This window comes from Pseudorasbora parva, chromosome 9, assembly GCF_024679245.1.
Source record: "Pseudorasbora parva isolate DD20220531a chromosome 9, ASM2467924v1, whole genome shotgun sequence".
NCBI classification, from domain to species: Eukaryota; Metazoa; Chordata; class Actinopteri; order Cypriniformes; family Gobionidae; genus Pseudorasbora; species Pseudorasbora parva.
Window position 1 is genome coordinate 48787959 of NC_090180.1, and position 72089 is coordinate 48860047.

General features: G+C 40.6%; 6 protein-coding genes across 7 annotated transcripts in view; 5 read left to right on the forward strand and 1 right to left on the reverse strand.

Moving 5' to 3' along the window:
• The first annotated feature begins 10023 nt into the window (after nt 1–10023).
• On the forward strand, nt 10024–27339 carry si:dkeyp-68b7.12 (rho GTPase-activating protein 30). The gene is made up of 13 exons (XM_067452913.1): nt 10024–10265; nt 10387–10489; nt 10983–11127; nt 13078–13160; nt 14506–14613; nt 14763–14881; nt 15508–15664; nt 19124–19221; nt 19339–19410; nt 21927–22538; nt 23335–23468; nt 24696–25198; nt 25292–27339. Exons 1-13 carry the CDS (start codon nt 10178–10180, stop codon nt 27078–27080), a joined length of 4011 nt encoding a protein of 1336 aa, XP_067309014.1. The 5' UTR covers nt 10024–10177; the 3' UTR covers nt 27081–27339.
• Nucleotides 27340–29724: 2385 nt separating this feature from the next.
• On the forward strand, nt 29725–42643 carry LOC137089344 (uncharacterized). Of its 2 annotated transcripts, none has more exons than XM_067452914.1 (11): nt 29725–30093; nt 30809–30888; nt 30967–31036; nt 31162–31239; nt 31293–31424; nt 33964–34152; nt 34250–34337; nt 35375–35700; nt 37764–37975; nt 40863–41022; nt 41205–42643. In XM_067452914.1, the coding sequence occupies exons 1-11, from the start codon at nt 29853–29855 to the stop codon at nt 41348–41350; spliced, it is 1722 nt and encodes a 573-aa protein (XP_067309015.1). In that variant the 5' UTR covers nt 29725–29852; the 3' UTR covers nt 41351–42643. The 2 variants fall into 2 exon arrangements, with proteins under 2 accessions (XP_067309015.1, XP_067309016.1); XM_067452915.1 differs by having other exon boundaries at nt 31311–31424.
• Nucleotides 42644–43239: 596 nt separating this feature from the next.
• Nucleotides 43240–49433, forward strand: LOC137089347 (uncharacterized). Its single transcript, XM_067452917.1, has 6 exons — nt 43240–43686; nt 47094–47185; nt 47264–47333; nt 47459–47536; nt 47608–47721; nt 48780–49433. Exons 1-6 carry the CDS (start codon nt 43446–43448, stop codon nt 49166–49168), a joined length of 984 nt encoding a protein of 327 aa, XP_067309018.1. The 5' UTR covers nt 43240–43445; the 3' UTR covers nt 49169–49433.
• Nucleotides 49434–53061: 3628 nt separating this feature from the next.
• On the forward strand, nt 53062–57379 carry si:dkeyp-68b7.7 (zinc finger protein 7). Its single transcript, XM_067452916.1, has 2 exons — nt 53062–53548; nt 55444–57379. Exons 1-2 carry the CDS (start codon nt 53272–53274, stop codon nt 56211–56213), a joined length of 1047 nt encoding a protein of 348 aa, XP_067309017.1. The 5' UTR covers nt 53062–53271; the 3' UTR covers nt 56214–57379.
• Nucleotides 57380–58946: 1567 nt separating this feature from the next.
• Nucleotides 58947–61831, reverse strand: LOC137089801 (ankyrin repeat domain-containing protein 34C). The gene is made up of 2 exons (XM_067453371.1): nt 61788–61831; nt 58947–60092 (listed from the first exon to the last, which is right to left on the reverse strand). The coding sequence occupies exon 2, from the start codon at nt 60089–60091 to the stop codon at nt 59135–59137; it is 957 nt and encodes a 318-aa protein (XP_067309472.1). The 5' UTR covers nt 60092; nt 61788–61831; the 3' UTR covers nt 58947–59134.
• A 4719-nt stretch (nt 61832–66550) lies between these two features.
• LOC137089348 (inositol-3-phosphate synthase 1-A-like) overlaps nt 66551–72089 on the forward strand; it is an 18690-nt gene continuing 13151 nt past the window's right edge. The window contains exons 1-3 of the mRNA XM_067452919.1: nt 66551–66704; nt 66808–66927; nt 71785–71946. Coding sequence (XP_067309020.1) covers nt 66820–66927; nt 71785–71946 — 270 coding nt within the window. The 5' untranslated portion in view covers nt 66551–66704; nt 66808–66819. The remainder of the gene's footprint in view (nt 66705–66807; nt 66928–71784; nt 71947–72089) is intronic.

The following is a 72089-nucleotide window of genomic DNA, read 5'->3' on the forward strand; positions in this document are numbered from 1 at the left end:
GACATGCTAGAAACATCATAAACACTGTAATAATGATCCCATTATTGACACTAAAGCATTTGACAATTTAAATCCAAACAGCGATGTTGTGGATCTCTCTCTATGTGTATATATATATATATATATAAACTTGCTACGGTCCTGTGTGTGTGTGTGTGTGTGTGTGTGTGTGTGTGTGTGTGTGTGTGTGTGTGTGTGTGTGTGTGTGTGTGTGTGTGTGTGTGTGTGTGTGTGTGTGTGTGTGTGTGTGTGTGTGTATCAGTGTGTGTGCGAGCTTATATCAGACTTTGAACAGATAAACTGTTCTTCTGCATTCTGAAAGTGCCGTTATTTGTTGTCGGGTCTGTGTAACTTATTATATTTATCATTTTACTCACACGGATACACACGCACACACACTAAAGCATTATGGATATGGTTCTGACTGTTAGGCCTGTGTGTGTGCGTGTGCGTGTGTGTGTGTGTGTGCGTGTGCGTGTGCGTGCGTGCGTGCGTGTGTGTGTGTGTGCGTGCGTGCGTGCGTGCGTGTGTGTGTGAAACTGCCAACTTCACCTCTGCATGGAGTCAAATAATCTCTCCCGGTAAAGAACAAACTAAACCCTCTGATGATCATGTGACGTCATTAAGGTCTTTTCCACAGAAGCGTTTAGGCCACATCCGGTCTGATGAACCAATCACTGATATGATGATGAGCATAATAATCTATACCAGTTAAGCTTAGACATGAACATTAATAATGACACACATTCGCGGAATGATTGAGTGTTAGGAAACACACACAGTGCTGACCCCTGCTGGACAGGACACAACAGTGGACACACACACACACACACACACACACACACACACACACACACACACACACACACACACACACACACACACACATGTTGGTCTATGTGGTTTACAGGGACTCTCCATAGGCGTAATGGTTTTTATACTGAACAAACCGTATTTTCTATCCCCTTACACTGCCCCTAAACCTACCCATCACACACACACACACACACACTGCCCCTAAACCTACCCATCACAGGAAACATTCTGCATTTTTACTTTCTCAAAAAATCATCATTTAGTATGTTTTTAAGGCCATTTGAATTATGAGGACATTTGATATGTCCTCATAAACCACATTTATAGTGTAATACCAGTGTAATACCCATGTAGTTATACAAATGTGTGTCCTCATAAACCACATAAACAGGCTCTCACACACACACACACACACACACACACACACACACACACACACACACACACACACACACACACACACACACAAACACACTGCTGACCCCTGCTGGACACAACAGTGGACACACACACAGATACAAACACATTAACAAATGAGTTATAGGACGTGTAATTATTAAATCCAATTACCAAACCATTAAATATCAAGTGTATGTATTAAATTATTATTATAGGCTTGTTTTGTGTGTTTAATGGAAGGCTTGGCTAAACAGACCGATAAGATTATAGATAATGATTATTAACTACTGTTTTATTAATATATGTGCCCCTGGAGCTCAACACCAGTCATATCTCACGGGTATATTTGTGCCAACAATACATTATAAGGGTCAAAATTATTTATTTTACTTTTATGCCAAAAATCATTAGGATATTAAGATCATGTTCTATGAAGATGTATATAAACATCCTATCGTAAATATATCATACATGTATTATTAGTAGTAATATGCATTGCTAAGGTCTTCATTTGGACAACTTTAAAGGAGATTTTCTAATATTTAGATTTTTTTTGCACCCTCATATTCCAGATTTTTTAAATAGCGTCCTAACATAATGTCCTAATATTTGGATATTCACCATGGATATTTGGATATTCACCATGGATATTTGAATATTTATCATGGATATTTGAATATTTATCATGGATATTTGGATATTCACCATGGATATTTGAATATTCACCATGGATATTTGAATATTTATCATGGATATTTGGATATTCACCATGGATATTTGGATATTCACCATGGATATTTGAATATTTATCATGGATATTTGGATATTCACCATGGATATTTGAATATTTATCATGGATATTTGGATATTCACCATTGATATTTGAATATTTATCACGGATATTTGGATATTCACCATGGATATTTGAATATTTATCATGGGTATTTGGATATTCACCATGGATATTTGGATATTCACCATGGATATTTGAATATTCACCATGGATATTTGAATATTTATCATGGATATTTGAATATTTATCATGGATATTTGGATATTCACCATGGATATTTGAATATTCACCATGGATATTTGAATATTCACCATGGATATTTGAATATTCACCATGGATATTTGAATATTTATCATGGATATTTGAATATTTATCATGGATATTTGGATATTCACCATGGATATTTGGATATTCACCATGGATATTTGAATATTTATCATGGATATTTGGATATTCACCATGGATATTTGAATATTTATCATGGATATTTGGATATTCACCATGGATATTTGGATATTCACCATGGATATTTAAATATTCACCATGGATATTTGGATATTTATCATGGGTATTTGGATATTCACCATGGGTATTTGGATATTCACCATGGATATTTGGATATTCACCATGGATATTTGGATATTCACCATGGATATTTGAATATTCACCATGGATATTTGAATATTTATCATGGATATTTGAATATTTATCATGGATATTTGGATATTCACCATGGATATTTGAATATTCACCATGGATATTTGAATATTTATCATGGATATTTGAATATTCACCATGGATATTTGAATATTTATCATGGATATTTGGATATTCACCATGGATATTTGAATATTTATCATGGATATTTGGATATTCACCATGGATATTTGGATATTCACCATGGATATTTGAATATTCACCATGGATATTTGGATATTTATCATGGGTATTTGGATATTCACCATGGGTATTTGGATATTCACCATGGATATTTGATTATTCACCATGGGTATTTGGATATTCACCATGGATATATGGATATTCACCATGGATATTTGAATATTCACCATGGATATTTGAATATTCACCATGGGTATTTGGATATTCACCATGGATATTTGGATATTCACCATGGATATTTGGATATTCACCATGGATATTTGGATATTCACCATGGGTATTTGGATATTCACCATGGATATTTGGATATTCACCATGGATATTTGGGTATTCACCATGGATATTTGAATATTCACCATGGATATTTGAATATTCACCATGGATATTTGGATATTTATCATGGGTATTTGGATATTCACCATGGGTATTTGGATATTCACCATGGGTTTTTGAATATTTATCATGGATATTTGAATATTCACCAAGGATATTTGGATATTCACCATGAATATTTGGATATTCACCATGGATATTTGGATATTCACCGTGGATATTTGGATATTCACCATGGATATTTGGATATTCACCATGGATATTTGAATATTCACCATGGATATTTGGATATTCACCATGGATATTTGGGTATTCACCATGGATATTTGGATATTCACCATGGATATTTGGATATTCACCATGGATATTTGGATATTCACCATGGGTATTTGGATATTCACCATGGATATTTGGATATTCACCATGGATATTTGGGTATTCACCATGGATATTTGAATATTCACCATGGATATTTGAATATTCACCATGGATATTTGGATATTTATCATGGGTATTTGGATATTCACCATGGGTATTTGGATATTCACCATGGGTTTTTGAATATTTATCATGGATATTTGAATATTCACCAAGGATATTTGGATATTCACCATGAATATTTGGATATTCACCATGGATATTTGGATATTCACCGTGGATATTTGGATATTCACCATGGATATTTGGATATTCACCATGGATATTTGAATATTCACCATGGATATTTGGATATTCACCATGGATATTTGGGTATTCACCATGGATATTTGGATATTCACCATGGATATTTGGATATTCACCATGGATATTTAGATATTCACCATGGATCTTTGGATATTCACCATGGATATTTGGATATTCACCATGGATATTTGAATATTCACCATGGATGTTTGGATATTCACCATGGATATTTGGATATTCACCATGGATATTTTGATATTCACCATGGATATTTGGACATTCACCAAGGATATTTGGATATTCACCATGGATATTTGGATATTCACCATGGATATTTGGATATTCACCATGGATATTTGGATATTCACCATGGATATTTGAATATTCACCATGGATATTTGGATATTCACCATGGATATTTGGATATTCACCATGGATATTTGGATATTCACCATGGATATTTGTATATTCACCATGGATATTTGGATATTCACCATGGATATTTGAATATTCACCATGGATATTTGGATATTCACCATGGATATTTGAATATTCACCATGGATATTTGAATATTCACCATGGATATTTGGATATTCACCATGGATATTTGGATATTCACCATGGATATTTGGATATTCACCATGGATATTTTGATATTCACCATGGATATTTGAATATTCACCATGGATGTTTGGATTTTCACCATGGATATTTGGATATTCACCATGGATATTTGAATATTTATCATGGATATTTGGATATTCACCATGGATCTTTGGATATTCACCATGGATATTTGAATATTCACCATGGATGTTTGGATATTCACCATGGATATTTGGATAATCACCATGGATCTTTGGATATTCACCATGGATATTTGGATATTCACCATGGATCTTTGGATATTCACCATGTATATTTGGATATTCACCATGGATATTTGAATATTTATCATGGATATTTGGATATTCACCATGGGTTTTTGAATATTTATCATGGATATTTGAATATTCACCATGAATATTTGGATATTCACTATGGATATTTGGATATTCACCATGGATAGTTGGATATTCACCATGGATATTTGAATATTCACCATGGATATTTGGATATTCACCATGGATATTTGAATATTCACCATGGATATTTGAATATTCAACATGGATATTTAAATATTCAACATGGATATTTGAATATTCACCATGGATATTTGGATATTCACCATGGATATTTGGATATTCACCATGGATATTTGAATATTCACCATGGGTATTTGAATATTCACCATGGATATTTGAATATTCATCATGGGTATTTGGATATTCACCATGGATATTTGAATATTCACCATGGATATTTGGATATTCACCATGGATATTTGAATATTTATCATGGATATTTGGATATTCACCATGGGTTTTTGAATATTTATCATGGATATTTGAATATTCACCATGAATATTTGGATATTCACTATGGATATTTGGATATTCACCATGGATATTTGAATATTCACCATGGATATTTGGATATTCACCATGGATATTTGGATATTCACCATGGATATTTGAATATTCACCATGGATATTTGAATATTCACCATGGATATTTGGATATTCACCATGGATATTTGAATATTCACCATGGATATTTGGATATTCACCATGGATATTTGGATATTCACCATGGATATTTGGATATTCACCATGGATATTTGGATATTCACCATGGATATTTGGATATTCACCATGGATATTTGGATATTCACCATGGATATTTGGATATTCACCATGGGTATTTGAATATTCAACATGGATATTTAAATATTCAACATGGATATTTGAATATTCACCATGGATATTTGGATATTCACCATGGATATTTGAATATTCACCATGGGTATTTGAATATTCACCATGGATATTTGAATATTCACCATGGGTATTTGGATATTCACCATGGATATTTGAATATTCACCATGGATATTTGGATATTCACCATGGATATTTGAATATTCACCATGGATATTTGGATATTCACCATGGATATTTGGATATTCACCATGGATATTTGAATATTCACCATGGATATTTGGATATTCACCATGGATATTTGGATATTCACCATGGATATTTGGATATTCACCATGGGTATTTGAATATTCAACATGGATATTTAAATATTCAACATGGATATTTGAATATTCACCATGGATATTTGGATATTCACCATGGATATTTGGATATTCACCATGGATATTTGGATATTCACCATGGATATTTGGATATTCACCATGGATATTTGGATATTCACCATGGGTATTTGAATATTCACCATGGATATTTGGATATTCACCATGGATAATTGAATATTCACCATGGGTATTTGAATATTCACCATGGATATTTGAATATTCATCATGGGTATTTGGATATTCACCATGGATATTTGAATATTCACCATGGATATTTGGATATTCACCATGGGTATTTGAATATTCACCATGGATATTTGAATATTCACCATGGGTATTTGGATATTCACCATGGGTATTTGAATATTCACCATGGATAATTGAATATTCACCATGGGTATTTGAATATTCACCATGGATATTTGAATATTCATCATGGGTATTTGGATATTCACCATGGGTATTTGGATATTCACCATGGGTATTTGAATATTCACCATGGATATTTGAATATTCACCATGGATATGTTAGGACAATGCAATTCACTGAAGTACCCTGGAGTGCCATGAAAATACCATGGTAAGTGAATAAGGAAATCATTCTTGTTCTTTTCCAGCTAATGCATTAATATCTCTCATATACTCTAAACTTATATACTATGAATATTGTTGGCTTTTATGATCAATTGCATGTGATGTTCCTCATTTGCAAGTAAAGTAACTCATATGTCATAGTTTTGTCCTAATTTGTCGTTAGTCTGCTAAATATCTGTTATTGGCCTGATGTTGCACGTATGGATGAACACAGAGCTCGAGATAAAGGCGTAAAGTAGAAATGGAGAATCAAGACAGAAACTAAGAGACTCAGGAAGTCACGGAGGGAAGTTTAGTGGTTTCTTGCGTCACACACACTTTACACTGAAGCTTGTTGCCGGTGCAGAGAGAAAGGTAAGGACTGGAGGCTTTTCTTTGTTGTTCTGTGTTTTTCTCGTCTCCGTTTTGTAATGTGGCTTTGGCTGTGAAGATGCTGGATCAGTCGGCCGTCCGAAGGCATCCGTTCGTGCCTAATGTTGGGGAAAAGCCTGAGATATTTTGATGATAGGAGTGTGAAGGCCTTCAGATGTGATCAGTCATTTCCGCAAGAGGCCGAGAGGAACGAGCTTATACTGAAAAACTCAGTTCTGATCGAGGCCAATGTGATGTGAAACGCTCGAGAGGACTTAGAGGATTTTAGACAAATTTCTGCGTTACTTCTGTAAGATATAAAGAGTGTGTAAGTGTGAGGGTGTGGCTTTGAATCGGTGCAAAACTCACAAGCGGAGAAGAGGAAACTATCAGGGTGGCACGCGACCCAACCCAACCCAACCCAACCCAACCCGGAGCTTCATGAGTGTGTGTGTGTGTGTCATGGTTCAGAATGACCACTGGAGCAGATGACATGTTACATGTGCAGGTTTGCATGGCTTTAGATGTCCTGTTTTTGCATTTCCTTTTTGCATTTGTGCTGTTCTATCTGTTTCCTGTGGTTTTGAACCTAGAGGAGTGTTTTATTTCTCAGGCCGCACTTTCGTTATTTCTGAATGTCTCAAAAAATGCTTTTCTTACTTAGTATTTTTGTCTTGTTAGTATCCAAGTCCAAACATCTAAAACTTCTTAAACCAAGAAGTATTTACTAGACAAGTAAAAGTAATTGTCTTGTTTTGGGAAAATAACTCTAAATGAAGAGAGTTTTTGCTTAAAATAAGATAAATAATCTGCCAATGGGGTGAGAAAAATAATCTTAATTCAAACAGAAAACAAGATTATTTTTCTCACCCCATTGGCAGATTATTTATCTTATTTTAAGCAAAAACTTTCTTCATTTGAGTTATTTTTCCCAAAACAAGACAACAAATTGTACTTGTCTAGTAAATGTTTCTTAATGTAAGATTTTTTTAGATATTTTGACTAGAAACAAGACAAAAATACTGAGTAGGAAAAGCCTTTTTTGCAGTGAACGTTGTCTTTTTCTGGGTTATGTGAACATTAAGGGAACCTTTCAGTTTCCATGATCTGTGCTTTATTTCACTTTCTATTAATGTTACTGGAAGAGCGTTTGATCATAACCTTCTGATATGACGTTTTCGGTTATTTTAGTAATAATGTTGTATCGATATTGAATCTTAAATCAAGATGCATTTACTTGAGAATGAGAATGACATAAGATGTCTCAATTGGCTGTCAGTGTTAATGAAAAGTAATAATATGAGTTCCTTTAGTTTTTTTAATGGATATTTCAAATCTCCAGTTTTCTGAACATGATAACTTTTGTGGATGAATCTCATGTTCTCACACGTAAATGCCTGGAAGAATTGCACATATATCCCTTCATGGCCACAGGTGTATAACTCCAGCTCTCGGCCTGCAGACGCTTCTACACACATTAGTGAAAGAATGGGTCGCTCTCAGGAGCTCAGTGAACTCAAGCGTGGGGCCGTGATAGGCTGACACCTGTGCAATAAGGCCATTCCTGACATTTCCTCACTACTAAATATTCCACGCTCAACTGTTAGTGGGATTAGAACAAAGAGGAAGCCATTGGGAACAACAGCAACTCAGCCACGAAGTGTTAAATCCCAGAGCGGGGTCAGCGCATGCTGAGGGTCACAGTGCGCAGAAGTCTCCAACTTTCTGCAGAGTCAACAGCTCCAGACCTCCGGACTTCTGTGGCCTTCAGATGAGCTCAAGAACAGCGGAGAGAGCTTCATGGAATGGGTTTCCATGGCCGAGCAGCTCATCCAAGCCTTACATCACCAAGAGCAATGCAAAGCGTGGGATGCAGTGGAGTAAAGCAGCCGCCACTGGACTCTAGAGCAGTGAGACGTGTTCTCTGAGCGACCAATCACGCTTCAGTCAGACAATCACATGGACGAGTCTGGGTTTGGTAGTCACCAGGAGAACGGGACTCGCCTGACTGCTTTGTGCCAAGTGTAAAGTTTGGTAGAGGGGGGATTATGGGGTAGGCTTGTTTTTCAGGGGTTGGCCGCTTAGTTCCAGTGAAAGGAACTCTTAATGCTTCACCAAGACATTTTGGACAATTTCATGCTCCCATCTTTGTGGGATCAGTTTGTGGACGGCCCCTTCCTGTCCCAGCATGACTGCTCTCCAGTGCACAAAGCGTCGCTCCATAAAGACATGGATGAGGAGTTTGGTGTGGAGGAACTGGACTGGCCTGCACAGAGTCCTGAGCTCAACCCGATAGAACATCTTTGGGATGAATTAGAGCGGAGACTGAGAGCCAGGCCTTCTCGTCCAACATCAGTGCCTGACCTCACAAATGAGCTTCTAGAAGAATGGGCAAAAATCCCCATAAACACACTCCTAAACCTTGAGGAAAGCCTTCCCAGAAGAGCTGGAGCGGTTAGAGAGGGTGGGCCGACTCCAGATTAAACCCCACGGGTTAACAATGGGATGGCATTAAACACTTTTGGGGATATAGTGTAGATATATATGCAATACACTCAGTGGCCACTTTATTAGGTACACCTTGCTAGTAGTGGGACTGTGTGTGTGTGTGTGTGTGTGTGTGTGTGTGTGTGTGTGTGTGTGTGTGTGTGTGTGTGTGTGTGTGTGTGTGTGTGTGTGTGTGTGCACACTGTATATTACACAGTTTTTCTTTTCTTTTGTTTCTAATTTAAGTGAGTAAATGCTCTGGAAGAATATATAATTAAATATTATTGAACCATAAAGCAACCAATATTTTTAAGAATGAACACAGTTGTTATGTTATGTTAAACATTTTCTGAATTCGGTGGCTTTCAAAATGTTTTTTTTTTTTTTTTTTTTTGAAGAGATATATGTCCTATCTCTCGAGATGATCCATCAGCGGTTCTGGAGGATGTAGTTCATCAGTGATGGTCATCCATCAGGATTCAATATTCACTGCAGCCGTCATGTGGGGTTTAACTTCAGCAGTTCACACAAACACTCATTAAACAGCTCACACACACACACACACACACACACACACACAAGGCCTGAATGTTAGAGAGGAGGTGAAAGACGTGCAAAATGAGGAGAGGCCGTAGAAAAGGAGGAAGTCGGGATAAAGTGTTCGGATGCGATCTGCTGGAGCATCTGTCCTCCACCGCGCAGGAGAGTAAGTTCACTCTCGTGTGTTTCAAACTCTTTCTGTCTCACACACACACATACACACACACACACCCTCTTTCTGTCTCACACACACTCACACACACTCTCCTTCTGTCCGTCCCGAGCAGTTCCTCAAGTGTTACGCATCTGCAGTGAGTTCATCGAGGAGCATGGGATCGTGGACGGGATCTACAGACTGTCTGGAGTCTCATCCAACACACAGAAGCTACGGTGTGTGAAACTGTTATTAACTAAAACTAAACACTGCAAAAAATGCTGGTTTCGAGTCCAAACATCTAAAAATTCTTAAAACAAGAAGTATTTACTAGACAAGTAAAAGTAATTGTCTTGTTTTGGGAAAAATAACTCAAAATGAAGAGAGTTTTTGCTTAAAATAAGATAAATAATCTGCCAATGGGGTGAGAAAAATAATCTTAACTCAAACAGAAAACAAGATTATTTCTCTCACCCCATTGGCAGATTATTTATCTTATTTTAAGCAAAAACTCTCTTCATTTTGAGTTATTTTCCCCAAAACAAGACAATAATTTTTACTTGTCTAGTAAATGTTTCTTAATGTAAGAATGTTTAGATATTTTGACTAGAAACAAGACAAAAATACTGAGTAAGAAGAGCATTTTTTGCAGTGTATTAACTTAAACTAAAGGCTTGAGTTCATTGATAGAAGTGTGTTTTCTCACTGAGTGTGTGTGTGTGTGTGCAGGAGTGAATTCGACTCCGAAGGCTCTCCGGATCTGAATAAGGATGTGTATCTGCAGGACATTCACTGTGTGAGCTCGCTGTGTAAGGCTTACTTCAGAGAGCTGCCCAATCCTCTGCTCACATACGAGCTCTACGACCGCTTCGCCGTGAGTCTGCATCACAACACTTCAGAAATACATACAAGCGTCTGCTTTAAAGGGTTAGTTCAGCCAGAAATGAAATGTCTGTCACTAACTCCTCTCCCTAATGTCGCTCCACACCCGTAAGACCTCCGCTCATCTTCACACACAGTTTAAGATATTTTATATTTAGTCCGAGAGCGTATGCAAGTGTATGCACACTATACTGTCCATGTCCAGAAAGGGAATAAAAACATCATCACAGTAGTCCATATGAGACATCAGTGGGTTAATTAGAGTCTCTTGAAGCATCCAAAATACATTTGGGTCCAAAAATAACAAAAACTACGACTTTATTCAGCATTGGCTTCTCTTCCGCGTTTGTGTTCAATCCTCAAATAAAGATTCAAACGGTTATGAATCAGCGAATTGATCATATGGACTACTGTGATGATGTTTTTATTCCCTTTCTGGACATGGACAGTATAGTGTGCATACACTATAGGTCTTACGGGTGTGGAGCGACATTAGGGAGAGGAGTTAATGACAGACATTTCATTTTTGGCTGAACTAACCCTTTAATGTCTGCAAATTAATATGGGAGATGTTGATCCATATGCAAAGCAATGGCTGATATAATGCCACTATTTAATGATATGTACAAAAAATATATAATGGCTGTATTCATAAATATGCACAATTTGAAAGCAGCCCAGCTCACAAAAATGTTCTAAGAACTTTTAGCTAAGATTCCCATAAGGTCATAAAAACATTAGTTCTGTGAATGTGTAGTTTCTTTTAAAGGAAAAGGGAATATTCCATTATATCATTGTTCAGACATTATGGGAACTTTATTTAGACATTAAGAAAAAAACAATTTAAATGAGAAAAACACAATAAAATGACTAAAATTAGAATGAAATTTAAAATATGAAAATAACAAATTAACTCTAAATATTACTGAACGCTATAATATAAATGATACTAAAATAAAGCATCTTCTGAGGGGAAGAAGAAGCAGAAATAAGCGACAGAAGCACTGCTGACATGTCATTTTTAATTTATTTTAAAGCAGATGCTCTGTTCTTCTTTCTTTATACAGCACAGGCCAAACGTTTGGACACATCACTATCTGTAATGTTTCTGAAGTTTCTTCTGCTCATCAAGCCTGCATTTATTTGATCAAAAATACAGAATTAATTTTTAATATTGTGACATATTCTTACAATTTAAAATAATTGATTGTCCATTTATTCTCCTTTAAATGCTGATTTATTTCTGTGACTGAATGTTCAGGATGGTTCCTCCAGTCTTCAGTGATCATGATCATCAGAAATCATTCTCAGATGAGGATTCATTACGAGTGTTGGAGACCGTTCTGCTGAATAATATATCTGAGGAATAAAAGGCTCAAAAGAACTGCATTTATTCAAAATAAAAACATCTTTTCAAATCATATAAATCTCCTTTACTATCAATTTAACACATCCTTGCTGAATAAAATTACTGATTTATTTCAAAAATAGAAAGAAACAGCACTCGTAATGAATCCTCATCTGAGAATGATTTCTGAAGATCATGATCACTGAAGACTGGAGGAACCATCCTGAACATTCAGCTCTGACCACACAAATAAATCAGCATTAAAGGAGAATAAATGGACAACCAATTATTTTAAATTGTAATAATATATCACAATATTACATTTGTTTCTGTATTTTTGATCAAATAAATGCAGGCTTGATGAGCAGAAGAAACTTCTGTCAGAAACATTACAGATAGTAATGAGTCCAAACGTTTGGCCAGTGCTGTATGTTCAGATATTAATGCAACATCTTATTCTGGGGGCCATGAAACTTTTGTGAAAATAAAAATAAATGCCGGCAACCTTTTTTACAAGCACTGGTGGGGTAAGAGCTGATATTGTGTTAGTATTTCAGCAGTTCATCTCATTTGCACTTGGTCTTCCGTCGGCAGGACGCAGTGGCCGTTCAGCTGGAGGACGAGAGGCTGGTGAAGATTGGAGAAGTTCTGAAGGATTTACCAGCTCTTCACCACAGGTCAACATTTAGATCAAGCTCTTACACTCAAATAAACTTCTCAGAAACCTGCACGAAACATCTGTCAAGCTCCAAAAAGAACCACTCAACTAAATCAAAGTGTCATAGCAGATTTCCTTTCTAAAGCCCTATCCGCAGGGGATTAGTTTCATCGGTGGACCTCTGGTGATTTGTAATAATTGCAGGTGTTGTCTGTGATCTTAATCCCGTGTGAATCGGCCATGTCTGTAATCTGTAAAGTAAAAATTCCCCCGCAAATGACCGCCCATATTTCTGCGACCACCGATCCTGTGATAATATCAGTCCCGTGCGAATCGACATCTGGGATTTGGCCAGGATTAGGGCGGATCGTTTATCATTTTTTGCAAGGGTTTTGTTTTCCGTTGCACATTTCTATCTTAATCTTTCATGAAGAATGGAGGCTGCGTTCATAATGCGCACCGTTATGAATTACCAGATTATACTTTCACTTTAGAATGAGGACCAATTTGGGAGCAATTTGCTTGAATGATGTGTTTAATGTTAATATCAGGACTATTCTTAATGAAAAACATAACCGAACAGTACAATGACAAGCTCGCTTTAGTGTGCGCGTTTACATTTATCTTTGAAACTGAATCTTGTCACTCGTGATTAATGAAATCTGACTCCTGCTCAGGTCAGTTTTTAATCGTAGCGTCTGTTCTCTAACTGAACGAAATTGTTTTTATTACGGTTAAACAATCAAAACGATATCGATACATAGTTATGATTTTATACAGCTATATCTATAACGAAAAAACATTTACAAGTCTTGACATCATATCCGGGAGAAAAGTCGGTAAATTCGAGTACAATCACAGGTTTTGTTTATCCGGTGTGAATGCGCCGCAAAACTCAGATGTGGGAGTAATTTCTAAACCACAGAGGTCCAGATAATACTAATCCTGTACGAATACGGCTAAAGATTGTTTTGAAGATGAAGATTTTTGGGTGAACTGACCCTTTAAAGCACAACTGCGGTGAGAGATGCCCCTAGGGGTGATTAACAGACGGTCAGCGAGTGATCGTTCTCTGGGATGCGTTTTCATGAAAATCGAATGTAAAGAGTTTAATCTTCAGAACGCATCCCAGAGAACGATCTACTCGCTGACCGTCTGTTAATCACCCCTAGGGGCATTTCTCACCGCAGTTGTGCTTTAAGATCCATCCACTGAAAAATAGAAACCTTATTTTAGGAGTGTAACAACTAAAGACGCAGAGAATATGGTTATGACTGTCCTTAACTCATCATGGTTTATTGTGTTTCTCTCTTGAGTTTGACAGAATAAATCTAATGGCATCTTCAACACACTCTGTCTTCCAGAACGCTGGAATATCTAATGCGTCATCTGGTCAAAATGTCCACATATGCGTCCGAGACCAACATGCACTCCAGAAACCTCGCCATCGTTTGGGCCCCAAACCTCCTCCGGTACGTGTGTGTGTGTGTGTGTGTGTGTGTGTGTGAGACCCTCTGAGATTCATTTTTGATGGAGGGAAAAATCATAAATGTTTAATTAAACATAAGCAATTATAAATATGGATTTATTGATTGGTCAATCAGTGCATAACTCTCTGCAGATCGAAGGACATCGAGTCGACTGGTTTTAACGGCACGGCAGCGTTCATGGAGGTTCGGGTTCAGTCCATCGTGGTGGAGTTTATTCTCACTCACGTGCCCGAGCTTTTCCCTGGATCAGGTATTTAATCTTCCTCAGTCGGCATGAAAGTCTTTTCTCTCCTATTGTGCTTTATATCCACCCTGCGTCCCAATTCACACACTATCCACACTACATAGGATTCGAAAATAGAGTTAGTACGTCTAATACGGCAGGAGATTAAACTGAATGTGGAGGATTTGAACTGTGTGATGATTGACAGGTCAGTTTAAACGGTTATGGGATGCTCGTAACTAAGCGACAGAGTCTGTTAAAGATGGCGAAGTAGTCCGAAAGCTTGCACACTCTTCTGCTACACACTCAAAAGTATCTACACAAAAAGAGTGCACACTTTTAGGACGTAGTATAAGTCGGCGAATTGGCGTGCAGCATCTGTGAATTGCTTCTCAAACAAGAACAAATGTGGGCGGGGCTTGATTGTGTCTGTGGGGAGTTGATTGGATGGCTGTGGTTTGCTATTGGCTGATCTCGTGAGTGACAGGTGGCCCCGCCCTCGTCATCAGAGAAGAGATGAGATATCACTCTCCTTATTTTGATATTGTTATATCTTCAGTCATTTCTCTTGATTTAGGAATGTTTTGTTTGTGCTGGAAAACAACAGAGCTATGTATTGCGCTGCTGAATGCTAGTGTCCTGCTTTATCTCAGGATTGTCTGTGGAGCGCAGGAAGTCCCTCCCATCGCCCTCCATTCTGTCGGGTCAGGAGGATCATTTCTTCAAGTCTCTTCCTCTTGGAAACCTCAGTCCTGGAGATGGACCTCTGCCCATGCGGCCCTACCACGCTATCATTGACGGCACTGACAAGTACGCCTGCCATCTCACTGTCCACATTATACAGAAGTGATGCTGACGTGAAGCAGTGATGCTTTCCTCACAACCTTTTTTTGTTTTCTTTTATTTAAAATCTTGTATTTTGCCATATTTTTATTGTTTGGACCCCACCCTACTAACTACATAATTATGGTTTGATTCCTTACTTTACTGATATCTTGTTTGACTCTATTATTTGATGACCGATCAGCAACTTAATTTTTTGTGTGACCGACTGAAGTGTGCACTATATTTACTATATAATTTTTAATGTTTATTTTATTTATTTTATTTTACCAAGTGTAACATCCCTCACATCATGAGAGTTGAGAAAAGTATGCCAATGTGACGAGTTAACATTTAAATAACGACTATTTTGAGACTTATACTGATGCTGAGACTGATGCTGAGACTGATGCTGAGACTGCTGATGCTGAGACTGATGCTGAGACTGATGATGCTGAGACTGCTGATGCTGAGACTGATGCTGAGACTGCTGATGCTGAGACTGATGCTGAGACTGATGCTGAGACTGATGCTGATGCTGATGCTGATGCTGATGCTGATGCTGATGCTGATGCTGAGACTGATGCTGATGCTGAGACTGATGCTGAGACTGATGCTGATGCTGAGACTGATGCTGAGACTGGGACTGATGCTGATGCTGATGCTGAGAATGATGCTGAGACTGATGCTGATGCTGAGACTGATGCTGAGACTGATGCTGATGCTGAGACTGATGCTGATGAGTCTCAGCATCAGCATCAGTATCAGCATCAGCATCAGCATCAGTCTCAGCATCAGCATCAGTCTCAGCATCAGCATCAGCATCAGCATCAGCATCAGTCTCAGCATCAGCATCAGCATCAGTCTCAGCATCAGTCTCAGCATCAGCATCAGTCTCAGCATCAGTCTCAGCATCAGCATCAGCATCAGTCTCAGCATCAGTCTCAGCATCAGTCTCAGCATCAGCATCAGTCTCAGCATCAGCATCAGTCTCAGCATCAGCATCAGCATCAGTGTCAGCATCAGTCTCAGCATCAGCATCAGTCTCAGCATCAGCATCAGTCTCAGCATCAGTCTCAGCATCAGCATCAGTCTCAGCATCAGTCTCAGCATCAGCATCAGTCTCAGCATCAATCTCAGCATCAGTCTCAGTCTCAGCATCAGCATCAGCATCAGCATCAGTCTCAGCATCAGTCTCAGCATCAGCATCAGTCTCAGCATCAGTCTCAGCATCAGTCTCAGCATCAGCATCAGTCTCAGCATCAGTCTCAGCATCAGCATCAGTCTCAGCATCAGTCTCAGCATCAGCATCAGTCTCAGCATCAGTATCAGCATCAGTCTCAGCATCAGCATCAGTCTCAGCATCAGTCTCAGCATCAGTCTCAGCATCAGCATCAGTCTCAGCGTCAGTCTCAGCATCAGCATCAGTCTCAGCATCAGTCTCAGCATCAGCATCAGTCTCAGCATCAGTCTCAGCATCAGTCTCAGCATCAGTCTCAGCATCAGTCTCAGCATCAGTATAAGTCTCAAAATAGTCGTTATTTTTAAATGTTAACTCGTCACATTGGCATACTTTTCTCAACTCTCATGATGTGAGGGATGTTACACTTGGTAAAATAAAATAAATAAAATAAACATTAAAAATTATATAGTAAATATAGTGCACACTTCAGTCGGTCACACAAAAAATTAAGTTGCTGATCGGTCATTAAATAATAGGGTCAAACAAGATATCAGTAAAGTAAGGAATCAAACCATAATTATGTAGTTAGTAGGGTGGGGTCCAAACAATAAAAATATGGCAAAATTCAAGATTTTAAATAAAATAAAACAAAAAAAGCTGAGACTGATGCTGAGACTGATGCTGAGACTGATGCTGATGCTGAGACTGATGCTGAGACTGATGCTGATGCTGAGACTGATGCTGAGACTGATGCTGAGACTGATGCTGATGCTGAGACTGATGCTGATGCTGATGCTGAGACTGATGCTGAGACTGATGCTGATGCTGAGACTGATGCTGAGACTGATGCTGATGCTGAGACTGATGCTGATGCTGATGCTGATGCTGAGACTGAGACTGATGCTGAGACTGATGCTGACACTGATGCTGATGCTGAGACTGATGCTGAGACTGATGCTAATGCTGAGACTGATGCTGATGCTGAGACTGATGCTGACACTGATGCTGATGCTGAGACTGATGCTGAGACTGATGCTGACACTGATGCTGATGCTGATGCTGAGACTGATGCTGAGACTGATGCTGATGCTGATGCTGATGCTGATGCTGAGACTGATGCTGATGCTGATGCTGAGACTGATGCTGAGACTGATGCTGATGCTGATGCTGAGACTGATGCTGAGACTGATGCTGATGCTGATGCTGAGACTGATGCTGAGACTGATGCTGAGACTGATGCTGATGCTGAGACTGATGCTGATGCTGAGACTGATGCTGAGACTGATGCTGATGCTGATGCTGAGACTGATGCTGAGACTGATGCTGACTGATGCTAAGACTGATGCTGATGCTGAGACTGATGCTGAGACTGATGCTGAGACTGATGCTGATGCTGATGCTGATGCTGAGACTGATGCTGATGCTGATGCTGAGACTGATGTTGAGACTGATGCTGATGCTGATGCTGATGCTGAGACTGATGCTGATGCTGAGTCTGATGCTGATGCTGATGCTAAGACTGATGCTGAGACTGATGCTGATGCTGATGCTGAGACTGATGCTGAGACTGATGCTGACTGATGCTGAGACTGATGCTGAGACTGATCCTGAGACTGATGCTGAGACTGATGCTGAGACTGATGCTGAGACTGATGCTGAGACTGATGCTGACTGAAGCTGAGACTGATGCAGAGACTGATGCTGACTGATGCTGAGACTGATGCTGACTGATGCTGAGACTGATGCTGACACGGAGACTGCTGATGCTGAGACTGATGCTGATGCTGAGACTGATGCTGAGACTGAGACTGATGCTGATGCTGAGGCTGAGGCTGATGCTGAGACTGATGCTGAGACTGAGACTGATGCTGATGCTGATGCTGATGCTGATGCTGAGGCTGATGCTGATGCTGATGCTGAGGCTGAGGCTGAGACTGAGAATGATGCTGATGCTGAGGCTGATGCTGAGACTGATGCTGAGACTGAGACTGATGCTGATGCTGATGCTGAGGCTGATGCTGAGACTGATGCTGAGACTGAGACTGATACTGATACTGATACTGATGCTGAGACTGATGCTGATGCTGATGCTGAGGCTGATGCTGAGGCTGAGGCTGAGGCTGATGCTGAGACTGATGCTGAGACTAAGACTGATGCTTTAACAGTGTGTAACATCAGTGATGATGATGGTTTGAGGCAACACTGCTGTACTGTTTCACCTTACACTCAGCACATACTCAATTGATCCTCTGTGTTGTGTTCAGGAGGAAAGGCTCACTCAAAGGAAGAAAGTGGAAATCCATCTTTAATTTGGGCGGGAGACTTCATGATCCCCGCAAAAAGACCAAATACTGCCCTAAAGGTGACTCCATGGGGTTTTGCATGACTAAAGTCAACAGATGATTAACTATAAACCCTTCCTCGCTCCCATCTAATGCTTTGCTTTCATTCTTCATCTTCACTTGATCTGAATGCACAGAGAAAGAGAAGACGACACTGAGGCCTGCGAAGAGCATGGACTCGCTCAGCTCCGGCCCTTTTGCAGTAGAAGGTATGAGGAGCTTTATGATATGATAGAGAATCATATGCATGTGCTTGTGATTGATTTAGCCCTCATCCTTCCCTCTTTTTGACTAATTAAAAAAAAAAAAAATATATATATATATATATATATATATATATATATATATATATATATATATATATATATAGAATAATTGAGAGTTCATCTGAGTGTTCCAAGACTTTAGGACTTTAGTCACACTTGAACCATGAATGCACAACATTTTTTGACTGGATTCCAGGAGTTTATGTGGTTGAAATGTTAAAAAGAAACACATTTTTCCCACGCGGGTCAATTTGACCCGCAATGGAATGAATGGACTGTGAAGAATGCTTCAGTACACATAGAAAAACCTAAAAATGCTAAAACTAACAAAAATGTATTTTATAATGTCTACATGTATATCTGAATGCATACTGAAGAGAAACTGACTTTAGGACCCAGCGGAACAGCTCATCCGCTCCATAGAGAGCTACATGAGTCATGAAATGCCATGTGATATTATTATTTTTCCACAAGAGGTCAGCAGAGACACCCAATGTGAGATATTACGAGCTGAAAGGAGCCGTTCACACCTCCTGATAGTTTCCTCACCCCCATCTCATCCAAGATGTTCATGTCTTTGAACAATGAAGTTTTTTGAGGAAAACATTCCAGGATTTTTCTCCACATAATGGACTTCATTGGGAACCAACGGTTGAAGGTCCAAATCAACGCAGTTTCAGAAGAAGAGCCATTTCTCCATTATGTGGAGAAAAATCCCCCACACACACGTAATGTTTTCCTCAAAAAACTTCACTTTTCCACTAAAGAAAGAAAGCCATGATCATCTTGGATGAGATAGGGGTAAGGAATAATAATATCACATGACATTAAATGACTCTTGTAGCTCTATATGGAGCGGACAGATCTGGACAATATCAGCTCATTTACTCGAGTCCTGTACTGAAGTTCACTGTTTGAGTCTCTGTGCTTTACTGGAGTATTATTTTTTCTGTAATCTTCTGACTTTAACTTCACTCCATCTGAAAGACAAATATCGTCCTCTTTACTCCACTACATTTCTATCAAGGTCCTCGAAGTGGAAAGTCGTTTCTGTCGCAGCTTTGAAAGTCAGTGATGATTTTTTTCTTCTTTAAAAGGTGTTTGGGTTTTTGCAGAAAGCCTTTCAGGAATCACTCTTGTAGAGTCTCGTGAAGTTCAATGATTTCACAGCATTTATTAAACACTGATTTATAGTTTAGAGCAAAATGGAAGAAGACGGATGTCCAAATGCTCATTTAGTGGAGTATTCACATAAACAAAGTTGATTCTGTCTTCAGTGAAGGTGAACAGTGTGAGAATATCAGATGTGTATCAGTGTATTGGAACCGTGCATTCGGCCTTAAAGTGACAGCAGCTTTGTAACTTTTCTACAAGTATTTAAATGAGTTTAAGTTAGTCGTCTGCTAGTGTGTCAGATGGAGCGTCACTGACTGGCTTAAACCATGATGGCATAATGTGCATTTATACAACTATAATACAATAATGCGGCGACATAAAGAAGGACATTTACTTTTAATACTTAAATACTTTTAAACAAAATACTTCTGTACTTTTACTCCAGTAAAAATCTGTTTTTACAACTTTCCCTTGTAACGGAGTAATATTTGACCTTTTACTTTTACTCAAGTAATGAAGTTGTGTACTTTGTCCACCTCTGGGAGCGGATGAGCTGTTCCGCTGGGTCCTAAAGTCAGGTTCTCTTCAGTATGCATTCAGATATACATGTAGACATTATAACATTTTTTTTGTTAGTTTTAGCAGTTGTAGGATTTTCTATGTGTACTGAAGCATTCCTCGTAGTCCATTCATTCCACTGGGGGTCAAATTGACCCTCGAGGGAAGAATTTGTTACTTTTTAAAATTTCAACCACATAAACTCCTCGAATCCAGTCAAATTTTGGAAATTTGAGTGACAAAACAAATCAGAAAATGTTCCTTTTGAACTGAACCAATCCTTTAATCAATCAATCAGTCATCTTTATTTCTATCGCTCTTCTCCAGCGCCGATTGTGTCAGAGCAGCTTCAGTGTTAAACAGGACAATACTGCAGCAGAATTAGATTTGGCTGTACAGTCGTTCTGGAGTAAACAGTGATGTTATCAGCTTATTTTCATTTATCAGAGAGAGACAATGCTGGCAGATCAGGTTAGAGTTTATAGAATTAAAGAAGACCTAATTCATAAATTTTATTTTGTATATTTAGTTGAATAACTTTGATCATAATTTTTAAAAGAGTTATGCATGACATTGTGGTATTTTGAATTGAATTTTAAGTTTATAATTTATTGATCATTCCAGTAATTTAAGGGTATTTAAAATAAAATAAATAGAAAAAACTATTATCAAAATGAAACAAAGCTTTCTGGACAAAAAAAGTATGATATAGGGCTCTGGGTCATATTGACCTGTGAGGGAAGGATTTGTTACAAAGTGTATTGATATCGTAATGTGTCTTTTAGATTCGAAGCATTCTCCGGCTCATCTTCCCCCTCTGCTGCTGTCCACGGCCTCGGGCAGCTCAGAGGGCGTGGCCTCAGCCGGAGGGGGCGTGTCCAGTGGATATGCGGTGACATACAGACGGACGGGCGGAGCTCAGGTCAGTATGGTCAGCACTGGGACTCCAGGCACTTACAATCGTCTGGACTCGGGAGCCAATGGGGCGGAGGGGGCGTCGTCGGGCGTGTCCAGATCGCCCGCAATGACCAGCAAAGCGGATCGCCGCGCCGGCATCCACATCTCCGGGCCTTTCTCTGTGACCGTCCCACTTCATATTACATCAGGACTGGCTTTGGGAGTTCTGCACGGCGGCTGGAACGAGAGAGAGCACGCGGAGGAAGAGGAGGATGCCAAGAGTTCTCACAGCAGAACTGATGAAGCTCAGGAGAGTAAAGAAGAGGTCAGCGGGTGCCTGGAAAAACAGGTGGATTGTGGGAAGGAATCGGCGGAGAATCCAGGACCGGAGGATGCCATGGCAGCGCGATTAACACCGAGCAACGAAGAGTCAGTGCAGCAGAGCGAAGAAGAGCCAATGCCTGATATCAAAGAGGAAACCGCAGAAGAGGATTACATGGGTAATATTGTCATTATCATTCCATTGGTTGTTGTTGCACAATAAGGCTATCGAGCCACGCCCTAGCAACCATTTATAGCACCCTAGCAACAAGTCTTCTATTCGAAGAAATCAAAGGGGATAGAAGTGTCATAGAAACATGAGGGTGAGCTCGTTTGATTTGGGGCAGGAAAAAACCAATGACCTTCAACACTTTCTAGCCATGCCCTAGCAACCATTTACAACACCCTAGCAACAAGTTCCATAGATGTCCATTTAAAGAAATCAAAGGGATAGAAGTGTCACAGAAACATGAGGGTGAGCTCGTTTGATTTGGGGCAGTAAACAACCAATTACCTTCAACACTTTCTAGTCACGCCCTAGCAACCATTTACAACACCCTAGCAACAAAAAACACACATGTTTACAGCCTGGGACTAATTGTGGTTTTGGTCTATACAGCTAATGTTGCCCTTCATGACGACTGTAAGGGGGTGAATTATTTTATAACTCATTCGTTTACGTTATATAAAGCCTTAAAGTTCTGCATAATTAAGGGCGTGGTTACTTTGAGTGACAGGTGGATTGCCATTTATCCGCCGTCTGTAGTCATTGCATCACCTAAGCTCCGCCCACGTCCCGCCTCTTTGCCCATTTTCTGTTATCCGGGAGTGCGCGATGATTCGCTCGCAAGATGGCCACTTTACGCTTCAGAACGGCTTATCCGAATCCTACGGGTGACGTCACGGACACTACGGCCATATTTTCTTACAGTATTGTGGTAAATGATGCCAAATGTAAATGTTTTGTTCCCGCAGAGATGAAAGGAAGCCTCCATCCAGCGCCGGTCAGTCCGCTCCACTACGAGGAGATGGAGTTTGCAGAGCAGGAGCTGGAGCTACAGGAGGCCTTTGGGTTCCTGGACTCCATGGACAACTCTGCTCCAAACCATGTGTGTTTACACAGCTGCTCTCCACACACACACGCACACACACACACACACACACACACACACACACACACACACACCAGAACGTTTGAGGTAGTTTTACCAGCTTGAAGTTTCAAGGTTTTAAGTTGGAAATAGTTTTGTTTTAGTTAAACAAATTTTAAACGATTTGTTAGCATGAATTAGCAAAGTTTTAACATTTTGTTACCATGTCATTAGCAAGATTTTGCATGTTGTTAGCATGACTTAGCATGATTTGCTAGCACGATTTAGCATTCTACTAGCATGTTGTTAATGTGATATAGCATGTTGCAAGCATTACAATTACATGTCATTAACATTAATTAGCTTAACATGATTTAATGTTGCTTACATTTTAGCATTTTGTTAGCATCATTTAGCATGTTTTAACCTGTCGTTAGCATGAATTAGCTTTTTTATCTCGTTCTTAGTATGAATTAGCCAACCTGGTCTCATTGGCAAAACGTAGCAAGTTTTTGCAAACTACAACATACGTACTAATAGGTGCAAACGTTTCAAAGTGAAATGAACACTAGAGGCAGTAGAACAGCAGCATTTTTTATCGTTTTTTTCCCAAGTCCATGATTTGTAAACGAATACATTTTGAAGTTTGCGTCATTTAACGAGCTCCATATGTTGGGATTTTCTAACATAATAAGCTCGATAGCTCAGCTGGTGCAGATTTGACCTTGCGATGCTGAAAGCTCGGGAACAAATCCCGTGAAAAACAAGTCCCGATTAAAGACGAGTTCAAACATTCGTTAAAATGACACGGATGCTATCTTTCTTTTGACACATTTGCTGTTGTTAACACTATCGGTTTAGGGTTTAGTGTGGGTGTACGTTAAAAAACCAACGTAACAACACGTGCCAGATTCACCACATCTGTTCTGGAAAAAAACTACGCTTTTAGCGCCACCCAGTGGACATTTAACTTTGAAACTGTCGCGATATAGAGCGAGGCCAGACCGAACCGCCCGACCTAAAAATGTTGTGGGCGGGGCTAAGTTCGGCGGGCATCCAGGCTAGCGATATGCACATATTGGTACGCATTTTGTGGTTTGCCAAAACGTTGCCACAGGTACGTTTTCCCAATGAGACCAGGTTGGAATTAGCATATCATTAGCATGATTTTGCAGCTTTGTTTTGTTTGCGACCGTCTTTACGTTGAATCCTGGCGTCTCACTGCTCCTGTCTCTGATCTCTCAGGTGGAGTTCTCAGTCGAAGCTCCTTGTTTTGACATGGAATATGAGGAAGAGGAGGATCAAACCCAGGAGGATTCTGGGAAACCGGCGGATGACATCATCAGCCCGTCGTTCACACACCGGCCTCTTCCTGGCAAATCACACAGCTTGCCTTATAAGTCCCGCCCCTTTCTTCTCCCGCCTTTATCAGTCTCCTCAGATGACGACTATAGCCTAGCTGATGATGATGATGATGAAGAGTCTGATAAAGGCTCTGAATATGAGGATATGTTTTGCCACAGTCTTCCTTCCAGTCGTTGTTTTCAGGGACTTTCGTGGTCGGGTCCAGAAACCACCACGGACACGCCTACAGACGGCGTTAGCCAATCAGAACGCTTAGATGGGATGAACGCCACCCAATCAGAAGACGTGATTCCTGCCGCTCCTACATCGACAGACAACAGTGAAGAACATCTGAGTTTAAAGAGGGAGGAAAAGGGGGATGAGAAGGAGAAATACGCGCTGATGTAAGTAAGCTTATGAGTTTGAGTCAGAAAGGCAATAATATTGAGTTGGGATAACTTAAATGTGACGATTTACAGCTTTTTGTGTGTGTTCAGAAGAGAAGATGAAGGCAGCGGCGAGGATACATATTTCGGACCGGACTCGATTCCTCCTTCACCAGAGCCTGAGCGATCCGACGAGCATCCAGGTGCTGATGCTGACGGTAACCACGGTAACGGTGAGGTTACGATCACCTGTGACCTCATCGCCGCCGACTGCATCTCATTGGCTCCTCAAGAAGACGACGAGACGAAGAGAGAGGAAACCGAAGAGATGAAAGAGTGTGAGAACAATACGGACAAAGTAAAGAGGGATGATGATGAGGAAGAGGAGGAGGAAGAAGAGGCAAAGACTGGATCGGTAGAAGAATGTAGTGGTGAGAAAGAAGAACAAAAACAAGTGAGCGAGGGGGAAAGGAAAGAAGATTTAGAGGAAAATAGAGGCGAGGAAGATGAGGAAAAAGAGAAGGATGAGCCTGGAAAAGAAGAAGAAGATGAAAGAAAAGATTTAGAGGAAAATATAGGTGAGGAAGACGAGGAAAAAGAGAAGGATGAGCCTGGAAAAGGAGAAGAAGATGAAAGAAAAGATTTAGAGAAAAATAGAGGCGAGGAAGACGAGGAAAAAGAGAAGGATGAGCCTGGAAAAGAAGAAGATGATGAAAGAAAAGATTTAGAGGAAAATAGGGGCGAGGAAGATGAGGAAAAAGAGAAGGATGAGCCTGGAAAAGAAGAAGATGATGAAAGAAAAGATTTAGAGGAAAATAGGGGCGAGGAAGACGAGGAAAAAGAGAAGGATGAGCCTGGAAAAGAAGAAGAAGATGAAAGAAAAGATTTAGAGGAAAAAAGAGGTGAGGAAGACGAAGAAAAAGAGAAGGATGAGCCTGGAAAAGAAGAAGATGATGAAAGAAAAGATTTAGAGGAAAATAGTGGTGAGAATAAAGAGGAAAAAGCAAAGGATGAATCTTTAAAAGAAGGAGAACGAGATGAAAGAACAGAAGATTTAGAGGAAAAAAGTGGCGAGGAAGACGAGGAAAAAGCAAAGGATGAGTTTGGAAAAGGAGAAGAAGGAGAGAAAGATGAGGAAAAAGCAAAGGATGAGCCTGGAAAAGAAGAAGATGAAAGAAAAGAAGATTTTGTGGAAAATAGAGGCAAGGAAGATGAAGAAAAAGAAATCGATGAGTTTGTAAAAAGAGAAGAAGGTGAAAGAAAAGATTTTGTGGAAAAAAGTGTTGAGGAAGATGAGGAAAAAGCAAAGGATGAGCCTGTAAATAAACAAGATGAAAGAAAAAAGGATTTAGAGGAAAATAGTGGAGAATGTGAGGAAGAGGAAAATACAAAAGATGAACCTGTAAAAGGAGAAGATGAAAGAAAAGAAGAAGATTTAGAGGAAAAAAGTGTTGAGGAAGATGAGGAAAAAGCAAAGGATGAGTCTGGAAAAGGAGAAGAAGATAAAAGAAAAGAATATTTAGAGGAAAGCGAGGACGGGACAGAAGGAAAAGAGGGCAGAGAGGACCCTGAAGCTCCGCCTCCTGAACGTAAGAGTGTCAGAAGGGTTCCTGTGGTCCCGCCCAAACCCCAGAACTCAAAGCTGGCGGCCATGACACTCCGGAAGCAGCTGGAGCTCCGACACGGAGACGCGGAGACATGCAGCGAGGACGAGGGAGTGAGGGACGGGGAGGCGGAGCCGGAGCGGAGGAAGGAGGCGGAGCCAGAGCCCAAGAGGAACAGCGGCATTAGCATGTGCTTCGATGAAGCCGTCGCTCGCGCCACCGTGAAGAGGAGCCGCGAGCGGGAAAACACGGACAGGCTCTCCGGCGCTCACTGGAGAGACGCCAAAACTGACTGACTAATGGAGCTGAAGCTCGATTCCGCTACGGATTCAACATTGCAATTTACACTTTAGAACTTACAATTGCGAGTTTGGTAACACTCTGTTCTTGTTACATGTGTTCCATGCGGTTACTATAGTAACAACTGTTACATTGTCCTTGTCACATGCGGTTACTATAGTAACAACTGTTACATTGTCCTTGTTACATGTGTTACATGCGGTTACTATAGTAACAACTGTTACATTGTCCTTGTTACATGCGGTTACTATAGTAACAACTGTTACATTGTCCTTGTCACATGCGGTTACTATAGTAACAACTATTACATTGTCCTTGTTACATGTGTTACATGCGGTTACTATAGTAACAACTGTTACATTGTCCTTGTTACATGTGTTACATGCGGTTACTATAGTAACAACTGTTACATTGTCCTTGTTACATGCGGTTACTATAGTAACAACTATTACATTGTCCTTGTTACATGCGGTTACTATAGTAACAACTATTACATTGTCCTTGTTACATGCGGTTTCTATAGTAACAACTGTTACATTGTCCTTGTTACATGTGGTTACTATAGTAACAACTGTTACATTGTCCTTGTCACATGCGGTTTCTATAGTAACAACTGTTACATTGTCCTTGTTACATGTGTTACATGCGGTTACTATAGTAACAACTGTTACATTGTCCTTGTCACATGCGGTTTCTATAGTAACAACTGTTACATTGTCCTTGTTACATGTGTCACATGCGGTTTCTATAGTAACAACTGTTACATTGTCCTTGTTACATGCGGTTACTATAGTAACAACTGTTACATTGTCCTTGTTACATGCGGTTACTATAGTAACAACTGTTACATTGTCCTTGTTACATGCGGTTACTATAGTAACAACTGTTACATTGTCCTTGTTACATGCGGTTACTATAGTAACAACTGTTACATTGTCCTTGTTACATGCGGTTACTATAGTAACAACTGTTACATTGTCCTTGTCACATGCGGTTACTATAGTAACAACTATTACATTGTCCTTGTTACATGCGGTTTCTATAGTAACAACTGTTACATTGTCCTTGTTACATGTGGTTACTATAGTAACAACTGTTACATTGTCCTTGTCACATGCGGTTTCTATAGTAACAACTGTTACATTGTCCTTGTTACATGTGTTACATGCGGTTACTATAGTAACAACTGTTACATTGTCCTTGTTACATGTGTTACATGCGGTTACTATAGTAACAACTGTTACATTGTCCTTGTCACATGCGGTTTCTATAGTAACAACTGTTACATTGTCCTTGTTACATGTGTCACATGCGGTTTCTATAGTAACAACTGTTACATTGTCCTTGTTACATGCGGTTACTATAGTAACAACTGTTACATTGTCCTTGTTATGCTTAATTACAAAATATTTGGTGTATGCGTGAAATCCATTTACACTTTAATATTCTGATATTCTTTTTTAATATACGATGGTAAAAATACAATATTTTCTTGTGATAAAATGTGTAAATATATATAAGGGCGTGAAATTGTTTGTATATCTTATTAAATGTCGATATTCATATAAAATAAACTCAGCCACTCTTATGAATAGTTATGTTGCCATTGAAGTCCATTATGTGGAGAAAAATCCTGGAACGTTTTCCTGAAAAACCTGAAGATCTGGGATGAGATGGAGTGAGATGTTCGTTCTGAAATTAATAATCCTTTAGTGGTTTCACGTTGTGATTATTGTGATATAAAAGTGTCCAAAAGACAAAACACATCGCTTATTTAAGAATAAAACAGACACAATAAATCGTTTGATGTATTTTAATTTCTGTTGTTGAATGTAATTCAATAAATTAGTATTTTCACGATATAAACGTGGTATGTTTTGCTGTTTTTACTCGTATTCAGATATTTCAGGCTTTCAGTCGGCACAAAATGTTTCTTATAAACAAAGATGTCTTGTGATATAGTCAAAAATAAATAATGTGATATTAAAAATGGTTTTGTTTGCTGTCGATACAAATCAGGAGGAAATGTTTATTACTATTATTGGTCTTTAAAACATGGTTTGATGATAAGAGACTCACTGAATTAAACAAAGTGTGTGTGTGTGTGTGATGGGTAGGTTTAGGGGCAGTGTGTGTGTGTGTGTGTGTTTGTGATGGGCAGGTTTAGGGGGAGTATGTGTGTGTGCGTGTGTGTGTGTGGGGGGGGGCGATGGGTAGGTTTAGGGGCAGTGTGTGTGTGTGTGGGGGGGGGTGATGGGTAGGTTTAGGGGCAGTGTGTGTGTGTGTGTGTGGGGGGGGTGATGGGTAGGTTTAGGGGCAGTGTGTATAAAAATCAATACGCCCTAGGAATGTCCGTTATGTCACAAAAACAAACCTGTGTGTGTGTGTGTGTGTGTGTGTGTGTAGGCTATGTTGGATTAACTGTTTGTTGTAAGTTAATGACGATCAAAACAGACTAGCTTACAGTCTGCCATGAACGTGAGAAATATAACCAATCGGAGGAGAGCCCTTCTAGCCAATCAGAGACGAAAAAGGCGGTCCCTTCCCCTCCCATCCTGGGGAAATATCGCTGCCTTGTTTTCCATTGCGCTTCTAATCTAGGGTTTATCGCACTGAAAGGAAACCACTGATTGGTCCTTCAGACGGTGACGTCACTCCACTAGGAACTGGTCATCTGTTTTGTGTTTACTTTGGTACATCCTCGACTACTAACCCAGCGCAGGAAAAGAGTCGCCATATTCTTTACACGCGCGAACTGTGGTTTAATAATGTCGGCGTCGGTCGATAATATCCACGCGCAGCTGGCGTCGATCCTCGAGCGCTTCGCCAAGCACGCGCTTCTGGAGATGAGTCGCGCGGTGGAGCAGGAGATGGCGCGCCGACAGATGGAGGTCGAGGCGCTGATGCTCAAACTGCAGCTAACCGAGAGCGAGCTGAGAACCGCCCGACAGAACCAGAACCAGAACCTGCGCTCCGTGGGGACACAAGCCAACAACAGCGGACACAGAGGTACACACACACACACACACATTTTTACTTTCTCATAAAAACTCCTCCTGTGTGATTTATAAGCCTTTTGTAAAGTGGGGCCATGGGTAATGTCCTCATATTTCACCCTCTCCTGTAATATCTGTGTCATACCCATGGCAGTACACACATTTGTGTCCTCATATGTCACAAAAACATGCCCACACACACACACACACACACACACACACACACACACACTGCCCCTAAACCTACCCATCACACACACACACATACACACACTGCCCCGAAACCTACCAGTTACACACACACACTGTGTTATGCCTTGACGGGTCAGGGGGACCAACACAATATTAGGAAGGTGGTCATAATGTTATGATCGGTGAAGTTTTTGATCACTAAAGATCTTCTGCTCTATGAACTTCCTTTTAATTCCACAGAAGAAAGTGTATAGTTTTGGAATGACGAGGTTTTGCTTTTAAATTAACTATTAATTTAAAGGTGCAGTGAGCGATTTGTGAGAAACACTTGGAGCCAATCAGCAGTAAGGGGCGTGTCTACTCACAATAGGGGAGGTGTTTGTACATGTGGGGGCGGAGCTATCAAGATAGGCGTGTGTCCTTACGGGTAGTGCCGTGTTTGGTGCAGCGTTTCCCAGAAATGGTGTACTGCGCCTTTAACAGTGCTTTTATCTGTATATGTTGCGTAAAATTTTTTTTAAACAATTTCTCTCCAGAGCCAAACCTCAACAATGCAAATCCTGCCGGAGAATCCCAGACAGAGACACACACTTCGGCGCAGACCTTCACACTGCCCGTAAGGACTCTTCCTGATTAGATTGGTCTTCAGTGTTTGTCATACAGTCTCCTGATCCTTCTTCATTCCCAAATGCAGGAAGACGGAATCAAATCCATTCGGATCAAAGAGGAACACATGGAGGACGGCCAGTGGGACAGCGGGCCGAGTAAAACACGCTCAACATGCTTTTCTCTGTTACATCAGAAGTGTTTACTCTTGATGATTGGCTAATGTAATATTCTAATATGCATTCCCAATCGTGCTCATGTGGAGGATTGTTTTTATCCCTAGTTTCTCCTGCTCTTTGCCCGTTGGGTCCCGAGGGGGAAGACCAGGATAGTTTCGGCACGGGGACGACAGCTGGAGCGGGTGAGAGATCATAGTTTATTCTGATGTTTATTCTCAGCATTACTGATGTGCAGCTTCTGTTGAATCTGTAGGCAGTGATTTAATCCTGACGGGTAAAGTGAAGGCCGGAGGAATGTGGAGTGTTTCTGAGGAGTATCCAGCGAACTCCGGAGCCCAGAGTTTGGACGCTTCTCCTCTGGAAACAGGTGAGCGATTCGGCACCGAACCAACGGCACGATCCAAACACACAGCAGTTTGTGGACGATCCGTACAGAACCGCGGCAGCCAATCATGCGCTTCCATCGGATCACAGACAAAATATACACCAGTATGTAACGCTGGCGCTTTAGGGAAAGGACAGGTTTGCTGTTTTCCCCTTTCTACATTTTAAATGAAGTGTTTAATACTTAAGGCCCCAGAATACTTTCAGCGAAATCAAAGAATTGACTAAATCAAACCAAAACAAAGTTCGTTTGGAAGTTGTTTTTTAAGCTTGCCAAATTGCGGCTAATAAACGCCTCCTAACTCCCATTGGCCCATGGTGATGATGTAATAGGTGGTTGTGGCTCGGTGGCTCCGCCTCCTTTGAGCTGTAAATGTTCTCTGGTCCATTTCTTCTGTTGTTTGTCACCGAAATTAACCAATATGAACAAAAAATGCATCCAAAAATTAACCAAATTTGCCCCCAATATGAACAAAATTTGCCCCCAAAATTAACATAAATGCCCCCGAAATTAACAAAAATGAGCAAAAATGCCCCGAAAATGAATAAAAATGCCCCTGAAATTAACAAAAATGCCCCAAAATGAATTAAAATGCCCCCAAAATTAATAAAAATGCCCCCGAAATTAACAAAAATGAGCAAAAATGCCCCCAAAATTAATAAAAATGACCCTGAAATTAACAAAAATACCCCAAAATTAATTAAAATGCCCCCAAAATTAATAAAAATGCCCCCGAAATTAACAAAAATGAGCAAAAATACCCCAAAATGAATAAAAATGCCCCTGAAATTAACAAAAATGCCCCAAAATGAATAAAAATGCCCCTGAAATTAACAAAAATGCCCCAAAATGAATAAAAATGCCCCAAAATGAATTAAAATGCCCCCAAAATTAATAAAAATGCCCCCAAAATGAATAAAAATGCCCCTGAAATTAACAAAAATGCCCCAAAATGAATAAAAATGCCCCTGAAATTAACAAAAATGCCCCAAAATGAATTAAAATGCCCCCGAAATTAACAAAAATGAGCAAAAATGCCCCCAAAATTAATAAAAATGACCCTGAAATTGACAAAAATGCCCCAAAATGAATTAAAATGCCCCCAAAATTAATAAAAATGCCCCCGAAATTAACAAAAATGAGCAAAAATGCCCCCAAAATTAACAAAAATCCCCCATAATGAACAAAAATGCCTCAAAAGGAACTAAAATGCCCAAAAATGAACAAAAAGGCCACCAAAATAAGCAAAAATGCCACCGAAATGAAAAAAAATGCCCCCAATATGAAAAAAGATGCCAACAAAATGAACAAAAATGCCCCAAATGACCATAAATGCCCCCAAAATGAACTAAATGCCCCCAAAATGAACTAAATGCCACCAAAATGAACTAAATGCCCCCAAAATGCCCCAAATGACCATAAATGCCACCAAAATGAACTAAATGCCCCAAATGACCATAAATGCCACCAAAATGAACTAAATGCCCCCAAAATGAACAAAAATGCCCCAAATGACCATAAATGCCCCCAAAATGAACTAAATGCCCCCAAAATGAACTAAATGCCCCAAATGACCATAAATGCCACCAAAATGAACTAAATGCCCCCAAAATGAACTAAATGCCCCCAAAATGCCCCAAATGACCATAAATGCCCCCAAAATGAACTAAATGCCCCCAACATGAACTAAATGCCCCCAAAATGCCCCAAATGACCATAAATGCCACCAAAATAAGCAAAAATGCCACCAAAATGAACTAAATGCCCCCAAAATGCCCCAAATGCCCATAAATGCCCCACAATGAACAAAAATGCCACCGAAATAAGCAAAAATGCCTCAAAATGACCATAAATGCCCCCAAAATGAACTAAATGCCCCCAAAATGAACTAAATGCCCCCAAAATGCCCCAAATGACCATAAATGCCACCAAAATGAACTAAATGCCCCCAAAATGCCCCAAATGACCATAAATGCCACCAAAATGAACTAAATGCCCCCAAAATGAACTAAATGCCCCCAAAATGCCCCAAATGACCATAAATGCCCCACAATGAACAAGAATGCCACCGAAATAAGCAAAAATGCCTCAAAATGCCCCAAAATGAATAAATACCCCCAAAATGAACAAAAAAACTAAAGAACATGAACTTAAACAAAATAAACAAGCCGAAATGACATTTAATTGGCATTTTAAATTTCTCCCTCTTGCAGCGACAAATCTCATCTCTTCTCTGATGACGAGGGCGGGGCCACCTGTCACTCACATGAGAGCAACCAATAGCAAACCACAGCCATCCAATCAGATCCCCACAGACACAATTAAGCCCCGCCCACATTTGCTCTTACATTAGCTCTGAGAAGCGGCTGTACGTCACAGCACATTTATGTTCATAAACAGCAGTGTGGAACAGTGTAACACTATTTTGAACTTGTTTCCACCCCTGAACGAACTATATGAGGGCCTTTAGACAGAATGGCTCCGGGAATCAATAGATTGATCCACATTTGTTGTGCTGCAGGAAACCTGTTCCACGTTGTGAGCTTCGTGGACACCGAGGAAGTGGAGGTTGTGCCGGCGGTCTGGGTGAAGAATGGTGTGTGTTTGTGGCCTCCGTTTAAGGATGAAGGAGTTCAGAAGGCGAGCGAGAGTTTGCAGCCGCCGCAGGACTCTTGGGCTGCGTATAAGGTCAAAATCATGCACACCGCGAGTATGTACACCACCTTTTCACAATACATTCATTTTGAAAGGTTAACCCTTTAACGGGTTCATTAGTAAGCACTGCGTGTGTATTTGATCTCTGATAGATAATTACAGTGAAGCGCTGCGGAGGCTTCCTCTGGTGGAGCAGCAGATGGACCTCCAGGATATCAGGACACTCAAACCCAAAATAAAGTAGGACTGCTAAAATAAACACTATTCTTAGCCAACGTTTCAGATTTTGGGGGGAATTATCACAATAATGAAAATGTCTGTTTCCTGCACAAATATCTTAACATTCATAACTCAAGACACACTTGCTGGAGAAGAGAAAGGACTTTATTATGACTGAAATCGAGTCATATTAGTTCTCTGAAAAACGGTGCAGAAACCATTTTCACTCAGAAATGGCAGGTAAATTTCACTAATAATTACAGAAATGGCAAGTGAATTAAAAATAACATTTTATTATAAAACGATAATCATGATTCGACTGATTTTGATGGATGGATGGATGGATGGATGATAGATTGATGGATAGATGGATGGATGGATGGAGGGGTGGATAGATGGATAGATAGATGGATGATAGATGGATGGATGGAGGGATGGATGGATGGATGATAGATTGATGAATAGATGGATGGGTGGAGGGATGGATAGATGGATGGATGGATGGATGGATGATAGATTGATGGATAGATGGATGGATGGATGGAGGGGTGGATAGATGGATAGATGGATAGATAGATGGATGATAGATGGATGGATGGAGGGATGGATGGATGGATGATAGATGGATGGATGGAGGGATGGATAGATGGATGATAGATGGATGGATGGTTGATAGATTGATGGATAGATGGATGGATGGATGGAGGGATGGATAGATGGATGATAGATGGATGGACGGAGGGATGGATGGATGGATGATAGATTGATGGATAGATGGATGATAGATGGATGGAGGGATGATAGATTGATGGATGGAGGGATGATAGAGGGATGAATGATAGATGGATGGATGGATGATAGATTGATGGAAGGATGGATGGATGGATGGATGGATGGATGGATGGAGGGATGGATGGACCCCTAGTCTTGATGTAAGTGTGTTGAGATGTTTGTGCTGGAGCACTCTGAGGCCTGGCTGTGTGAATATCCACATATTTCACTGAATGTTAAGGAGAATTCTAAAGTAGTAACTCTCCTATTCCTGTCCTCCGCTACAGACGGAACAGACGGCTCCTGGAGCAGCACAACCCTGAGGAGGAGGCCACGCCCCAAAACAGGCACTCCCCTAAAGCCCCACAGACCCCGCCTCCATGCAAGAGAACCATCCTATCAGCATCCGACGAGCCCCAGAAGGCCACGCCTCCCCTGCTGGAGTGGACCGAGATTGACACTGACCCGCCTGAGCCTTCGCCCGCTCCGCCGCTGTGGAGAGAGGGAGCGTCCCAGGACCGACAGGAAGTGACATCACAGTCTCCGGAACCGGCCACGCCATCACTGTGGCAAACGGAGAGCAGCCTCTCCTGCTGCGATCCATTCATAAGATGTGAGATTTACTGCCAATATTCTGAGTTCGGTTCATCATTATACGCGCCTGTCGCTTTACTGCTCAAGATAAAGCAGCACTGCAGAAAATGCTCGACTTATTTAGTATTTTTGTCTTGTTTCTAGTCAAAATATCTAAAAATTCTTAAATCAAGATGCATTTACTAGACAAGTACATATGATTGTCTTGTTTTGGGGAAAATAACTCAAAATGAAGAGAGTTTTTGCTTAAAATAAGATAAATAACCTGCCAATGGGGTGAGAAAAATAATCTTGTTTTCTGTTTGAGTTAAGATTATTTTTCTCACCCCATTGGCAGATTATTTATCTTATTTAAAGCAAAAACTCTCTTCATTTTGAGTTATTTTTTTTCTCAAAATGACTTTTGCTTGTCTAATTCTTGTAAGTCATTTTTAGATATTTTGATGAGAAACAAGTCAAAAATACTGAGTAAGAAGAGCATTTTTAGCAGTGAGTGTGGATTCTGATTGGCTGCCGGTGTTTTATTATTCATCTTTTGTATTATTTTATTTTATTATTCATCTTTAAAATCATGATAGTTGTAGTCTTTGGTGAGAGCAGGTAATAAACATAAGTCACGCTGGTCTTTTCTCCTTTATTGTGCCGTATTTTGAGTGAATCGCTTCACAAACAAGAACAAATGTGGGCGGGGCTTGGTTTCGTCCTTCGGGGATTGATTGGATCGTAGAATTTGGGCGTTGCCAACAAAATGGAGGCAGATTTGAAAGCCCTCAGCAACAGGCGTCTGAGAGGCGGCACATAAACAAGAGAGCGCGAGAGATGAGAAGTCGTTTCGAGAGGGAATGGGAGGTTAATGTATTTAATTGAAGATTATTAAGGGTGTTTTCAAAATTAATGAAGTGCACAGATAAATTATTTATAGTAAACACTACAATATTACATATACTACAATATTAATCATTTGATTACATGCCTTCTTTAAGATGTGGTTGGACACCCGTCAGACCTTCGTTCATCTTCAGAACACAAATGAAGATATTTTAGTGTAAAGCTGAGAAAGGCTTCAGATAGGCCTCCATTGGCATTCAGTCCATTCCCACTCACAAGACCCATAAAGGCCCTAAACACATCGACACACAGCCCATCTCACTACAGCGGCTGCACAATCACTTTACAATGAATAAGATTATAAGAATAGTTATTGTACGCAAAAAATCTAAATAACGACTTTATCCGCCGAGTTCTTGTCTTCCGTGTTGGTCTCGCTCCTCTTCCGGGTCATGAACGGCGGAGCGTCATATTCTCACGCATGCGTCGAGTTCATGCCAATCACTTGGCGGATAAAGTCATTATTTAGATTTTTTTGTGCACAATAACTATTCTCGTCTCATTGTAAAGTGATTGTGCAGCCGCTGTAGTGAGATGGGCTGTGTGTCGATGTGTTTAGGGCCTTTATGGGTCTTGTGAGTGGGAATGGACTGAATGCCAATGGAGGCCTATCTGAAGCCTTTCACAGCCATCAGACAGTACATTTTGGTCCAAAATTAAGAAAAAATACGACTTTATTCAGCATTGTCTTTTCTTCTATGTTCCTCAAATAAAGAATCAAACGGTCATGATTCATGATTCGGATCGCGTGTCAAACTGCTGAAATCACGAGACATTGGTGATCCGAATAATGAATCGATTCGCTGACTCATAACCGTTTGAATCTTTATTTGAGGATTGAACACAAACGCGGAAGAGAAGCCAATGCTGAATAAAGTTGTAGTTTTTGTTATTTTTGGACCCAAATGTATTTTGGATGCTTCAAGAGACTCTAATTAACCCACTGATGTCTCATATGGACTACTGTGATGATGTTTTTATTCCCTTTCTGGACATGGACAGTATAGTGTGCATACACTTGCATACGCTCTCGGACTAAATATAAAATATCTTAAACTGTGTGTGAAGATGAACGGAGGTCTTACGGGTGTGGAGCGACATTAGGGAGAGGAGTTAATGACAGACATTTCATTTTTGGCTGAACTAACCCTTTAATGTGTGTTAAGCTTACGTTTCCTGTGTTAAATGTTCCAGTGCTTCTCCACGATCTGACCACGAAGCAGGAGATCGTTATGGAGCAGCAGATGAGCCTAATAAAGATGGTGGCGGATCTGCAAGCACAGAATGTCAGAGACATCTCCGATGGCGACGGCTTCGGTCAGAGACGTTTTCCCATCGCAGACCTGCGGTCGTTATCAGCCCTGGAGCACGAGCTGCGATCCTGCCCGGAGACCCGGAGGAAAGTGGTCAGTTCACTCGCTCCGAACCATAACCAGAGCTCCATAAATACACAACTTCCTTACTTCAGTAAGAGTAACAGTACAACTGCTCAAATATTACTCCGTTACGAGTGAAAGTTGTAAAAAATGATTTTTACTCGAGTAAAAGTACAGAAGTATTTGTTTTCAAAAGTACTTCAGTATCAAAAGTAAATTTCATTTTTTTATGTCAGTGCATTATTGTATTATAGTTTAAATGCACATTATGCCATCATGGTTTAAGCCAGTCAGTGACGCTCCATCTGACACACTAGCAGACGACTAACTTAAACTCATTTAAATACTTTTATTACACGGCTCTGTAAAATATTTGATTCTGATTGGTTAACCGCACATTTCAGCGGTGTGTTATTCCCAGATAACAACCGCTCATCCGGGTACTGCGAGTTATCTTGACCGGTTCTACTTCTGTGCTTAACGCTGGTGCCATCTTGTGGCTTAAACAGCCGTGGGCTACAATGGAAGACTTCAAGGCGGGTTTCCTTTATAAAGTTTTAAGTATGGATATTTTTCTGACACAAACGCATCGATTCGAATCAGAAGGCTCTACAAAGACTTTTTAAATATAACTCTGATTGTATTTGTCTGACAGAAGAATGTCATAAACACCTATAATGACCTGAGGGAGAGTAAATCATAGGCTTGGTTTCATCTTTGGCTGAACTAACCCTTTCAGCATTCATTCTCAACATTTAGCAGCAATAGATAAAGGCTTAAAGCAGTCTGGAACTGTTTTTCTTTGCGGAAGCTTTGCGTAAGAGCTAATCAGATATTTAATCTCAAGACAATACTTTGTGTCTGATTTATTTGAGACTAGTAGCCGTGTAATAAGCGGGATAATGTCCACCCAGCCGGTTGTTATCTCAGAATAAACCCCTTCAGAGTCACACAAGATCTAAACCTGATCACTGTCGGGGTTTATTCTGCGATAACAACCGGCTGGGTGGACATTATCCCTTACGTAGAAAAGTTACAAAGCTGCTGTCACTTTAAGGCCGAATGCACGGATCCAATACACTGATACACATCTGATATTCTCACACTGTTCACCTTCACTGAAGACAGAATCAACTTTGTTTATGTGAATCCTCCACTAAATGAGCATTTGGACATCCGTCTTCTTCCATTTTGCTCTAAACTATAAATCAGTGTTTAATAAATGCTGTGAAATCATTGAACTTCACGAGACTCTACAAGAGTGATTCCTGAAAGGCTTTCTGCAAAAACCCAAACACCTTTAAAAGAAGAAAAAAATCATCACTGACTTTCAAAGCTGCGACAGAAACGACTTTCCACTTCGAGGACCTTGATAGAAATGTAGTGGAGTAAAGAGGACGATATTTGTAATGAAAAAGTGTACTAAAGTACAGTACTCGAGATGTTTCTGCTGTATGGGGTTATGTTAATCTGCTTTCTCTCGTGTTTGGGTTAATGTTGGCATGTTTAACCCTCAGGTGGATGAGCTGGAGATGTGTGGGTTAATGTTGGCCTGTTTAACCCTCAGGTGGATGAGCTGGAGATGTGTGGGTTAATGTTGGCCTGTTTAACCCTCAGGTGGATGAGCTGGAGATGTGTGGGTTAATGTTGGCCTGTTTAACCCTCAGGTGGATGAGCTGGAGATGTGTGGGTTAATGTTGGCCTGTTTAACCCTCGGGTGGATGAACTGGAGATGTGTGGGTTAATGTTGCCCTGTTTAACCCTCAGGTGGATGAGCTGGAGATGTGTGGGTTAATGTTGGCCTGTTTAACCCCCGGGTGGATGAGCTGGAGATGTGTGGGTTAATGTTGGCCTGTTTAACCCTCAGGTGGATGAGCTGGAGATGTGTGGGTTAATGTTGGCCTGTTTAACCCTCGGGTGGATGAGCTGGAGATGCGTGGGTTAATGTTGGCCTGTTTAACCCCCGGGTGGATGAGCTGGAGATGCGTGGGTTAATGTTGGCCTGTTTAACCCTCAGGTGGATGAGCTGGAGATGTGTGGGTTAATGTTGGCCTGTTTAACCCTCAGGTGGATGAGCTGGAGATGTGTGGGTTAATGTTGGCCTGTTTAACCCTCGGGTGGATGAGCTGGAGATGTGTGGGTTAATGTTGGCATGTTTAACCCTCGGGTGGATGAGCTGGAGATGTGTGGGTTAATGTTGGCCTGTTTAACCCTCGGGTGGATGAGCTGGAGATGCGTGGGTTAATGTTGGCCTGTTTAACCCCCGGGTGGATGAGCTGGAGATGCGTGGTTTAATGTTGGCCTGTTTAACCCCCGGGTGGATGAGCTGGAGATGCGTGGGTTAATGTTGGCCTGTTTAACCCTCAGGTGGATGAGCTGGAGATGTGTGGGTTAATGTTGGCCTGTTTAACCCTCGGGTGGATGAGCTGGAGATGTGTGGGTTAATGTTGGCCTGTTTAACCCTCAGGTGGATGAGCTGGAGATGTGTGGGTTAATGTTGGCCTGTTTAACCCTCGGGTGGATGAGCTGGAGATGCATGGGTTAATGTTGGCCTGTTTAACCCTCAGGTGGATGAGCTGGAGATGCGTGGGTTAATGTTGGCCTGTTTAACCCTCAGGTGGATGAGCTGGAGATGCGTGGGTTAATGTTGGCCTGTTTAACCCTCAGGTGGATGAGCTGGAGATGTGTGGGTTAATGTTGGCCTGTTTAACCCTCGGGTGGATGAACTGGAGATGTGTGGGTTAATGTTGGCCTGTTTAACCCTCAGGTGGATGAGCTGGAGATGTGTGGGTTAATGTTGGCTTGTTTAACCCTCGGGTGGATGAGCTGGAGATGTGTGGGTTAATGTTGGCTTGTTTAACCCCCGGGTGGATGAGCTGGAGATGTGTGGGTTAATGTTGGCTTGTTTAACCCTCAGGTGGATGAGCTCGGGCTGCTGGGCGGAGTGGATGTGAAGGACACCGTATGGCGGATTATGAAGCAGGCCATTAAGAACGATTTGGCCAAGACGGTGAACTGGAGAGGAGTGAACGGGAAAACATCGTTCCAGAGCCTAGAGTTTAAGAGCGTCGTGATCGGTGAGAGCTTTAGTGTGAGTCTGGACCTCTGAACTCTGACTGAGTCCAGTTTTTAACCTGTGTGTGTGTGTGTCTGTCTGTGTGTGTCTGTGTTTGTGTGTCCGTCCGTGTGTGTGTGTGTGTCTGTGTGTCCGTGTGTGTGTGTGTGTGTGTGTGTGTGTGTGTGTGTGTTGCTCTTCCAGAGGCTGTCAGGAGAAACCCCACATGTGCTCAGATTACGGAGCTGGAGGTGGAGAAGGCCATCATCCGCTGGTTTCATCTGGCCGGAGACCGCGAGGGCGGCCGAAAGAAAAGAGCTCCGCTGCAGGACGTCAGTGTCGAGAACTAAGGACACTCAAACACGTGTACACACACTCTCCACACACACTCTTCACACTAGTGTGAAATCTGCCATCTCAAGAGTGTTTCCATCCAACTGGCCTTTTACTGATGAAATGGTGTGTGTGTGTGTGTGTGTGTGTGTGTGTGTGTGTGTGTGTGAGAGAGAGAGAGAGAGAGAGAGAGAGAGAGAGAGAGAGAGAGAGAGAGAGAGTGTGTGTGTGTCTGTGTGGGCTATACAATGTCCGAAATCCTTCTCCTTGTGGGGACATTTTTAGGTCCCCATGAGGAAAACATCTTATAAATCACACAGGAGGAGTTTTTATGAGAAAGTAAAAATGCAGAATGTTTCCTATGATGGGTAGGTTTAGGGGCAGTGTGAGTGTGCGTGCGTGCGTGTGAGTGTGTGTGCGTGTGTGTGTGTGTGCGTGTGTGAGTGTGAGTAACGACATCATCCCTTTTGTACTCCGTTATAAACTCTTATTTAGATCAATAGCAATGTTCAGAAACGTTAGCTATTATTCTTCTGATGAACTTTTATTAGGTTGTGAAATAAGGATGAATGATGTTTGAGAGGCGACACGTCTCATTCGAACCAAGAGTAATAAAATAATGTAATATACAATTTAATAATATATGAATATAATCGGTTTAATGCACCTTACAGAGAAACGCTGCTTTAATGTCGGCGACGCTAACGCCACATTCATCTGCGTTAAAGCACTTCTCAACCAAAAGTATTTCCGAACTGTTTTATCGACTTTTGAAGTTTCGCCATTTGCAAGAAATAATCGATAATTGGCTAAAAATCCTCTTGGATGGAGACCTGGCCGGTGTGTGTTTTCATCAGGATCTTACCTTTCGCTTTAAATGTTTGCACATCTGTAAATATATATTTCATTTGTCTTTTATATTTAGCTAGTTTTTGTTTACTGGTTATTTAGCGTTATACACTACAGCGTACGTTTGAAATATTTTAATTTATTGCATGGATTGTATTCTCGCATCTTTTCATGTGTTTGTTCAACAGCATCAAAACTCTTTACATGTTACGCATCTAGAAGTATAGATTTTATATTTCATTTATTTAACACATTTGTTTATCGGTTATTTGTGCAACTCTATGCGTTTTATTATACATGATATTCCATTTTATTGTTACTGTTTATTTATTGCTTTTGTCTTATTCTTGTTTTATCTTATTGGGTATCTTACACATTTCCACATTGTATTTTTTCATGTTGTTATCTACGATTTGAGCATTTATTTCCATCTGCATTAATAAAAGTTCCTACTTTTGTCAGACTTGTTTCCTTTATTGCAGTCGAAGCTCTTTGTGGCTGGCATCTTTGGCCAGATGAAGCTGATTTTGGTCCTTTCCAAATAAAATGAAATGTCAAACATATGGAAGACCAGCTTTAATTTTTAGATGCTGAATATGGGATTGTCAGTTATAATCATCCAAATTAAAAGAAATAAACATTTGAAATACATCAGTGTTTAATAATGAATGAATATAACATACAAGTTTTACTTTTTGAATAGAATTAGTGAAATAAATCCACTTTCTGATGATATTCTAATTATATGACCAGCACCTATATGTGTGTGTGTGTGTGTATATATTCCAATTTACTCAATTGGTGGGTTTTGGAAACACCCGCACAGCAGCGTTAATTATTTTTTTGTAATTCAATACTAAGGTAAGCTAATATAATAGAAAGTGTTATATAGTTTTATGTAAAAATTGAAAATATAAAACACGTTGCAGATTTTACGATGATCGCCGTTAAAACGCGTCGAGTGACCGTTTTTCCGTTAGTGAGTGATTTTTTTAAACGGCGCGTCTAAACTAATGTTTATGGTACTGAAACGACACTGCGAAATCTATTGGTCCTTTAAACGCTGACGTCACTCCGCTAGGAAATGGTCAACAGTTTTGTGAGATTTGTGTAAACATTATCAATACATGCTCGAGTCTCCGCGTCCTCGAACCCGGCGCGTGGCTGACAGAACAACGACCGATCGGACGCGAGGCTCTTTGGAAAAGGCGCAGAAGCGACATAATCTATAGAAACGCTCGACACAAACTCTGTAGTTTAATAATGTCGGCGTCGGTCGATAATATCCACGCGCAGCTGGCGTCGATCCTCGAGCGCTTCGCCAAGCACGCGCTTCTGGAGATGAGTCGCGCGGTGGAGCAGGAGATGGCGCGCCGACAGATGGAGATCGAGGCGCTGATGCTCAAACTGCAGCTAACCGAGAGCGAGCTGAGAACCGCCCGACAGAACCAGAACCAGAACCTGCGCTCCGTGGGGACACAAGCCAACAACAGCGGACACAGAGGTACACACACACACACACACACACACACACACACACACACACACACACACACACACACACACTTTATTTAAAGTCAACATGATGGGGGGTCAATATGGACTCATCCCTTTACAGTCTAATCGTAATATATTAACTTGCTCTTCTGCTAAAACGACTTCCTGTAAGCGGTGACGTAAGGAAAGACGCGCGACAGTTCAGCCAATAACTAGAGAGCTTAGTTTTGACCCCGCCCATTGAACCTGTCATAACGCTTCATAAAACTAGCTTACGAAGAGATAGAGAAAATATGTATTTTTGAATGTTTTCCTCTGCAGACCTCGCCGCACTAGCTTTTCGGGCGTTTGATGTGCGTAAGGTGTGATCCGCGCTAATTGAGCGTTTCGGGTGTTTGATGTGCGTAAGGTGTGATCCGCGTTAATTGAGCGTTTCGGGTGTTTGATGTGCGTAAGGTGTTATCCGCGTTTATTGAGCGTTTCGGGCGTTTGATGTGCGTAAGGTGTTATCCGCGTTAATTGAGCGTTTCGGGTGTTTGATGTGCGTAAGGTGTGATCCGCGCTAATTGAGCGTTTCGGGCGTGTGATGTGCGTAAGGTGTGATCCGCGTTAATTGAGCGTTTCGGGCGTTTGATGTGCGTAAGGTGTGATCCGCGATAATTGAGCGTTTCGGGCGTTTGATGTGCGTAAGGTGTGATCCGCGATAATTGAGCGTTTCGGGTGTTTGATGTGCGTAAGGTGTGATCCGCGCTAATTGAGCAATTCGGGCGTTTGATGTGCGTAAGGTGTGATCCGCGCTAATTGAGCGTTTCGGGCGTTTGATGTGCGTAAGGTGTGATCCGCGCTAATTGAGCGTTTCGGGCGTTTGATGTGCGTAAGGTGTTATCCGCGTTAATTGAGCGTTTCGGGTGTTTGATGTGCGTAAGGTGTGATCCGCGTTAATTGAGCGTTTCGGGTGTTTGATGTGCGTAAGGTGTGATCCGCGTTAATTGAGCGTTTCGGGCGTGTGATGTGCGTAAGGTGTGATCCGCGTTAATTGAGCGTTTCGGGCGTTTGATGTGCGTAAGGTGTGATCCGCGTTAATTGAGCGTTTCGGGCGTTTGATGTGCGTAAGGTGTGATCCGCGATAATTGAGCGTTTCGGGTGTTTGATGTGCGTAAGGTGTGATCCGCGCTAATTGAGCGTTTCGGGCGTTTGATGTGCGTAAGGTGTGATCCGCGCTAATTGAGCAATTCGGGCGTTTGATGTGCGTAAGGTGTGATCCGCGCTAATTGAGCGTTTCGGGCGTTTGATGTGCGTAAGGTGTGATCCGCGCTAATTGAGCGTTTCGGGCGTTTGATGTGCGTAAGGTGTTATCCGCGTTAATTGAGCGTTTCGGGCGTTTGATGTGCGTAAGGTGTGATCCGCGTTTATTGAGCGTTTCGGGCGTTTGATGTGCGTAAGGTGTGATCCGCGTTTATTGAGCGTTTCGGGCGTTTGATGTGCGTAAGGTGTGATCCGCGCTAATTGAGCATTTCGGCGTTTGATGTGCGTAAGGTGTGATCCGCGTTAATTGAGCGTTTCGGGCGTTTGATGTGCGTAAGGTGTGATCCGCGTTAATTGAGCGTTTCGGGCGTTTGATGTGCGTAAGGTGTGATCCGCGTTAATTGAGCGTTTCGGGCGTTTGATGTGCGTAAGGTGTGATCCGCGTTAATTGAGCGTTTCGGGTGTTTGATGTGCGTAAGGTGTGATCCGCGCTAATTGAGCAATTCGGGCGTTTGATGTGCGTAAGGTGTGATCCGCGCTAATTGAGCGTTTCGGGCGTTTGATGTGCGTAAGGTGTGATCCTCGCTAATTGAGCGTTTCGGGCGTTTGATGTGCGTAAGGTGTTATCCGCGTTAATTGAGCGTTTCGGGCGTTTGATGTGCGTAAGGTGTGATCCGCGTTTATTGAGCGTTTCGGGCGTTTGATGTGCGTAAGGTGTGATCCGCGTTTATTGAGCGTTTCGGGCGTTTGATGTGCGTAAGGTGTGATCCGCGCTAATTGAGCATTTCGGCGTTTGATGTGCGTAAGGTGTGATCCGCGTTAATTGAGCGTTTCGGGCGTTTGATGTGCGTAAGGTGTGATCCGCGTTAATTGAGCGTTTCGGGCGTTTGATGTGCGTAAGGTGTGATCCGCGTTAATTGAGCGTTTCGGGCGTTTGATGTGCGTAAGGTGTGATCCGCGTTAATTGAGCGTTTCGGGTGTTTGATGTGCGTAAGGTGTGATCCGCGCTAATTGAGCAATTCGGGCGTTTGATGTGCGTAAGGTGTGATCCGCGCTAATTGAGCGTTTCGGGTGTTTGATGTGCGTAAGGTGTGATCCGCGCTAATTGAGCGTTTCGGGCGTTTGATGTGCGTAAGGTGTGATCCGCGCTAATTGAGCGTTTCGGGCGTTTGATGTGCGTAAGGTGTGATCCGCGCTAATTGAGCGTTTCGGGCGTTTGATGTGCGTAAGGTGTGATCCGCGCTAATTGAGCGTTTCGGGCGTTTGATGTGCGTAAGGTGTGATCCGCGCTAATTGAGCGTTTCGGGCGTTTGCACATAAGGTGGATTTTGCGCTAATGGAGCGTTTTGGGCGTTAGAGCTCAGTTTTGACCCCGCCCCTTGAACCCGCTTCATAAAACTAGCATATGTAGAGATAATGAAAATATGTATTTTGGGATGCTTTTTTTCTTCACACGTGAATGTTTCCAGAATTTAACGCAACACAAATGTGTTGCTATGTGTTATGTGCTATATGCTATGTGTTCGACTGTTTAACGCACTAATTGAGCATTTCGGGCGTTAGAGCTAAGTTTTGACCCCGCACCTTGAGCCTGTCATGATGCCTGATAAAGCTAGCAAACGCAGAATGTTTACAGAATTTAATGCGACACAAAACGTTCTGCGTTTGACCGTCAATTTACACCGTTGGTACGCCACCAACTTCGAAGGCAAGCGTTACTGCCCTAACAAAAAGTGCCCAGAAAAAAAACATGGTATCCCAGCCAACAATTAATATTAAAAGTGCAGTGTGCATGTAGATTTTAGCGGCATCTAGTGGTGACGTTGTAAATTGCGACCGCCCACCGCTCCCTTTCGTTACACATAGTGAAGCTACGGTGGCCAGCACAAGACAAATATATCATTATCTGAGAGAGCAGAGAGTAGCTAGTGCTACAAACGGATATGGGTGTGATCTATTTGGGTAGGGGCGTGTCCACTCATGATGAAGGAGGTGCTTGTGAATTTGGGGTGGCGCTATCAAGATAGGGGTGTGGTCCATTTGGGTGTGTTTATTTTGGTCAACCACATTTCTCTGGAATCGTTTACTGCGCCTTTAAGATTGCATGTATATGTAGATGTTGCATTTCATAATTAAAATAAAAAATTGTAATTGCACATTTCTCACCAGAGCTAAACCTTAACTTCGAAAAGATAAATGCAAATCCTGCCGGAGAATCCCAGACAGAGACACACACTTCGGCGCAGACCTTCACACTGCCCGTAAGGACTCTTCCTGATTAGATTGGTCTTCAGTGTTTGTCATACAGTCTCCTGATCCTTCTTCATTCCCAAATGCAGGAAGACGGAATCAAATCCATTCGGATCAAAGAGGAACACATGGAGGACGGCCAGTGGGACAGCGGGCCGAGTAAAACACGCTCAACATGCTTTTCTCTGTTACATCAGAAGTGTTTACTCTTGATGATTGGCTAATGTAATATTCTAATATGCGTTCCCAATCGTGCTCATGTGGAGGATTGTTTTTATCCCTAGTTTCTCCTGCTCTTTGCCCGTTGGGTCCAGAGGGGGAAGACCAGGATAGTTTCGGCACGGGGACGACAGCTGGAGCGGGTGAGAGATCATAGTTTATTCTGATGTTTATTCTCAGCATTACTGATGTGCAGCTTCTGTTGAATCTGTAGGCAGTGATTTAATCCTGACGGGTAAAGTGAAGGCCGGAGGAATGTGGAGTGTTTCTGAGGATTATCCAGCGAACTCCGGAGCCCAGAGTTTGGACGCTTCTCCTCTGGAAACAGGTGAGCGATTCGGCAGTGATGGGAATAACGGCGTTATAGATCAATGGCGTTACGAACGAAATTCGTTTTTTCAGTGGCGAGTAAAAATACGAATGACTGTTTCTTCCGTTACCACGCGGTTACCGTTACTGAGGGGAAAAAAGTGCCAAAGTGCAAAGCGGTTTTCATTCAAACAGGGGCGCTCTCCGTCCGTCGTACCTGCAAAGTTTGGTGTGTGTGTGTGTGTGTGTGTGTGTGTGTTAGGGTGACCAAACGTCCTGTTTTCCCAGGACATGTCCTGTTTTCAAGTCCTGTCCTGACCGGTTTTTTTTAATTAATGAAAATGTCCTGGTTTTCATAATTTTCCAATGGACCATTAAATTGACCGCAGTCGAGTATTAGTTGCAGCGTCGGCGCTCCTACCACGATGCGCTTTATGCATTTAATTTGCGTTAGTGTAATTTAGTGTCTAAATCATTCATTAAACATATTTAATATTGGGGCCATCCAAGTTATTTGACATATTTGAACATTTAATAAAAAAGTAACTGGTAATTAGTTACTTTTATAATGATGTAACTCGCACTGCAAAAAATGCTTTTCTTACTTACTTATTTTTGTCTTGTTTCGAGTCCAAACGTCTAAAAATTCTTAAAACAAGAAGTATTTACTAGACAAGCAAAAGTAATTGTCTTGTTTTGGGAAAAATAAATAAAAATGAAGAGAGTTTTTGCTTAAAATAAGATAAATAATCTGCCAATGGGGTGAGAAAAATAATCTTAATTTAAACAGAAAACAAGATTATTTTCTCACCCCATTGGCAGATTATTTATCTTATTTTAAGCAAAAACTCTCTTCATTTTTAGTTATTTTTCCCCAAAACAAGACAATTACTTTTGCTTTTCTAGTAAATGTTTCTTAATGTAAGAATGTTTGATCTTGTTTTGAAACAAGACAAAAATACTAAGTAAAAAATGATTTTTTTGCAGTGCATTTAGTAACTCTTTAGTATTATTTGTGATAAGTAACTATATCTAATTACTTTTTTTAAGTAACATGCCCAACACTGTTCGCCGCAGGTGCGTCTCCGAACCGACGGCACGATCCAAACACACAGCAGTTCGTGGACGATCCGTACAGAACCGCGGCAGCCAATCACGCGCTTCCATCGGCGTCGGACCACAGAGATGCGGAGAGAAGCTCTCGCTGCCCTCAGTGCGGCAAAACCTTCACCACGCGCTTCTACCTGAAGATCCACCAAAGAATCCACACCGGAGAGCGGCCGTACACCTGCCCTCAGTGCGGCAAACGCTTCTACTGCAACTCTCACCTAATCTCACACCAGCGCTCACACACCGGAGAGAAACCTTACAGCTGTGAAGAGTGCGGCAAGTCCTACTCGCATTTAAACTCACTCAAACTGCACCAGCGCAGCCACACCGAAGAGGAGGCGTATGCGTACTGGTAGCACATTCACTTCGCAAATGCCTCAATATTCGTTTTAAACTTGACATATGCTTTTATGATATTGCTTAAAAGGGATAGTTCACCAAAAAATGAAAGACGTCTTACGGGTGTGGAGCGACATTAGGGAGAGGAGTTAATGACAGACAGTTCATTTTTTTGGTGAACTATCCCTTTAAATTTGATATACTTTTTTAGTATTACGTCTACATATATTTATATGCATCTATTTCATAAACATTTCATTTATATATGAATTTAATTTTTAATTTCATTTACATTTACATTTACATTTACTCATTTAGCAGACGCTTTTATCCAAAGCGACTTACAAAAAAAAGGGTAGAGCAATAGAAGCAACGAAACAAACAAAGCCAACAACCTGTAAGAGCTGTAAGAAATCTCAATTAATTAGCAGAGTACACAACTTTTTTTTTTTTTTTTTTTTTTTTTTTTTTTTTTATATAGCCAGCTACAACAAATACTCACGTACGGAAAATACAGAACACTGGGTTTGGATAGCTAAGATAACAACCCATTAGGACTAAGGCTGATGCCCCAACTGTTGTCGTTAATGCGGATTCAGTGGCCCAATGGGTTGGTTTTGTATGGCATTCTAGCTTAACGCGCAGCAATAGCCATCGACAGCAAAAACTCACGTATGCAAAATACAGAGCACTGGGTTTTGGTAGCTATGATAACTATGTAACATACCCGCCTGAAGGCACAAATCCGGATGAGAGACGTAGATATGATCAGTAAGTGCTATTCTGTATTGGTCAAGTGCAATAGGAAAAGTGCAATTGGAAAAGATGTGTCTTAAGATGTTTTTTAAAAATTTCATAACCTGTACATCTATGCTTTGTGTTGTTTTTCACTGCTTTGTGTGTGAATTATTTAATAAGGGAGCATCATTTAGATGCATTTGGCAATTGACAATAAAATCCATGACTTTCTGTTTTAAATCTGTTTATTAAACTTTTACTATAATAGCAGGATACAAACACAGGAGAATCATGAAAAAATATTATTAGGCCACAATCATAATGACATCTTAATGTTTAGGTTGATATACCAGAAGTACTGGCATGATCAGAAAAATTAATAATGAAGGGATCCCAGATCTCAGAAAATCTACCAGTGTTGCCCTTTAACGTACACCTATTTTTTTTCCAAATGGATAAAACTCATAACATCTCTCAGCCAGTCATCAAAAGATGGAGGGAGTTTTTCTTTCCACAGCAGAAGAATGCGCCGTCTAGCTAATAATGCTAAGAAAGCAAAAGTCTTTGCAGTATTTCCCGGCACACCAGTGACTTTTGAAGGAAGTCCCGAAGAGTCCAACCAGAGGGCAAGGTTCAATCTGTTTCTTTGTCAATAAAGAAATCCATGACGTTCTGATGTGAAACCGCTGCTGTCTTGTCTCTCTGGTTTAGTTTACAGTGTGTTTGTACTAATAGTAGTTGAGTACTAGTCTCTAATGAATGAGTACTAGTGTCTAAGGAATGAGTACTAGTGTCTAATGAATGAGTACTAATGTCTAAAGAATGAGTACTAGTATCTAATGAATGAGTACTAGTGTCTAATGAACGAGTACTAGTGTCTAATGAACGAGTACTAGTGTCTAATGAACGAGTACTAGTGTCTAATGAATGAGTACTAGTATCTAATGAATGAGTACTAGTATATAATGAATGAGTACTAGTGTCTAATGAATGAGTACTAGTGTCTAATGAATGAGTACTAGTGTCTCTTGAATGAGTACTAGTGTCTAATGAATGAGTACTAGTGTCTAAGGAATGAGTACTAGTGTCTAAGGAATGAGTACTAGTGTCTAATGAATGAGTACTAGTGTCTAATGAATGAGTACTAGTGTCTCTTGAATGAGTACTAGTGTCTAAGGAATGAGTACTAGTGTCTAATGAATGAGTACTAGTGTCTAATGAATGAGTACTAGTGTCTAAGGAATGAGTTCTAGTGTCTAAGGAATGAGTACTAGTGTCTAATGAATGAGTACTAGTATCTAATGAATGAGTACTAGTGTCTAATGAATGAGTACTAGTGTCTAATGAATGAGTACTAGTGTCTAATGAATGAGTACTAGTGTCTAAGGAATGAGTACTAGTGTCTAATGAATGAGTACTAGTGTCTAAGGAATGAGTACTAGTGTCTAATGAATGAGTACTAGTGTCTAATGAATGAGTACTAGTGTCTCTTGAATGAGTACTAGTGTCTCTTGAATGAGTACTAGTGTCTCTTGAATGAGTACTAGTGTCTAATGAATGAATACTAGTGTCTAATGAATGAGTACTAGTGTCTAATGAATGAGTACTAGTGTCTCTTGAATGAGCACTAGTGTCTAATGAACGAGTACTAGTGTCTAATGAACGAGTACTAGTGTCTAATGAACGAGTACTAGTGTCTAATAAATGAGTACTAGTGTCTAATGAATGAGTTCTAGTGTCTCTTGAATGAGTACTAGTGTCTAATGAATGAGTACTAGTGTCTAATGAATGAGGACTAGTGTCTCTTGAATGAGTACTAGTGTCTAATGAATGAGGACTAGTGTCTAATGAATGAGGACTAGTGTCTAATGAATGAGTACTAGTGTCTAATGAACGAGTACTAGTGTCTCTTGAACGAGTACTAGTGTCTAATGAATGAGTACTAGTATCTAATGAATGAGTACTAGTGTCTCTTGAATGAGTACTAGTGTCTAATGAATGAGTACTAGTGTCTGAATGAGTACTAGTGTCTAATGAATGAGTACTAGTGTCTGAATGAGTACTAGTGTCTAATGAACGAGTACTAGTGTCTAATGAACAAGTACTAGTGTCTAATGAACGAGCTAGTGTCTAATGAACGAGTACAAGTGTCTAATGAATGAGTACTAGTGTCTAATGAACGAGTACAAGTGTCTAATGAATGAGCACTAGTGTCTAATGAACGAGTACTAGTGTCTAATGAACGAGTACTAGTGTCTAATGAACGAGTACTAGTGTCTAATAAATGAGTACTAGTGTCTAATGAATGAGTTCTAGTGTCTCTTGAATGAGTACTAGTGTCTAATGAATGAGTACTAGTGTCTAATGAATGAGGACTAGTGTCTCTTGAATGAGTACTAGTGTCTAATGAATGAGGACTAGTGTCTAATGAATGAGGACTAGTGTCTAATGAATGAGTACTAGTGTCTAATGAACGAGTACTAGTGTCTCTTGAACGAGTACTAGTGTCTAATGAATGAGTACTAGTATCTAATGAATGAGTACTAGTGTCTCTTGAATGAGTACTAGTGTCTAATGAATGAGTACTAGTGTCTCTTGAATGAGTACTAGTGTCTAATGAATGAGTACTAGTGTCTGAATGAGTACTAGTGTCTAATGAATGAGTACTAGTGTCTGAATGAGTACTAGTGTCTAATGAATGAGTACTAGTGTCTAATGAATGAGTACTAGTGTCTAATGAATGAGTACTAGTGTCTGAATGAGTACTAGTGTCTCTTGAATGAGTACTAGTGTCTAATGAATGAGTACTAGTGTCTCTTGAATGAGTACTAGTGTCTAATGAATGAGTACTAGTGTCTAATGAATGAGTACTAGTGTCTGAATGAGTACTAGTGTCTAATGAATGAGTACTAGTGTCTGAATGAGTACTAGTGTCTAATGAACGAGTACTAGTGTCTAATGAACAAGTACTAGTGTCTAATGAACGAGCTAGTGTCTAATGAACGAGTACAAGTGTCTAATGAATGAGTACTAGTGTCTAATGAATGAGTACTAGTGTCTAATGAATGAGTACTAGTGTCTAATGAATGAGTACTAGTGTCTAATGAATGAGCACTAGTGTCTAATGAATGAGTACTAGTGTCTAATGAATGAGCACTAGTGTCTAATAAATGAGTACTAGTGTCTAATGAATGAGAACTAGTGTCTCTTGAATGAGTACTAGTAGCATGAAAACAGATATAGTTCGTTTAAAGGGTTTAATGTTAAGTCGGCTTGCCACACTGCGTGTCTTTTACTTTGTTGAGCATTTCCTAAAAGTTGCACAATTCACCGGAAACACGTCACTCCCCGACTGAGCAGCACACAGAACCGGGGTTATGTTATGGTGTTTCTTCATAGTGATGTGTGTGTAGAGTCTGAGAGCGAAATGAGCTCCGGGACGCTGCAGACTCAGCTGACCGCCATTATGAGCGTGCTGGCGAAGGCGGCCGTGGCGGAGATAGCGCGGCTGATGGAGGACTCGGCGGCCGCTCTTCATCAACACATCCGCGGCAGGGACGAGGAGATCCGGGCGCTGAAGACTCGACTGAGGCTCGCAGAGAACCGGCCACAGACGGACACATGCTCTATCGGCGTGCAGGCGGACAGCCCGGACACGAGTGAGCATAAACTGACCAGTTAATGATGCCAAAGAACAGCATACTGTGTGTGTGTGTGTGGGGGGTAGGTTTAGGGATAGGGGTTGGGTTAGGGGATAGAAAATATCATTGATCTGATATAAAATCAATGGAAGTCTATGTAATGTCCTCACTAATATAGTGAAACAAACGTGTGTGTGTGTGTGTGCGCTTGTTTTTTGAAATATCAGGACACATGTAAATAAAAATTATGAGAGTTTTTGCTTAAAGTAAGAAAAATAATCTGCCAATGGGGTAGGAAAAATAATCAAGTTTTTTGTTTGAATTAAGCTTATTTTTCTCACCCCATTGGCAGATTAATGATCTTATTTTAAGCAAAAACTCGTAGTTTTGAGTTTTTATCCCAAAACAAGGCAATTACTATACACACACACACACACACACATAATATATACACTCACCTAAAGGATTATTAGGAGCACACACTAATGCTGTGTTTGACCCCTTTCTCCTTCAGAACTGCCTTAATTCTCCGTGGCATTGATCAACAAGCTGCTGAAAGCATTCTTTAGAAATGTCGGCCCATATTGATAGGAGAGCATCTTGCAGTTGATGGAGATTTGTGGGATGCACATCCAGGGCACGAAGCTCCAGTTCCACCACATCCCAAAGATGCTCTATTGGGTTGAGATCTGGGGACTGTGGCGGCCATTTTAGTTCAGTCAACTCATTGTCATGTTCAAGAAACCAATTTAAAATGATTTGTGCTTTGTGACATGGTGCATTATCCTGCTGGAAGTAGCCATCAGAGGATGGGGACATGGTGGTCATAAAGGGCTGGACATGGTCAGAAACAATGCTCAGGTAGGCCGTGGCATTTAAACGATGCCCAATTGGCACTAAGGGGCCTAAAGTGTGCCAAGAAAACATCCCCCACACCATTACACCACCACCACCAGCCTGCACAGTGGGAACAAGGCATGATGGATCCATGTTCTCATTCTGTTTACGCCAAATTCTGACTCTACCATCTGAATGTCTCAACAGAAATCGAGACTCATCAGACCAGGCAACATTTCTCCAGTCTTCAACTGGCCAATTTTGGTGAGCTTGTGCAAATTGTCGCCTCTTTGTCCTATGTGTAGTGGAGATGAGTGGTCCCCGGTGGGGTCTTCTGCTGGTGTAGCCCATCCGCCTCAAGGTTGTGTGTGTTGTGGCTTCACAAATGCTTTGCTGCATACCTCGGTTGTAACGAGTGGTTATTTCAGTCAAAGTTGCTCTTCTATCAGCTTGAATCAGTCGGCCCATTCTCCTCTGACCTCGAGCATCAACAAGGCATTTTCTCCCACAGGACTGCTGCAGACTGGATGCTCTTCCCTTTTCACACCATTCTTTGTAAACCCTAGAAATGGTTGTGTGTGTAAATCCCAGTAACTGAGCAGATTGTGAAATACTCAGACCGGCCCGTCTGGCACCAACAACCATGCCACGCTCAAAACGGCTTAAATCACCTTTCTTTCCCATTCTGACATTCAGTTTGGAGTTCAGGAGATTGTCTTGACCAGGACCACACCCCTAAATGCACTGAAGAACTGCCATGTGATTGGCTGATTAGATAACTGCATTAAGGAGAAACTGAACAGGTGCTCCTAATCCTTTAGGTGTGTGTGTGTGTGTGTGTGTGTGTGTGTATGTATATATATATATATATATATATATAATATATAATTTTTTTTTTTTTTTTTTTTTTTTTTTCTTCTTTTTTTTAAATTGTATATTAGCACTCTCTTTTTGGACAAATAGATCTTCCTCTCCATATTATGGTTTATTTAACTCTTTCATTTTTGGGTGAACTATCCCTTTAACTCTTAGTTTTGTTGTAGAATTTGAATAATTGACGTATGACTTCTCGACAGGCGTAGCGGCTTCGGCTGATCATCTCATCCAGGAGAAGATCGTCGTGAAGAACGTCTCTGAGGAAAACTCGCAGTTTTCCCACACGTCAGACGTGAAGCGGGAAGAGTCCGCACTGAAGGAGCCGGAGGAAGAGGAGCTCAGCGGGCTGGAGTTTCAGATGAAGATCGAACAGGTGGAAGAACTCGTGGATCAGACGCTCAATCAGGCTCAGCGTGAAGCACAAAACCACCGGCCTGACGGAAGCTCCGGCTTATGGTGTAAAGCGTTGGAGCATCCAGGGACTTTAATGGAGTCGCATTCCCAGGATTTCACAGATCCGTATGTGATGATGATGATGGAGGATCCGATGATTGCACCGACTCAGTCCGGATTATTGGAGAACGAGAGCTTCGGAGCTACAGACGTTGAGTTCGACCTGAATCTCCAGGATTCCCACAGACCGTTACAATCAAGCTCGATCTTTCCCAAAACGCTCCCGCAGGGTCCGCATGCAGGAAAACACCCGGAGAAACGCTTCCGCTGTCAGCTGTGCGGGAAAGCGTTCGCTCAGAGGACTCGGCTCTTAACTCATAGACTCGTGCATACGGGAGAAAAACCCTTCCGGTGTGAGGAATGCGGGAAAGGCTTTACTCAGAGGACTCGGCTCATAACGCACAGACTCGTGCATACGGGAGAAAAACCGTTCCGCTGTCAGCTGTGCGGGAAAACCTTCTCCAGACAGGACAACTGCCTCCGGCATGTGCGCTTGCACAGCGGACAGAGATCATGAGCTCCAGCTTCTGCGAATCACGTCTCAAAGGGAGATTACGAATGAAAGCGTGAATGTGAGGGAAGATGTGAAGCGCTCTGAATGGCCATGGGTCTGTTAAAGTCAACAGATTTCACTAATAGATCTACCAGTCTCAGTGGGTGCGTTTACATACACGTTCTTACGATGATTATGCCTAATAAGCAGACAACGAACATGGTCATGTAATCGCGGTAACCCGTTTTCTATGGGGTTAAAACAATGCCGAAACCATTGAAAATGGACAGACTTATGCTGCGTTCACCCCGCATGCGAATCGCTCAAGTGGAATAATCTAAACTTTGGCGGATATTCGCGCCATGTTAACCAATGAGGAGCCTGCTTACTGCTGTCATGTGGTGAAGTGATGGATGGGAAACCCAGAGGCCAGAGTAATTTAAAAATACTACTGTTATTGTGTCACAAAATGTAGTTTTAATAGTTTTTCAGGTGAGAATGTAGTTGTTTAAAGCTCAAATATGTGGTTTATTTATTAAGAGAGCTCCTATTTGAAAATTTGATCTGGTGTTTTCGGAGGTGTGAGACCCGGGCGATCACCGGAGCTCAGCGCTCATCAACCCGGCGAGAGCAGCCTTAGCTCGGCTAGTCCTTCTGCCGACTGCCGCTGCCTGGCGGAGCCCCTCCCATGACGCGAATTCGCGTCTGTTGTGTAGTGCATGTCACGTGAATGAAGCGAATGGATTCAAAATGTTCACACGTCCAACTTCGCGTGAATTGCACGATTTATTCGCATCATTCGCGTGCGGTGTGAACGCAGCATAAACGGCACAAATAGATATTACAACTTGTAAACACAGAACACAATCTATAAATAGATAAAAAATCCACAAACAAGGTCCTCATGATCCGCAAATGTAAAACAAGATCTACAAATAGATACAAAGTCCTCAAACAAACTCTGTGAAACACAAATGTAAAGCGTGGTCTTACAAAAAGATTAAAGATCCACAAATAAACATGTCCTGATTCACAAATACAAGTACATCAGTGACTTGTACTTCAAAACCAGAATTGGAATGAATGTAAAGTGACTTGTTTGCAGGTGAAGATCATGTTCTGTTTGTAGATTGTGCCACATTTGGTTTAAATGCATCCAGACAGCGAGCGAGCGTTTTGCATGAAATAAGGACGTATATCACAAACGCTGACTTTTTTAAGACCTAGGAAATTGTAAAGATGTGTTCTCATCTCATAGAGCAGAAGTAGAAGAGGTTCAGTCAGAACGCTACATCATGAGGGATAAGAGCCATAAATCTCCCGCTGACACGCTTTATTAAACATCACAACTGACGTAACATTTGGAAACCTCAGAGTCACATTATTATTTTTGACGTCACTATAAGGAAATAACCCGATTTATTAATAAAGTCATGTAAACGCGGTTTACTTGTGTTGTCAGTTTACTGGTTTGCATGTAAACGGGGAAAGCTTTTTTTAGTTATCAGCTACTGGTGTGCATGTAAACGCACCCTGTGTGAGAGTAAAATAATGAAGCTGCCATCGTTCTGAAGTCATCTTTGCACCTTGCACAATTTGGCTCCAGATCTCATGTGAAAATGGTCATTTGGACCCTCCTCTATAAACCGTGATTACGCAGTCAATACTCATCTGACACATTTAATATTCTGGCTCTCTTCTTCATTTATGTTTGTTTTGTAAGAAATGATCAAAATCTAAATGTTTAGCCTGAGACCTGCTTATCCTGATGACAAACTTATAATTAGTGGCTGTATTTTAAGAAAAAAAATATACCCACAAATGACTTTATTTTCAGGATAGACTCATAAGTTTGTTATTATTAATAATAACAATGAAGCTGTTTTCCCAGGGTTAAGTTGTTTTCTGAATCTGTTAACCCAGGGTTAAGTTTCTGGAGCTGTTAACCCAGGTTTAAGTTTCTGGAGCTGTTAACCCAGGTTTAAGTTTCTGGAGCTGTTAACCCAGGGTTAAGTTTTCTGAATCTGTTAAACCAGGGTTAAGTTTCTGGAGCTGTTAACCTAGGGTTAAGTTTCTGGAGCTGTTAACCCAGGGTTAAGTTTCTGGAGCTGTTAACCCAGCTTTAAGTTTCTGGAGCTGTTAACCCAGGTTTAAGTTTCTGAAGCTGTTAACCAAGGGTTAAGTTTCTGAATCTGTTAACCCAGGTTAAGTTTCTGAAGCTGTTAACCCAGGGTTAAGTTTCTGAATCTGTTAACCAAGGGTTAAGTTTCTGAATCTGTTAACCCAGGGTTAAGTTTCTGGAGCTGAAGATGTTAACCCAGGGTTAAGTTTCTGAATCTGTTAACCAAGGGTTAAGTTTCTGAATCTGTTAACCCAGGGTTAAGTTTCTGGAGCTGAAGATGTTAACCCAGGGTTAAGTTTCTGGAGCTGTTAACCCAGGGTTAAGTTTTCTGGAGCTGTTTACCCAGGTTTAAGTTTCTGAATCTGTTAACCCAGGTTAAGTTTCTGAAGCTGTTAACCCAGGTTTAAGTTTCCTAAAGCTGTTTAACCACCTATGATTTTAATCTGTAGTTTATGTTCATGTTAACTTCTGGATCACATGATTGTTTTTTTATCATTAAACACTCTTAAATCATCTCACAGAACCCCTCAGCTTTATTTCTGTACTGATCACTGTGTGTGTGTGTGTGTGTGTGTGAGTGTGTGTGTGAGTGTGTGAGTGTGTGTGTGAGTGTGTGAGTGTGTGTGTGTGTGTGTGTGTGTGTGTGTGTGTGTGTGTGTGTGTGAATAACCAACCTGTAAAAAAGGCAGATTTTCTTCTTATTTATTTAAAGTCAGTTTTTTCTTTTATTTTGTTGTTGTTGTAAATAGCCTAACTAACCAGCATAAAGTCAGTTTTTCTTCCGAAAACAATTTCAAGCTCATATTTAATTGTCGGAGTTTAGTTATGGAAGATTCCCTTCAGACGGAGCTGATCTGAGAGGCAGGACTCTCCCACCGGATCCACCAGGAAGAGGAGGCAGGAAGCCACGGCGAGCTGGAGATCCCGATTGCTCTCCGGATCTCTTCCAGCTGGGAAGCCCGTCAGGAGGAGCCAGAAACATGGAGCTGGTTCTGGAAGGGAGCCGTGATGCCGAGCCGGAGAGCGTGAGTCGAAGCGATGGCGGCGGGAGGAGATCCGGTAACGTATTTCTTCGGCTCATTCCCGCAGCTTGGAGCGTGATATCCGGTGAGTTTTCCGTGAGGCTCATCTCGTAGGACTGCGTTGGGTTCTGCCGCGGCTCGGAGTCGGAGCGTAACCGCGGAGAACCGTCCGCTCGGAAGCTAAAGATGTTTTCTCCATCGGATCCGGGAGAGTTTGTTTTGAGCTCGATGTCCGAGGGCGACATGCAGGATACCGGCGATGGCGGAGCGCTCCGATAACGGCTCCCATCGCGGCTCAGATCGGTGGCGATGATGATGATCTGGCGGCCCCGGGCCCGGCAGGACTCCAGCAGAACCGCCAGCGTGTCCGGGTCCTGCGCGTTGATGGCGTACACGAGGGCCGACGCGCCGGAATAATCCTCCATGCTAGCATCGGCACCGGCGGCGATCAGCTCGGCCGCCACCGCGGCTCCCGCCCGCTCCATGCAGGCGTACATCAGAGCCGTGCGGCCCGTGCGGTCCTGGAGGTTCGGCTCGGCCCGGTGGCTCAGCAGGAACCGGATCAGCCTCAGCATGTCCGGCGCGGTCGGATCTGCACGGAGAGCTCTGCAGGCGGCCAGAAGAGCCGTCTCTCCTCTGGAGCTCCTCTGGTTGACCTGAGCTCCGCCCTCCACCAGGAGGCGCACCAGCCGGAGTTTACCCAGCCGAGCCGCACCGATGAGCGGACCGCCGTCCAGCAGGAGACCCGCCGGATCCATCCTGCGGAAAACACGCACACAACGTCACAATCATCAGGCACAGTTATGATCGAAAAACTCTTAATTTGCATATGATGTCACAATTATGCGACGAATCGAAATTATGACATTTTAATTTGACATATTAAGTCGTAGGCTAATTATGCAATAAAGTCGAAATTATGACTGAAAAACTCTACATTTACATATGCCACAATTAATAATTAAAACTAAAAATTATAAAAATAAAATTTAGTCGAAATTATGACATTTAAAATTGACATACTAAGTCAAAATTATGCGATGTCGAAATTGATGTCATAATTATTCAACAGTCAAAATTGACATGTCAAAACTTACATATTTAGTCATAATTATGCGATTGTCGAAATTATGCCGACAAATTTATTTGACATACAAAGTCAAAATTATGCAATAAAGTCGAAATTGCCATGTCATAATTATTCAATAATCAAAATTGTCACGTCAAAATTTACACATAAAACGTCAACATTATGACCAAAAATTTAAATTGACATCATTATGCAGTCAAATCTGACAAACTGTGTAATTGACTGTCAATTTAGACTTTAAGTCAAAATTATGACTAAAGTTTAACATTTTTATAATGTTATAATTGAAAAGTCAAAATTGACATTATACAATAAAAAGTCAAAATTGACACATTTTTTCAATTGACATTATGCGATGTCAAATCTGACAAAAAGTTAAAATTGTCATAGTCATGATTATTCAATAAAGACAATGATAACAATCATGCAATGATGACAGTCAATTATGCAATAAGAAGTTGAAACTATGACAAATTAACAATTGACAATTTTGCTATAAATAAAAATTTAAACATACTGTCATAATTTCTACTTTTATTACAATTATGAGAGTCAAAATGGACATTAATATGTCACTTATTGAATCAAACATGAAGGAAGAACTTGTGGTTTAAGGGACTCAAACCGTATGATGAAAATAAAATCCCTTCGGTGTCATATTTATAAAGTAAAACTTCAAATAGGAGGAAAAGGTAATAAGAAAAAAGTCAAAATTGTGAATTATTAGTAGAAAGTCATGATTGTGAGAAGTCACGATATGCCAAAACAGAATTGACATTCAAAAAGCGTTTTTACGGTCTGAATTATGAAAAGCATGATTTAGGCAGCAGAAATGTTTTGATGTGACTGTATATAATAATCATGAGCGGTGAAGGTCAGCCGCTCTCCTTCATCTCTACAGGAGGCGCTCTATTCTCAGACCCCACGCTTTATGATCATCATCATTCAGAATATTACACGCAATAAATCAGTTTATGAAACAGATGATGAGGTTATGATGTTCTCACACAATACAGTCAAAGCTTTGGGTTTAATCAGACTGCATTATATTGCTATATTTTCTTTTTCATGGCATCATATGAAAGCTCAAGGGAAGCAACAAAAGTAAATCATATGGACCTATTATCATTATATTACATATACAAATATGATATTTGGCTTACACTGTACATGAACAAAAGAGAATTAAATCTTAATCACAATTATTTGCACAACGTTTATCATCAGCACGAAATTCCTGATCATGACAGGCCTAATTATGACATTTTATTTATGTATTAATGTCATGTATTCATAACAATGCACAATTAGTTCGTATTAAGTGATAATATGTGAAATTGTAAAGTAATGGTATTGAAATTTACCTGTATATTTTGCTGATGATCGTCTGACACGAGCGGTGACTGGAGCTGAAGAGAGACACTGAACACGATCTGTGTGTGTGTGTGTGTGTGTGTGAGTGTGTGTGTGTGTGTGTGTGTGTGTGTGTGTGTGTGTGTGCGCGCTTGTATGTGTGTATTCCTCCAGAAGTGTGTGTTGTTTTTCTGTATCTGTGCTGTTATGATACCACAGCTCTTTTTTGTAAGTGTATGTATGTTTACTAGGGCTGTCAATCTATTAAAATATTTAATCGTGATTAATCGCATGATTGTCATGAGCTAACTTGCAATTAATCTCATGATTGTCAATAGTTAACTCGCGATTAATCACGATTGTCATGGGTTAACTCGTGATTAAACGCATGAATGTCATGGGTTAGCTCGTGATTAATCGCATGATTGTCATGGGTTAACTCGTGATTAATCGCATGATTGTCATGGGTTAACTCGCGATTAATCGCATGATTGTCATGGGTTAACTCGTGATTAATCGCATGATAGTCATGGGTTAACTCGTGATTAATCGCATGATTGTCATGGGTTAACTCGTGATTAATCGCATGATTGTCATGGGTTAACTCGCGATTAATTGCATTGTCATGGGTTAATTGCATTGTCATGGGTTAACTCGTGATTAATCGCATGAATGTCATGGTTTAGCTCGTGATTAATCGCATGATTGTCATGGTTTAGCTCGTGATTAATCGCATGATTGTCATGGGTTAACTCGTGATTAATCACATGATTGTCATGGGTTAACTCGTGATTAATCACATGATTGTCATGGGTTAACTCACGATTAATCACATGATTATCATTAGTTGACTCGTGATTAATCGCATGAATGTCATGGGTTAACTTGCGTTTAATCGCATGAATGTCATGGGTTAACTTGCGTTTAATCGCATGAATGTCATGGGTTAACTCGCAATTAATCTCATGATTGTCATGGGTTAACTCGCAATTAATCTCATGATTGTCATGGGTTAACTCGCGATTAATCTCATGATTGTCATGGGTTAACTCACGATTAATCGCATGAATGTCATGGGTTAACTTGCATTTAATCGCATGAATGTCATGGGTTAACTCGCAATTAATCTCATGATTGTCATGGGTTAACTCGTGATTAATCACATGATTGTCATGGGTTAACTCGTGATTAATCGCATGATTGTCATGGGTTAACTCACGATTAATCACATGATTATCATTAGTTGACTCGTGATTAATCGCATGAATGTCATGGGTTAACTTGCGTTTAATCGCATGAATGTCATGGGTTAACTTGCGTTTAATCGCATGAATGTCATGGGTTAACTCGCAATTAATCTCATGATTGTCATGGGTTAACTCGCAATTAATCTCATGATTGTCATGGGTTAACTCGCGATTAATCTCATGATTGTCATGGGTTAACTCACGATTAATCGCATGAATGTCATGGGTTAACTTGCATTTAATCGCATGAATGTCATGGGTTAACTCGCAATTAATCTCATGATTGTCATGGGTTAACTCGCAATTAATCTCATGATTGTCATGGGTTAACTCGCGATTAATCTCATGATTGTCATGGGTTAACTCACGATTAATCGCATGAATGTCATGGGTTAACTTGCATTTAATCGCATGAATGTCATGGGTTAACTCGCAATTAATTTCATGATTGTCATGGGTTAACTCGCAATTAATCTCATGATTGTCATGGGTTAACTCGCGATTAATCTCATGATTGTAATGGGTTAACTCACGATTAATCATGATTGTCATGGGTTAACTCGCGATTAATCTCATGATTGTCATGGGCTACCTCGCGATTAATCTCATGATTGTCATGGGTTAACTCGTGATTAATCGCATGAATGTCATGGTTTAGCTCGTGATTAATCGCATGATTGTCATGGTTTAGCTCGTGATTAATTGCATGATTGTCATGGGTTAACTCGTGATTAATCACATGATTGTCATGGGTTAACTCGTGATTAATCGCATGATTGTCATGGGTTAACTCACGATTAATCACATGATTATCATTAGTTGACTCGTGATTAATCGCATGAATGTCATGGGTTAACTTGCGTTTAATCTCATGATTGTCATGGGTTAACTCACAATTAATCTCATGATTGTCATGGGTTAACTCGCGATTAATCTCATGATTGTCATGGGTTAACTCACGATTAATCGCATGAATGTCATGGGTTAACTTGCATTTAATCGCATGAATGTCATGGGTTAACTCGCAATTAATCTCATGATTGTCATGGGTTAACTCGCAATTAATCTCATGATTGTCATGGGTTAACTCGCGATTAATCTCATGATTGTCATGGGTTAACTCACGATTAATCGCATGAATGTCATGGGTTAACTTGCATTTAATCGCATGAATGTCATGGGTTAACTCGCAATTAATCTCATGATTGTCATGGGTTAACTCGCAATTAATCTCATGATTGTCATGGGTTAACTCGCGATTAATCTCATGATTGTAATGGGTTAACTCACGATTAATCATGATTGTCATGGGTTAACTCGCGATTAATCTCATGATTGTCATGGGCTACCTCGCGATTAATCTCATGATTGTCATGGGTTAACTCACGATTAATCACATGATTGTCATGGGTTAACTCGTGATTAATCACATGATCGTCATGGGTTAAATCGCGATTAATCGCATGATTGTCATGGGTTAACTCGTGATTAAGCGCATGATTGTCATGGGTTAACTCACGATTAATCTCATAATTGTAATGGGTTAACTCGCGATTAATCCCATAATTGTAATGGGTTAACTCACGATTAATCCCATAATTGTCATGGGTTAACTCACGATTAATCGTGATTGTCATAGGTTAACTCGCGATTAATCACATGATTGTCATTGGTTAACTCGTGATTAATCGCATGATTGTCATGGGTTAACTTTTTTATTATCAGGCGATGAATTTCTGTCATGAAAACCTACTTTTTCAAACTATTCCTAGACTGTTCCAAGCACACAGACACACACACACACACACACACACACACACACACAAAAGCATTTTGATAAACCTTTCTTGAATAACGCACAAACTAATTTAAAAAAGAGCATGTCAAATTGGACGCAAGGCTATATCTCCGCAACACTAGCGTATTCAGACCAAATTTGGTACGTCATCACCAAGCATGACCTAAGGCTACATGTAACGTTTCAGCACAGCGCCACCTCCTGGTCAGGAGATATGAAAAATGGCTATTTTTGATTATAACTTCTGAACCCAAAAAAACTGGTCTCTTTTGATTCAGTGCAGCACACTGAGTCGAATGATGCACAATTTTACCATATCGGCTGTTCCCATTTTTAATTTTGTCGTAAGATGTTGTATTTTATGAATACGTTACCATATCGTTCCTAAACTCGGTATGTGGACCATCCCCTAAAAGGAAGGTAAGGCAAGGCACGTTTATTTGTACAGCACATTTCATACCCAATGGCAATTCAAAGCACTTTACGTAGAAATGTGTTAAAGTAGTGATAACATTTGCATGATAAATAAGAATACCATGTGTAGGAATTAAAAATAAAAACAAGTATAATAAAGAGATTTTTTTTAAAAAGAACAACTCAAAAGGTTTCAAAGCATTGCCACCTTGTGGCCAAAAATTATGATAAAAAAATGCGAATAGCTTTTGATTCATTTGGCCTATTTTAATGAAACTGGTCTCTATAGACTCCTTTATTCGTGCCGAGAACATTGATACCAATAATGCCATATTCAGTCGAACTTCCTGTTCGCCGTTTTGAATTTCTGTGAGAAACAACTTTTTTTACACTTTTCCTACATGTTGATCCGATATTCATCAAAATGGTCTCATCTTCAGACCATGTGACCTTTATATGTGTCACTGGCTCTTCTCACTGACCACACAACATCACTTTGGTAACAGCGCCACCTACTGATCAAACCTGATACGCATATTACAAATCATTCTTCAGCCTAAAATAATCCAAAAATGTCTTTAATTGCTCTGTATTTCATGCTTTTTCGTGCATGCAGCTGTATTAAAAAGATATTTCAAGTAAAATAAAGTATGTTTACGAGCTGTTTAATTCATAATATGATCACTGTAATAGTCTTGTATATAATCCCTGACATGCTTGACGGTTATAGAGCCAATTATGAGAACTAAAGCAGTTCAAGGGGAAGTTAAGGGGAAGGTGTTTATCTGCCCAACCATCAGTAATTTTCCACTGCCTCTGTGAAAACCTTGAGCTTCCAGAGCATTCTTGCTCTCTGATTGTCCTTCTTGGTACATTTCCACAGTCTCTCAAGTGCTTGAGAACATTTCTTGGACTCTTTGCTGAGTCATAACCCTTTGTGTGTGTGTTTGTACAGGTATGATCCTCCACACGAACTAATATCAGCTGTTTAAAACATTAATGCATTGGAATTCTGCTCTTAAAATAGCAAAATAAAGCATATGCACTTCTGATATGAGGGTTATGTTATTATTGTCTCTCTAAAGCATAGATGCAGCAAAATAAAGCATGCATTAGTATATTAACTACCAGGATGCGTGCTTTATTTGACTGCATCATTAAATGCATGTGTGCATCTTACAGGACAGATTGTTCCAGACGTTCTGCTTTTGTCTGACGGATTCCAGAATCATAAACCATCACATTTAGCCCCACGAGTCGAAGAATCGAGAAGGTGTCGTTAACTCCTCCTCTAACTCCGCGCGATAAACGAGCCCGTGGCGCGCGACCAATGAGAAGCAAGTGCGCCACACTTTCAGACAGGTCATCTGAGCCTGCGCACATTCGGGACGCATCAGCTGCTGAGGATTTAAAAGCACTCAAGTCTTCGCTCAGAGATACTTTTTTATTCCGCTCGGGAAACTTTAAAGGTATGTCTAATGCTGACATTATGATGCTATTCATGCATATATTTAATGCAAGTTCAATGCAGTAGTCTTTATTTAAACTGGACGCATGTATCTGCTGTTGCAGGTTTATATCATCATGCAGGTCCGTATAAACAGCGCGGATGTGAAGTACACAGAGACGCACATCGAGTCCCGCTACTGTTACCACACAGCATCTGTGAGGAGAGATGGAGACGCGCTTACTGTAAGTGCAAAACTCATGCGTGTGTGTGTGTGTGTGTTTTATTAGCAGATTATCAAAGTTGCATTTCATTTTCTTCCTTGTTGGAGTCGCTGACATGCTGTTAAACAATTATTCTACACACTCCAGCTAACAGGCGTTCTCTTAAAGTTCTCTTAAAGGGACAGCTCACTTAAACATTCTGTCATCGTTTAATCCTCATGTTACGACTTCCTTTCTTCTGTTGAGCGCAAAAGAAGATATTTTGTAGAATGTGGATAACCATACAGTTGTTAATCCTATTGACTGACTTTTCCATGCTATGGAAGTCAATGGGGACCAACAATTGTTTGGTTAGTAAAACAAGGGAACACATTTTATAGTGTGCACAATTTAGTGAAAAAAGTGAACAAATTATATTGTGCGCATAATTTAGTGAAACGAGGGAACAAATTATATCATGCGCATAATTTAGTGAAACGAGGGAACAAATTATATTGTGCGCATAATTTAGTGAAACGAGGGAACAAATTATATAGTGCAGATAATTTAGTGAAATGACGGAATGAATTATATAGTGCGGACAATTTATGAAACGTCGGAATGAATTATATAGTGCGCACAATTTATGAAACGTCGGAATGAATTATATAGTGCGCACAATTTATGAAACGACAGAACAAATTATATAGTGCGCACAAGTTATGAAACGACAGAACAAATTATGTAGTGCGCACAATTTAGTGAAACGACGGAATGAATTATATTGTGCGGACAATTTAGTGAAACGACGGAACTAATTATATAGTGCGGACAATTTAGTGAAACGACGGAATGAATTATATAGTGCGGAAAATTTAGTGAAACGACGGAACTAATTATATAGTGCGGACAATTTAGTGAAGCGACGGAATGAATTATATAGTGCGCACAATTTAGTGAAACGACGGAATGAATTATATAGTGCGCACAATTTAGTGAAACGACGGAACAAATTATATAGTGCGCACAATTTAGTAAAACGACGGAATGAATTATATAGTGCGGACAATTTAGTGAAACGACGGAACGAATTATATAGTGCGGACAATTTAGTGAAACGACGGAATGAATTATATAGTGCGCACAATTTAATGAAACGACGGAATGAATTATATAGTGCGGACAATTTAGTGAAACGACGGAACAAATTATATAGTGCGCACAATTTAGTAAAACGACGGAATGAATTATATAGTGCGGACAATTTAGTGAAACGACGGAACAAATTATATAGTGCGGACAATTTAGTGAAACGACGGAATGAATTATATAGTGTGCACAATTTAGTAAAACGACGGAATGAATTATATAGTGCGGACAATTTAGTAAAACGACGGAATGAATTATATAGTGCGCACAATTTAGTAAAACGACGGAATGAATTATATAGTGCGCACAATTTAGTAAAACGACGGAATGAATTACATAGTGCGCACAATTTAGTAAAACGACGGAATGAATTATATAGTGCGCACAATTTAGTAAAACGACGGAATGAATTATATAGTGCGGAAAATTTAGTGAAACGACGGAATGAATTATATAGTGCGCACAATTTAGTAAAACGACGGAATGAATTATATAGTGCGCACAATTTAGTAAAACGACGGAATGAATTATATAGTGCGGACAATTTAGTGAAACGACGGAATGAATTATATAGTGCGTACAATTTAGTGAAACGACGGAATGAATTATATAGTGCGCACAATTTAGTTAAACGACGGAATGAATTATATAGTGCACACAATTTAGTGAAACGACGGAATGAATTATATAGTGCGTACAATTTAGTGAAACGACGGAATGAATTATATAGTGCGCACAATTTAGTTAAACGACGGAATGAATTATATAGTGCACACAATTTAGTGAAACGACGGAATTAATTATATAGTGCGCACAATTTAGTGAAACGACGGAACGAATTATATAGTGCGGACAATTTAGTGAAACGACGGAACAAATTACATAGTGCGCACAATTTAGTAAAACGACGGAATGAATTATATAGTGCGCACAATTTAGTGAAACGACGGAATGAATTATATAGTGCGCACAATTTAGTAAAACGACGGAATGAATTACATAGTGCGCACAATTTAGTGAAACGACGGAATGAATTATATAGTGCGCACAATTTAGTAAAACGACGGAATGAATTATATAGTGCGCACAATTTAGTGAAACGACGGAATGAATTATATAGTGCGCACAATTTAGTGAAACGACGGAATGAATTATATAGTGCGCACAATTTAGTAAAACGACGGAATGAATTATATAGTGCGCACAATTTAGTGAAACGACGGAATGAATTATATAGTGCGCACAATTTAGTGAAACGACGGAATGAATTATATAGTGCGCACAATTTAGTGAAACGACGGAATGAATTATATAGTGCGCACAATTTAGTAAAACGACGGAATGAATTATATAGTGCGCACAATTTAGTAAAACGACGGAATGAATTATATAGTGCGCACAATTTAGTGAAACGACGGAATGAATTATATAGTGCGCACAATTTAGTGAAACGACGGAATGAATTCTATAGTGCGCACAATTTAGTGAAACGACGGAATGAATTATATAGTGCGCACAATTTAGTGAAACGACGGAATGAATTATATAGTGCGCACAATTTAGTGAAACGACGGAATGAATTATATAGTGTTAAAGGGGGGGTGAAACACTCAGTTTCAGTCAGTGTCATGTCAATCTTGAGTACCTATAGAGTAGCATTGCATCCTGCATATCTCCGAAAAGTCTTTATTTTTTTTATAATTATATAAGAAAGATGCGCTGTTCCGAGTCTTTCCGAAAAAAGCCGAGCGGGTGGGGGCGTGTCGTGTGAGTGGAGCTAAATAATGACGTGTGCAGCAGCACGCTGCAGTGAGGAAAGTGATTCGCTCTGTGAGGAAAGTGATTCGCTCAGTGAGGAAAGTGATTCGCCCGCCGCGTGAGGAAAGTGATTCGCTCTGTGAGGAAAGTGATTCGCTCAGTGAGGAAAGTGATTCGCCCGCCGCGTGAGGAAAGTGAGTCGCTCTGTGAGGAAAGTGATTCGCTCTGTGAGGAAAGTGATTCGCTCAGTGAGGAAAGTGATTCGCCCGCCGCGTGAGGAAAGTGAGTCGCTCGGTGAGGAAAGTGATTCGCTCAGTGAGGAAAGTGATTCGCCTGCCGCGTGAGGAAAGTGAGTCGCTCTGTGAGGAAAGTGATTCGCCCGTCGCGTGAGGAAAGTGCTAATACAGATCGACCGCCGGCCTATCAGTGGGTAAGTCAGTAGCTACTGGTTATATCACCTGTTTAGCATCCTACAAGCCAGCGCGTTGATGGGCGTAGCCTGTTGCTTTCGCTCTCTCCCTTGCTCTCTCTCACGCGCTTCCGGTAGAATTGTCCGTAAGGCCCATACAAGGAAATTCCGCCCCCACTAACGTCAATGGGAACGCATGATCTCAAAAAACTTGCCGAAACTTATGACTAACCGGAAGTAGTATTTTTGACAAAGAAATACTCCCATCAAACGTCCACCTTAACTTTTGAAACTTTGTCTATGTTTAGTATGGGATTCCAAGTCTTTAACAGTGTAAAAAGATCAGTATGCATGAAACAGCATTTCACCCCCCCTTTAACAATTTAGTAAAACGACGGAATGAATTATATAGTGCGCACAATTTAGTGAAACGACGGAATGAATTATATAGTGCGCACAATTTAGTGAAACGACGGAAAGAATTATATAGTGCGCACAATTTAGTAAAACGACGGAATGAATTATATAGTGCGCACAATTTAGTGAAACCACGGAATTAATTATATAGTGCGCACAATTTAGTGAAACGACGGAATGAATTATATAGTGCGCACAATTTAGTGAAACGACGGAATGAATTCTATAGTGCGCACAATTTAGTGAAACGACGGAATGAATTATATAGTGCGCACAATTTAGTGAAACGACGGAATGAATTATATAGTGCGCACAATTTAGTGAAACGACGGAAAGAATTATATAGTGCGCACAATTTAGTAAAACGACGGAATGAATTATATAGTGCGCACAATTTAGTGAAACCACGGAATTAATTGTATAGTGCGCACAATTTAGTGAAACGACGGTATGAATTATATAGTGCGCACAATTTAGTGAAACGACGGAATAATTTCTATAGTGCGCACAATTTAGTGAAACGACGGAATGAATTATATAGTGCGCACAATTTAGTGAAACGATGGAATGAATTATATAGTGCGCACAATTTAGTGAAACGACGGAATGAATTATATAGTGCGCACAATTTAGTGAAACGACGGAATGAATTATATAGTGCGGACAATTTAGTAAAACGACGGAATGAATTATATAGTGTGCACAATTTAGTGAAACGACGGAATGAATTATATAGTGCGCACAATTTAGTGAAACGAGGGAATGAATTATATAGTGCGCACAATTTAGTAAAACGACGGAATGAATTATATAGTGCGCACAATTTAGTGAAACGAGGGAATGAATTATATAGTGCGCACAATTTAGTGAAACGAGGGAATGAATTATATAGTGCGCACAATTTAGTGAAACGAGGGAATGAATTATATAGTGCGGACAATTTATGAACACATGCCTCTAAATGTAATAAATGTGCCTTGTGAGAACAATCAGATAAAACACAGGCAATATCTTTTCCCTTCAAGGTTGAGTTTTCGTCCGAGCTTCACTGGAACGGAACCATGCAAACTACTTCCACACACACTTCTCCACACACACTTCTCCACATGACCCTGTCCTAGTTTAACATGGCCACACTGTGCTATAATCCTGTGTGTGTTGTCCAGGTGACTCCGTCCTGCACTGAGTTCAGCTTCCGCACGGAGAGGAAGGTTCCCCGGCTGGGCGTGATGCTGGTGGGATGGGGCGGGAATAACGGTACGACGGTCACCGCTGCGGTTCTGGCCAATAAACTGGGTCTGACCTGGGAAACCAAGACCGGTGTGAAGGTACAGAGTCTCACATTTAGCTAACTGGGCCAATGTTTTGAAGTTGAAACAGATTTACATTAGACCTCAAAGCAGCGACCCAATACAGTATCCTTACAGCAAACAAACATTTAAAAAAACAGGAGCAAACAAGGAAGCAGCCG

Coding starts and splice junctions, on each gene's coding strand:
- LOC137089344 (XM_067452914.1), top strand. CDS start 29,853: ATGTCGGCGTCGGTCGATAATATCCACGCGCAGCTGGCGTCGATCCTC. Junction 31,425..33,963: donor CGCTTCTCCTCTGGAAACAG/GTGAGCGATTCG, acceptor GTTGTGCTGCAG/GAAACCTGTTCCACGTTGTG. Junction 34,338..35,374: donor ACACTCAAACCCAAAATAAA/GTAGGACTGCTA, acceptor CCTCCGCTACAG/ACGGAACAGACGGCTCCTGG.
- si:dkeyp-68b7.12 (XM_067452913.1), top strand. CDS start 10,178: ATGAGGAGAGGCCGTAGAAAAGGAGGAAGTCGGGATAAAGTGTTCGGA. Junction 10,266..10,386: donor GTCCTCCACCGCGCAGGAGA/GTAAGTTCACTC, acceptor CGTCCCGAGCAG/TTCCTCAAGTGTTACGCATC. Junction 22,539..23,334: donor CGCAGAAGAGGATTACATGG/GTAATATTGTCA, acceptor TTGTTCCCGCAG/AGATGAAAGGAAGCCTCCAT.
- LOC137089347 (XM_067452917.1), top strand. CDS start 43,446: ATGTCGGCGTCGGTCGATAATATCCACGCGCAGCTGGCGTCGATCCTC. Junction 47,334..47,458: donor CCAGTGGGACAGCGGGCCGA/GTAAAACACGCT, acceptor TTTTATCCCTAG/TTTCTCCTGCTCTTTGCCCG. Junction 47,722..48,779: donor CGCTTCTCCTCTGGAAACAG/GTGAGCGATTCG, acceptor TGTTCGCCGCAG/GTGCGTCTCCGAACCGACGG.
- si:dkeyp-68b7.7 (XM_067452916.1), top strand. CDS start 53,272: ATGGTGTTTCTTCATAGTGATGTGTGTGTAGAGTCTGAGAGCGAAATG. Junction 53,549..55,443: donor GGCGGACAGCCCGGACACGA/GTGAGCATAAAC, acceptor ACTTCTCGACAG/GCGTAGCGGCTTCGGCTGAT.
- LOC137089801 (XM_067453371.1), bottom strand. CDS start 60,091: ATGGATCCGGCGGGTCTCCTGCTGGACGGCGGTCCGCTCATCGGTGCG.